At 44.3% G+C, this 57,928-nt stretch overlaps 1 protein-coding gene across 2 annotated transcripts; it reads left to right on the top strand.

The window, feature by feature from the left end:
- Window positions 1-11,311: 11,311 nt before the first annotated feature.
- KRBA1 (KRAB-A domain containing 1) lies at window positions 11,312-57,521 on the top strand. Of its 2 annotated transcripts, XM_043965502.1 has the most exons (22): window positions 11,312-11,688; window positions 11,855-11,938; window positions 25,118-25,244; window positions 26,261-26,377; window positions 26,740-26,838; window positions 27,807-27,962; window positions 28,119-28,301; window positions 29,463-29,603; window positions 32,706-32,879; window positions 34,653-34,808; window positions 39,040-39,210; window positions 40,163-40,336; window positions 41,822-41,995; window positions 45,426-45,587; window positions 46,912-47,088; window positions 48,334-48,540; window positions 48,630-48,773; window positions 49,242-49,346; window positions 50,272-50,412; window positions 51,574-51,633; window positions 52,849-53,022; window positions 54,394-57,521. In XM_043965502.1, the coding sequence occupies exons 1-22, from the start codon at window positions 11,677-11,679 to the stop codon at window positions 55,257-55,259; spliced, it is 3,804 nt and encodes a 1,267-aa protein (XP_043821437.1). In that variant the 5' UTR covers window positions 11,312-11,676; the 3' UTR covers window positions 55,260-57,521. The 2 variants fall into 2 exon arrangements, with proteins under 2 accessions (XP_043821437.1, XP_043821438.1); XM_043965503.1 differs by lacking the exon at window positions 11,855-11,938 and having other exon boundaries at window positions 40,145-40,336.
- Window positions 57,522-57,928: the final 407 nt, after the last annotated feature.

Raw genomic sequence — 57,928 nt, 5'->3', positions numbered from 1 at the left:
TTATCACTATTGGGAAGCACCTGAGGAAGCATGGCATTAGGGCATTAAATTGTGCCTGGAAAGCAGGAGGATCTGGATTCAAATTTCACTTCTGACAGATACTGATTTCATGACCTTGGGCAAGTCACTTAACTTCTCAATACCCCAGGCAACTCTCCAAGACTGAGAGTTGCAGAGAAAGTGTCAATGTGTGATCTGCACCAATAGAGGAAGTTCCTCCTTGGAAGCACTGTAACCCAATGAAATTGAAGGTTGGCTTAAAGTGTCAACATTTTCTGTAACCGTCCTTTGTCCTCCCTCCCCAGTATCTTCCTTTATACACTCTATCAACTCCACCCAAATGGTCATTTAAAGAAGACAGAGAGACACGGGACATCATGAAATACCCAAGCTGTTTCCCCTGGTCTTTATGTGGAAAGATGAGGCAGGACATAAGGCCTTTGCTTGTGATTGCATTACTATAGGGAATTCTCAGAAGAGAATTAAACTATTCTGTTTCCCAGGGGCATTCACAATTTAATAGCCCTCAAAATATATTTTGTAAGTATTTTATTATTTTCCAGTTACATATAAGGAGAGTTTTTGACATTTGTTTTCACAGGATTTTTAGTTCCAATTTTTTTTTCTCCTACCCTCCCTTCCCTCTCTCCTCCCCAAGATGGAAAGCAATCTGATATAGGTTGTATATGTACAATCACATTAAACATATGTCTACATTAGTCATCTTGTGAAAGAAGAATCAGAGCACAAGGGAAAAACCTCAAAAAAGAAGGAAAAAAGAGTCGAAAAGTAGAAACAATATGGTTCAATCTACATTCATAATTCACAGTTCTTTTTTTCTGGATGTTGAGAACATTTTCTATCATGAGTTCTTTGAAACTGTTTTGGATCGTTGTACTGCTGAGAAGAGCCAAATCTATCCCCACTGTTTATCACACAGTGTTGCTGTTACTGTGTACAATGTTTTCCTGGTTCTGCTCTTCTCAGTCAGCATCAGTTCATGTAAGTCCGTAGCCTTCGAAATCTTAAGGCAAAGCATGGAGCTCTGTTCTAAGGAACTTCAGGGCATAGCCCCACTACTTTTGGCTTTCTCAATAGTTTTGAGGCTCTGGACATCATCAAGTATTTATAAAGCATCTACTATGTGCTAAGCCATGGGGAGACATAGAAAGGCAAAGACAATGGCTGCCTTCAGGGAGCTCACATCAGTGTCCCCAAGGCTTCGTCCTTTGGCTTTGGAAGCACTGACAGTTCTCAGACAAGGACAGGAAATGAACTACTAATACAGGTGAGCCCAATTCTAAGCAAATCCATGAAAATCCAGATCCATTCAAAAGATAAATTAGGAGATTATCACTTGCTTTGAAAAAAACAACAAACCCTTTAGATAGTCAGTGTCCCTTATTCATCTGCAATGGGCAGATCCAAACGCACAGAAATTAGGTTAATACACAAAATGCACTCAGGAACATGCCCATTCCGTGGAGGAAATTCCAACCATTATCATAATTAATAACAGCGGCAAGCTTATGACTCAGTCTCTAATTCATATTTCCAAGAAGTTTGGAAGTTTTATTAGAATGGGCCATCGGTCAATTCTTTGAGGCCTCTGCACTGAATAAATGCAATAGCATCTTCTGGCTCTCAGATTGTCTTCTGTCACATTAAACAAAGCAGACGCAGAGTCCATAATTCTGCCTAAGCCGTTTAGGGAAGCGCCCATCCTTGGCCACCACTCCCAGCTCCCTCTTACCCATCCATGAGAGCCCTATTTCCTTCAGCACTCCACACTGTGCCCTCTGGAATATCCACTCTATTGTTTATAACAATAGTAGTAACAACAACAGCTAACTTTATTTAGCATTTTAAAGTTTGGAAAGTGCTTTACATATGTGATGTCATTTAATCTTCTCAACACCCCAGTGATGTAAGTTTTATTAAACCCCCATTTTACAGATGAGAAAATTGAGGATGAGGCCAAGTGAAGTGTCCAGGAGGAGGTGACATGAGCTGAGCCTTGAGGGATGAGCATGATTTAGATGGAGGGGTAACAAAATGAAAAAAAAAAGGCACAAAGTTAGGAAAAAATCCATGGTATAGCACCAATGGTGGATAGACTAGTCTGGTTGGAACTGAGAGTGTGGGAGATAGAACAACAAATCCTGTCGTTTCTATCTTTTTGAACATCTTTCCTATATGCCTCTTTCTTTTTTTTTAAATTTTTATTTTTAGTGAGGCAATTGAGGTTAAGTGACTTGCCCAGGGTCACACAGCTAGTAAGTGTTAAGTGTCTGAGGCCGGATTTGAACTCAGGTCCTCCTGACTCCAGGGCTGGTGCTTTATCCACTGCGCCACCTAGTTGCCCCTATATGCCTCTTTCTTGTCTGTGACTGCCACCACCTTGGTTCAGGCTATCATCACCCATACCTAGTCTGAAATAATCTTCTGGTTGGTTTCCCAATGCCAGTCTTCAGAAACCAATCTTCATTGGTTTGACTAAACTGTCTAATTGATCTTCCTAAAGTGAAGGTCTCACCACATCAATATCCTACATTTCAATGGCTCCCTATTACCTCCAGGATCAAACATAAAATCCTGTTTGTCTCTTACAGACCTTCATAACTTAGTCCTTTCTACCTTTCCAGTCTTATACCTTATTGCCCTCCACATACTCATTGATCCAAAGACACTAGTCTCCTTGACGATCCTTTCTTGTGATACTCCCATCTCCTGATTCCCTGCATTTTCAATGGCTCTCCTCTGTGCCTGGAACTCTCTCCCTTCTCATCTCCATCTCTGGGTTTCCTTGGCTTCCTTCAAATCCCAGCTCAAATCTTGCCTTCTCCAAGAAGCCTTTCTGGATTCCCCCTAATGCCTATTGCCTTCTCTCTATTGATTATCTCCACTTTATTTTACACACACACACACACGTATGTATTATATATATACATATGTGTGTATATGCATACATATATCTGTATCTGTCATCTATCTATCTATGTATCTATCTATCTTGTTTATATATGGTTTACATGTTGTCTTCCCCATTAGACTATAAGCTCCTTGAGGGTAGGGACCATTTTCTACCTTTTTCTTTTTTTGTACTCCTAGCACTTATCACATCGAACCCTGATTCTGTCTCATTGGTGCTGTTACTGAGGCATCTGGTGGCAGAGTGGATATCATGCTAGGCCTGAAATCAGGAAGACCTGAGTTCAAATTTGGCCGCAGACAACTAGCTGTGTGACCTGGGGCAAGTCACCTTTAACCTCTGTTTGCTTGTTTTCTCATCTATAAAATGGGGATTAGTAATAGCATCTACTTCCCAGGGTTGTTGTGAGGATCAAATGAGATAATATTTGTAAAAAGCCCTTAGCATAGTGCCTGATACATAACAGGGGGTATACAAACATTCCTTCTCTTCCCCTATTGGTTCTCTTGCCCGACATATCATACTTACCATAATGTCATATGTACTTTTCAACTCAACTTCAATTCAACTTAACTCAATTCCCTTTGTGTCCAGGCAGGTAAGGCAGGGGATAGAAATTATTCATCCACAGGGCAGCTGGGTGACACAGTGGGTAAAGCACTGGCCCTGGATTCAGGGGGACCCGAGTTCAAATCTGGCCTCAGACACTTGACACTTACTAGCTGTGTGACCCTGGGCAAGTCACTTAACCCTGCAAAAAAAATTTTTTTTAATTACTCATCCTCAAAGGAGCCCCCACTGTCCCTGCACTTAGTCTTCTCCCCATGTCTTTCTCTTCTAGGCATACTTTGGCTTGTGAATGTCATTCCTAAAATATGATGCCCATAACTGAACAGTATACCCAACCTGTGATCTGAGCAGGACAGAGTACAGAGAATTACCAACTTCCTCATTCTGAACTCTCTCATGTTGTCTCTCGGTGCAGCCCAAGACCTTCAGTAATTCAGTGAATCCTCATTTCAATGATGTGGGTACTCTACATGATAATCTGTCTGTTCAGACCTTTTCATCATATATAATTTTTTACTGTGGTCTTCATCTTGCAGTATTGCTGTTATTTTGTATACAGTACATTTCATGTTGCATCAGCTCATCTAAGTCCTTCCAGGTCTTTCTGATAGCATCCTGGTCATCATTTTTTTATAGTAAACTACATTTATATAGTACTTTAATTTTTTTTTTTTGAGGGGCAATGAGGGTTAAGTGACTTGCTCAGGGTCACACAGCTAGTAAGTGTCAAGTGCCTGAGGCTGGATTTGAACTCAGGTCCTCCTGAATCCAGGGCCCATGCTTTATCCACTGCGCCACCTAGCTGCCCCTATATAGTACTTTAAAGAGAGATTTCCTTACAATAAACCCATGAGGTTGATTCTTGCAACAACAGTAATAGATTTATATAGTCCCTTATACCTGACAAAGAATTTTCTTCACAGTAGTGTGGTCTTCAATAAATTTTTCATCCCCCAATGTGCTGGAGGATCTCCTCTAGGTCTTTTAACATTTCAAGGATCCCAGTGCAGCAACTGAGCTGTCCATCTGTTGTTTCTTACTTTTGCTCTCACCACATGACAGGACCACATCCTTTTCCAATTGTGTATTTCCCGGATATCTCTTACTCCACTTCTCACACACAAATAATCATCATCATATGTTGCAGTCGAGGTTTCACCCACCAAGCCTCTCCACTGATCAGTGTTGGTTCTTTGGAAATTGGGGTTTCTTATATCTCTTCATCAAAAGAATATCTGTGTTAAAAAGATGTTTTTGTGCCAGGAATCATCTTGGTACCATTGAAGGCAATGTGCAATTTCCCAAATGTAACCTAGTCCATTCTTGTCTTCCTGTTCAATTCCAGGCCCATTTCATTATTCACTCTTAGTGCCTGTCTAAGATATTTGAATTGATGGACTAAACCAATTAGCTGCTCATACAACTTCATTTCAAGGTCTAGGAAAAAGGCATTTTTTTATCCATTTGTTTTTTTTTTCTATGGGTATTGTTAGACTGATTCCTTTCTGGTGGTCATAGATCTCATTAAGGATGTCCTGGGGCAGCTAGGTGGTGCAGTGGATAAAGCACCGGCCCTGGATTCAGGAGTACCTGAGTTCAAATCCGGCCTCAGACACTTAACACTTACTAGCTGTGTGACCCTGGGCAAGTCACTTAACCCCAATTGCCTTACCCCCCCCCCCCCAAAAAAAAAAGGATGTCCTAAAGTACTCACTGCCAGGTAATCCTACCATACAGTTCCTCCCTTATTGGTTTACCATCCTACTCTTCATAGAAGCTCTTCTGAACCGTTTCATCCTTTCTCAAAGCTCCTATGGCCCTCCCTTTCCCCCCCTGTCTTAGCTGAGAACTTTGCCTCGTATTTTACAGAAAAAAAGGAGGCCATGCGCTATGAACTTCCTCTTCTCCCTTCTTTGCTCATCTCCTTTCACTCAGGCACCTTCCGCCATTTTCTCCTCCTTCGCCCCTGCCTCATATGATGAGGTGTCCTTACTCCTTATCAAGGCTAACTTCAGTTGTTCAAGTGATCCCAGTCTACCCTATCTCCTCCAACACATTGACCCCTGTGACATCCCCACTCTTTGCCTTATTTTCACCCTCTCCCAGTCTACTGGCTCATTTCCTATTGCCATGTCTCTTCCATCCTGAAAAAAAAAAAAACACAACAAAACAACCCTCACTTCATCCTTTCATCCCCACTATCATCCACATCTCTTCTGCCTTTTGTAGCTAAATTCCTTGAAAGGACAGTCTATAACAGGTGCTTCTACTTTCTTCCTGATCACTCTCTTCTTAACCCCTTACAATCAGGCTTCATGGAAACTACTCTCTCCAAAGTTGCCAAATCCAACAGCCTTTTCTCCTCATTCTCCTTGACCTCTCTGCAACCTTTGACTGGTTCTCTCCTGGTTCTCCTCCTACCTCCTCAACCACTCCTCTGTCTCCTATGCTAGATCCTTTTGCAGAGCATGCCTCTAACCCAAGGTGTGGAGGCAGTGAGGTTGCTCAGTAGATAGAGCATTGGGCCTGGAGTCAGGAAGACCTTAGTTCAAATATGGCTTCAGATAGTCACTAGCTGTGTCACCCTGGTCATGTCACTTAACTTCTGATTGCTTTAATTAACTGAAGAAGGAAATAGCAAACCATTCCAGTATCTTTGCTAAGAAAACCCCATGGACAGCATTCATGGTCCATGAGGTGGGGGAGTCATAAAAAGTTGTACATGACTGACCAACAACAACCCTAGGTATTCCTCAGCGTTCTGTCCTGGGCTCTCTCTTTTTTTTTTTGCAGGGCAATGGGGGTTAAGTGACTTGCCCAGGGTCACACAGCTAGTAAGTGTCAAGTGTCTGAAGTCGGATTTGAACTCAGGTCCTCCTGAATCCAGGGCCGGTGCTTTATCCACTGCGCCACCTAGCCACCCACCCTGGGCTCTCTTTTCTTCTCCCCCTATACTATTTCACTTGATGATTTTTAACAGCTTCCATGGATTTAATTACTATCTCAATGCTGATAATTCTTTTTTTTTTTTTTAGTGAGGCAATTGGGGTTAAGTGACTTGCCCAGGGTCACACAGCTAGTAAGTGTTAAGTGTCTGAGGCCGGATTTGAACTCAGGTACTCCTGACTCCTGGGCCGGTGCTCTATCCACTGCACCACCTAGCCACCCCACTGCTGATAATTCTTAAAACTACCTTTTCTGCTTTAATCTCTGCTGACCCCTAACGAATCTCCAACTGCTTTTCTGCCGTCTCAAACTGGATGTTCAATAGATCCCATAAACTCAGTGTGTCCAGAATAAAACTCATTATCTTTCCTCCTAAACCTATGCTTGGAACACACTTTCTCTTCTGAGCTGATCACTGACCTCTGTGACTTCCTTTAAACCCCAACTAAAATCCCGCCTTTCTACAGGAAACCTCCTCTAAGCTCTCTTCACTTCATCGTCTCCCCTCTGTTCATTATTTCCTATTGATCCTCTCAAATCTCAATCAAACATATTCCTAGGGATTTCTAGCTCACACTCTATGCATACTATAGCTTGTTTTGTATATATTTGCTTGCATATCTTCTCCCTCATTTGACTGTAAGCCCCTTGAGGGTAGGGGCTATTTTTTGCTTCTTTTTACTATCTCCAGTGCTTAGCACAACGCCTGGTACATGGTAGGTGCTTAACAAATTTTGATTGATGAATGAAAGTATCAAGTGCCTTTAGTGAACATAATTCTTCCTGTGTTATGCCTAATTTGATAATGATAATTAGAGGATTATTGAATATTTATTTCTATGGTTATCTTTCTTAAGGAATCTTGTGTGATCTTAACACATGCATGGGAAACACCTTGATGAAGGAATTCTCTCTTTCCCTTATTCAGTTCTGGGCCCAGCCTACTATCCATCTTAAGTATGTGTCTAAGATATGTATTCTGAGGAACCAACTCAATGGATTACGCATATAACTGCTTATCCTGGTGTGAATAATAGGTATTTTCATCCATTTGACTTTTTCTTTATGGATTGTTAAGCCAGTCTCTTTTGAGTGGTCACAAACCTCATTGAAGAGGCTCTGTTGTATTTTGGGGCATCATGCAATCAGCACGATGCTTTCACAGACAGGAGCATCTGAGGGATTTTACTATCTACAAAGAATCCGTAAGTATGCATAGAGTGTGAGCTAGAAGTCCCTAGGAATGTGTTTGATTGACCCTTCATATACTAATATTTACCATTGTTACCTTTTGTCTTCGTTTTCAGTCTTGTCCATGCTCTTTCCCCTGAGAGGAAGGGGAAGGGCAAGGGAGAATGAGAATGCTCTCTCATGATATTCAGGCACATCCTTCCTAAACTTTTTTGGGTACCTAAAAGTTTGTTTTTCTTCCATTTGGAGCCTGGTGCTCTGTCTACAGTGGGATTATAGGTTAACAAAGAAACTGAAATCTTTCATTTATTCTCTGGAAATTTTATTCCCAATGACAGCTCAGCAAAGTTCAAGACAGAAAGTTGCACAGCTTTCTGTAATCAGTCCTCTGTGGTGCAGTGGTGTTGGGCAGTAGTGTCAAACTCAGAAATGGGACCCACTGATCCCTACATAAAGATCTGGGCAGGCCACATATTAATTTAGTTTAAAAATATTTATTAGTTTTAAATGTAAATTTAAAAATAAATAGAATTATCTATGTCTTATTGTATTCTTATTCATTTTGTTAAATATTTCCTAATTACATTTGAATCTGGTTCCAGTAGCACTTGGGAGTATAGGTGGCCTATTTGACCCCTCTGGTGTAGTGGATGGAGCACTGGCTTTAGGAGAAGACAAAATCAGAATTCAAATCTCCCCTCAGATGCTCATTAGCTGTATGATCCTGTCCAAGTCATTTATCTTCTTCTGGGTAAAGACCATGCAGGTCCTTTTCAACTCTAAGTCCATGATTCTCTGACACACCAACCCCCCTCCCCATGAGATTTGGCAAGATGTTTTGATAACCCCTATATCCTTCCCACTAGGATACAGTCTTTCCAATCCTTCTCTTCAAATTCCTTCTCCCATCCCCTCCCAACCAGTAGCCCGAAGTGGTTGCTTTTAACATCTCCCCTTTTCCTGTGCATGCAGATTACACCATCATTTCTTCAAAGGAAGGTTGCCCAGGGAGATAACTAGACTGAGTCCCTTACCTAGGGTTTGGTGTTTTGATTGAGATGGTCTATCTAGCATTCTCTTGATTGATACTTGTCATTTCCACAATTCTACAAGAACAGATGTATCCTGTTGACATAAACATTCCCACCATTCTTTCTGTTCCACTAAGTATTGTATATACATTAGACGCCCACCATCCAGCATGAATATTCTCCGAATAACCAACAGCACACCATGTCACATAGCAAAAGCACTCATTTGTTTTAAAATTTTGATGAATAATTTTGACAATACCAACCTCCAGACTATATTTCCAATTGAGTCCCCAACCCCGTATAATGAATCCCAGCAAAATAATACAAAAGAACGATTGTGATTACTAGAAAATTCTTAAAATTTTGTAGTAATTTTCTGTTTGTTAAAAGAAAGTATTAGGTGAAAATGCTCTGTAAGTTAGAACTTAGCTTAGTTAAAAGTTTTAGAGCCTTGTTTTTCATGGTGTATTTGTCAAGACTTGTCCAATAATTAAGTGCATCATTTGTTTCTAACTTTTTTGTCATTACAAATAATGCTGCTATTTCCTCAAATAGGTCTTTTCTTATCAATAACACCCCTGAGTTACAAAATAGAAAGTCAGTTTTGTAAGAGGCAGGGATTGCTTCCTTTGTATTTCCTAGGACAGTGCCTGAGGCACACACAGTAGGGGCCTCATAAATGCTTGTTGAACTGAACTGAATTCAGAAGCTGATCTCTGGATCAAAGGATGTGGACAATTGTTCCTTTTATTTCATTAAATTCAATTTGGAAGGCATTTTAAAATTGCCCAGTATGTGCCAGGCAGTTGGGCTACAAACAGCCCTTAGGGAGTTTTAATTCTGCTGGGGGATGATAACAGGAACACAGATCAGTAAAGATAAAATAAATATAAAGTTATTTAATTAGAGACTAGGAGGAATATTAACACCTAGGGGTGTTGAGAAAAGACTTTGGTAGGTGGCACTTGAACTGAGACTCCCATACTATAAAACTTAGATTTGTGACCTATGGGAAGGCAACACCCCTCATCTGTATAATGAGGGTTCAGAATGAGATGACCTTTGAGGTCCATTCTAGTTCAGAATCTGTGGTCCTATGTCACAGGATTGATTATCACCAATATTCAACAATGAGGAATGCTGGGCAAAGCTACCCCAGGTGTAAGCCAACTCAGCAAGTACCTGCTTAAGCACAATGCCTGAAATTCTAGTAGAGATCTAGTGCTTTGATTTTTAAGGTTTTTGACTCCTCGGGCAAATACCTCTGACTCAGATAACACTTGAAGCCTAGAGCAAGGTTCTTAACCTCTGTACGCAATAGATTCCTTTGGTAGTCGGTCAGTTTACGAACCCCATCTCGTTTAACGCATAAAATATAAGAATTACAAAGAAAATCAATTATGCTGAAACGATTATGTGTGTATTTAAGACAAGATCATGGACTCAGGCTAAGAACACCTGTCCTAGAGAATCATAGGATTGCTGGAGAGGTGGCTGAGAGAATGGACTGGATAGTAAAAAAAATAATAATAATAGCTCTCCTTTACATAGTGCTTCTTAAAAAAAAAAAAAAACAAGAAGGGGTGGCTAGGTGGCGCAGTGGATAAAGCACCAGCCCTGGATTCAGGAGTATCTGAGTTCAAATCCGGCCTCAGACACTTGACACTTACTAGCTGTGTGACCCTGGGTAAGTCACTTAATCCCCATTGCCCCGCCAAAACAAAACAAGAGGTAAATGCAATGTGCATTCCCATTTCATAGATGAGGAAACTGAGGCTCAGAGAGGTTATGTCATTTGCCCAAGGTCACACAGATTGGTGTCGGGATTTGAGAGGCTAGAACTATTTCCACAGCGTCGTGCCGGGGAGGGGGAAGGTCTTAAGAGGAGGTGAGATAATATTGATCAACTTCCCCTGACTTTTCAGTCTTTTGTAGGACAAGCGCTCTAATAGTGGAATTCACTCATCAGTGAGGAAAGTAACTATGGTCACAGAAGACTTTCCGGTGCCCCTGCACGTGTGAGAGGTTAGGAGAAAGGACATCGGGTACAGCTCAGAGTTGGGGGGGGGAGGTAAGAAAAGAGTGGCTGGGACAAACTTAGGCTACTTCTGGATTTTGTTGGCCAATGTCCAACTCCTTCAGGGGCCTGGCCCCCCCGGGGGGGGGGGAAGTGGAGAGATGTGTGTGTGTGTGTGTGTGTGTGAGAGAGAGTGAGAGAGAGTGAGAGAGAGTGAGAGAGAGAGAGAGAGAGAGAGAGAGAGAGAGAGAGAGAGAGAGAGAGAGAGAGAGAGACACACACACACACACATCCTGGGGACCTAAGGAACATGGAGTACCCAAGTACTAGGGGTAGGCGGGAGACATTAGCATTTCGTTCCTGGGGCCTCTCCTCAGCTCCCCTCCCCCATCACAGCCCCTACACTGTCCAGTCCAGGGGAGAGAACAGTAGCCCCTGTGTCCCTCCGCCCGCGACGCTCAAATCCATCGCGGGAGCTTCTGGGATACGTAGTTCTTTTTACTCGAGGGGCGGGCCACCCAGACAAGCATCCCAGAGACGGGAGGGATGGAACTACAACTCCCAGGGATGCGAGAATGGGGTGGGGAGGCGGTTCCACTCCGGCGAGGCAATCAGCTGGAAGAGAGCTCCTTGCTCTCAGACACTCCCCTCCTCCCTTTAGCACCCCTAGCTCCCACTACTCCCCCAACCCTGTGCTCCCGGGGCCATCTAGAGCCTCCTCCGCCCCCCCTCCCCCCATAGCCCGTTACCCAGCTGGGATCGGTCAACCCTTCCTCCAGCCCTCAGGTCTGCTGCTCTGCCATTCTCTCATCGTCCCCTGCACTGCACAGCCCAGCTCCCTGGAAGGGGAGGGACGCACAAACAAGCAGACAGACAGACCCCCCCCCAAGTCTTGGGGGGAGACGAAGGCCTGGTGGCTGGGGTACGGGGGAATTCTTGGCCTCGGCCCCGAGGGCAAGTCCGTGGGGAGGCTGCCCCCGGCGGTGATGGCTCTCCAGGTAAGGTTGTATGTGCATGGGTGTTGGGGGTGGGGTTGGACGTGAGCCCTGTACCTTCTCTCCTCCTCCCTCCCTCCCTCCCTCCCAGGCCGAGTACCAAGCGAGGAAACCCCCGGGGATGGAGACACCCGACCAGCTAGTAGGGCATCATCCCTTGTCCTCTTAGGGGAAGAGGCCAGGGCTGGGATGCACAGACCCTTCTATCAAACTTTCCACCCGGCTGGGACAGCCCTCGAGATCCTGCATCCGGGTGAGCCCTTCTTTCCTGCTCCCCAGCTGTATGGGCCATGGGCTGCCTGGCAGGCTTCGGCCCCATTCGAAGACTGAATCCCGCGTGCTTTGAAAAGAGAGACTCCAGAGGAGCCTCCCAACTTATCCTTGCTCCCCTAAAACCTCTCCTAGGCAGTAGAAATCCCACCACTAAAAATTCATTGGTTAGGCTTAAGCACACAGTTTTCAGCACTCTCCCCTCTACTCCTTCCCCCAACACACACGCAAAGAAATAACAGATGAGGGGGCAGAGAGGTTGGTTACTGGGATACGGGACTGAGAATGAGTTTATAAAAAGCAAGAGCCTGGAGGACATCGAGAAGCCAGTGGAAAGATGCAGGTGTGTGTGTGTGTGTGTGTGTGTGTGTGTGTGTGTGTGTGTACTTTTGAAAGGTGAAAAAGAGGGCACCGAAATTTGACGGAGGGGGTACAGATGAGACTGTCCAACTCCTCTCTTCGTGGGTTGAAGAGCAGAGTCATAAAAGGGATGTCTTTGATGAGGGAAGGAGGAGAGATGAAAGTAGGGAAACAGCTATCAGGAATTAATAATAGGGAAAAAGTGATGTCTGACCCCACGTTTTGATTTTGGGGTAAGGAGGGCTGGATCAGCCTTGTGCTATAACTTGCAAGAGATGAATTTCTCTATGAAGAATGCTCCTTGACTCCTCTTTTGGAAGGATGGGCCCTTAGAGTTGTTTTTCCAGTCATAGGAATGGGTTGTGCTAAGCTAGGCATCTTTCCATCAACATGTGACCAAGGGCAAACATTTATAGGATCAATTGATAAGAATTAAAGATCTGACTGAGTCAAGTGGGTTAAGGGTCAGTCTATGACTGGCCTCAAAGGTATCACCTGAAGCTGACTTAGAAGTATGGTTTATGGCCTAAGAGGTTAGTCAGTCAGGATAAAACCCATGACCTTGGCCTCATTAGCCATAGGACACTTGAAGCTCAGAAGTGCTGAGGGAAAATCCCTGAGACAGAGGTGAGGTGAGTGACACTGTAGAAGAGCTAGACCAGTAATCTCTTAGGGTTTAGGTGAAGGGGTAAGAGGAGTAAGTATATGTTGGGCATCTGTCGTGTGTCAGACACTGGCCCATTACAAATATTTTCTCATTTAAGTTAGGCTAATAATAGCTATATCCATGGATAGGCCCAATGAATCTCCAAAAGCTTACTAGGGCATTCTCAGTAGTCCAAGCAAAGGGACTTTCCTGGTTTCCTTTTCCTACCCCGCTCCTCTGAGACCCAGAAATCTTCCCTCTGAGATTGTCTTCCATTTCTGGTGTGTGTGTGTGTGTGTTTCTGTATGTATATAAATATACACACATAGATATATATCTTGTGTGTACGTAGTTATACTCATGTTGTCTCTCCCATTTGAATGTGAACTCTTTGAACTCAGGGACAATAACCTCACTTTTCTTATTCCTAGCACTTAGTAAACTCTTAGATGTTTGTTGATTGACAAAACTACATGCAGTGCCTCAGGCTTCTATTGCTATTTTATTCTCCCCAAGGGGATAGAACACTGAAACTCCAACCTCCAACACCTTCCCATTATCTGAGGAGGGGTCTCCTCCTCTGAGAGATTTAGGCTCAGAAAGAAAGAGGGAAGGAAAGGGAAAGGAGTTTGCATAGTTGCAAGAACCCTGGAATGGGCCTTTTAAAGACTATGTCAAGGGGGTGCCTTAGTCTGTGTGTCAGAAAAAAAAATGACATTTTCCATGAAAAAGTGACTATGATATGGTGCAATACAAAGAGTTCTTCTGTATTTGGGGTCAGACATTAGAATTAACCCTGGTTTAGAATCTTAGCTCTGCCACTTACTTACCTTCTGGGTTACTCATGGGTCAGTCACTTAACGTCTGGGCTCCAGTTTTCTCTTCTGCCACATTAAAAAGTCTTTGACTGGCAATAGTAAGGGAAGGATCATTTCTTCCCATCTGGAGAACAGCTGGCAGCAGGCTCACCTAGGAAAGCACAGGAGCTTGTTCCCTCCATCTGGCCTCATTGCTGAGGGGGTATCCTGGGAGGTAAGGGCAGAAGTACCAACCCAGCTCTGGATGCCTTTGGATCATTCATTCCGGTTGACACACCAGCCATAAGCAAAACATGCTTGCAGGATATAGAGCTCAAAGAGACCTTATATCATCTAGCCAGTCCATAAACATTTTATTAAACGCCTACTATGTGCCAGGCACTGGGGATACAAAAAAGGGCTAAAAGACAGTCCTTACCTTCATGGAGCTCACAATCTTAATGTGGGGTCCCTGGACCCTGGATAGATTTCAAGGAGCCTATGAATTTGGATGGAAAACAAATTCACATCTTTATTTCAATAGAGTTGGTTTCCCTCTGTTTTAGTTTATGTACTTAAAAGAAGGGGTCTAGACTTCCCCAGACCACCAAAGGGGTCCAAGATACAAAGAAGATGAAAACTTCTGCACCAGGAGGTAAGGAAGGCAGAGTAGTGTAGAGGTGGAGACCTTTAACTGCATGTTTCAAGCAGCTCTATTGCCAGCATAGGCCCAGCAAAATGGAGGGAAAACGGCTTGTGCAGAGACAAAGGTGCAGAAGGGGTCTTAGAAACCCTCTAGTTTACTCCCTCATTTTACAGATGAGGAAACTGAGGTCCCCAGAGGCCATTCAGGTGAGTGACAGAGCTAGTCTTCCCACTCCAAATCCAGCACTCTTAACACCACCTCATGAGTCACTTCACTGAACAAAGGTCTGGCACGACATCTTTTATGACTTCTGACACACCCACTGTGATGCAATTCTTCTGGATCCCCTCTTTGAAACCATTCTCCTACCCCCAACCAGAGGCCCATAATCCCTATTTTTAACTTCCTTCTGTTCCTTTAAGTACACATGAAGACCATCCCATGATACCCTTGCAGATAGCTAGATTGAGTGCATCCCCATGCTAGTTGCTGAGAATTCTGGATGGAATTGGGCAGTGTGTGGTTCAGCTCTTCCATCTCCCATCCTCTTAATGGACACTGGTCATTTCCACAAGAACCAATCCATCCTCTCCATCTGAGTATTTTCACAACTGTTTTCTAAGGAATATAAACTTTGCCTAACACCTAAAGTAGACCTTTGTCATAAGAGTTTTTAATTTCCTTTCTACTGGCTTCAGTACAGCAATTTTATTTATAAAGAAAATCATGTGCCTACCTGAGGCTTTCCTTATAGTGTGTAATTTAGCTGAGACCTCCAAAAATTTAACCCAGATGATTAACTGGCTAAGGGTAAAAGAATTTCTGGCTCAGCTTTATGATAAGCATTTCCCTGCTGGTGGTAAATTCCAGAGTAAATCAATTTACAACTTGAGCTGATGTAAAATTTCCTCTTCTGTATTTTTGACTTGTAAACCTTCCTTTCCATTTGCTGGCTCTAAGTTTTACAAGTTTACCTTTGAAATGTAAATCCTTACCTCTCCTTTTTGGCAGCTGTAAATTCCAGTTGTATCTTTTCTTGCAGATTTAACTAGAGACCACCTAAGAGTTATGGGTCCAGCCCCCAATAGCCATTTAGATGCTATGAGCCTGTGCTCTGAGCACATAATCAACCAGTTATGAAAATGTTTCTTCATGTTGATAAGCAGAACCGATCAATGAATCCTTGGCTATTTCCACAACACCCTCAGCTAGGCCACTCAAGTCTTACACTGACAATGATGACCCAGAAACAGGTGCATCCTCTGGGCCTGAGTTTCTCTGCAATTCTTTCCCTTACCATTATGTGCCATTACCCTGACACATAATGGGGCCTCCCCCTTAAGTCTTAGAGTGAGCCCTTCCTGACAAAATAAAGCAGGCTCTCAAGTCTGAGAGTAAATGTGTTCCTTATGACAATCCTCACCCTACAAAGGGTATTATCCCCCCTTTTTTTACAGATGAGAAAACAGAGCCTCAGAAAAATGAAATGGGCCTAGAGAAAAATATGGTCAGTCAATAAGCGTTTATTAAACGCCTACTGAAGGCTGCTCCTAAGTGAAAAGAGCATCTGTGGTCTAACTACACCCTGTGAAACCTTTAGATGCATTAAGAGGGAATCAGAGTTTTAGGGGGATTACCTGGCAGTAAATGGCAACTCTCTGGATTTGGAACCAGAAGACCAGAGTTCAGATACCAGCTTTGTTACTCCTTTTCTATGTTACTCTGGGCAAGTCATTTAACCCTCTGGACCTTAGTTGCCTCATCTGTATAACCAGGAGGTTATGGCTTCTAAGATCCCTAAATCTGTGACCCTATGAGGCTGTTAGATTACAGTCAAGGGCTACTGGTAGCACTGGGGAGTGGGGCAAATATCACTAATCGATAAATCAAGTCAACAAGTACTTATTAAGTACCTACTAATCTTGTGACTGCTACTGTGTGCTAGCTGCTGAAGGAAGGCCTTCAAGGAACTAATTTTATTTTATTTATTTTATTTTGCGGGGCAATGGGGGTTAAGTGACTTGCCCAGGGTCACACAGCTAGTGAGTGTCAAGTGTCTGAGGCTGGATTTGAACTCAGATCCTCCTGAATCCAGGGTCAGTGCTTTATCCACTGCACCACCTAGCTGCCCCAGGAACTCATTTTATAATGGAGAAGACAACATGCAAATAAATATGTATGCAAATGAGATCTATAGGGGAGACATTAGAGATAATCTCAGAAGAAAGGCACTACTCTTTAGGGGAATCAGGAAAAGCTTCTGGCTGAACAGAGGTGAGATTTTAGCTGGGACTTGAAGGAAGCCAGGAAAGCTTCCTTGGAGATGGAGATGGAGAGCATGGGAGAGAATTCCAGACATGGAGGAGAGCCAATGAAACATTCAGGGAGTGGGGAGATGGAGCAGCTTGTTCAAGGAAGAGATCCGAGGCCAATGTCACTGGACCACAGAGTATGTGTGTAGAGGGGTGGAAGAAGACTTGGATAATTAGGAAGTGTCCAGGTTAGTAAGGGCTTTAGAACACAAGGCCATAATTTTATAAAAAGTACCTTTTTTAAAATTAAAATTATTTATTTATTTAGAATTTTCCCCAAGTTACATGTAAAAAAACCCAAATTTTTTCACACTGATTTTTAAAAAAACTTTGTGTTCCAAATTTTGTTCCTCCCTCCCTCCTCACCTCTTCCTAAGAAATCAAGGAATTCAATATAAATCATACATGTGCAGTCATGTCAAACATCTTCAATATTAGTCAGGTTGTGAAAGAAAGCAGACAAAATAACTTCAGAAAAAGGAACTAACAAATAAAATTATACTTCAATCTGTATTCAGATACCATCGGTTCTTTCTCTATTGATGGTTTGCATTTTTCATACATCTAAAAATTGTGTGGGGGGGCGGGGCAATGGGGGTTAAGTGACTTGCCTAGGGTCACGCAGCTAGTAAGTTTAAAAGTACATTTTTAAAGTAACTGAATTAATAGTTGAACATACAACTCTTAGCTAATACCTTTATTATTACTTTGTAGTTTGTTCATTAGGTCTTATTCCGTCCATTTAGTAGTTACTGGATTCTGTTATAGAAAGGTAAGAATGCCGTAGAGGAAAGACCTGGGTCCTTTATAAATCAGAGCTGCTGTGACTCTGTGGCTAGGGGCAGCTCTTAGTCTCACTCTCCTCATCTGCAAAACAGGGATAATAGTCATACTTAGACCATCTGCCTCCATGAAGCTGTTGTGAGGGAAGCAACATTTTTCTGTTTTTGTTTTCTTTTTTTAAATCATAAAATTATTTTGTTATTTTCCGGTTACATGTAAAGATAGTTTTCAACATTTGTTTTCATCAGATTTTTAGTTCCAAATTTTTCTCCCTCCTTCCCTTCCCTCCCCCCTCCCCAAGACAGCAAACAATCTGATATAAGTTATATATGTACAACTACATTAAACATATTTCTGCATTAGTCACGTTGTGAAAGAAGAATCAGAACAAAAGGGAAAAACCTCCCCAAACAAAAACCAAAGTAGGAACAGTATGGCTCAATCTGCATTCAGAATCCACAGTTCTGTTTTCTGGATGTGGAGAACACTTTCCATAATGAGTTCTTTGGAATTGTCTTGGATCATTGTCTATCACAGTCGATCATCACACAGTGTTGCTGCTACTGGGTACGATGTTCTCCTGGGGAAGCAACATTTTGCAAGCCATCAAGTGATATTTTCTTGTTTTGTTTTTTTTTTTGTTTGTTTTTTGAGGGGCAATTGGGGTTAAGTGACTTGCCCAGGGTCACACAGCTAGTAAGTGTTAAGTGTCTGAGGCTGGATTTGAACTCAGGTACTCCTGAGTCCAGGGCCAGTGCTCTATCCACTGCGCCATCTAGCTGCCCTAGCTATCAAGTGATATACCATCCCCTAAGCCTTAGTGCAGTTCTAAGCTATTAAAAGGTAAAGCTTAAGACTACACTGAGACTTTGGGGACATCCTAGGTCAAGATAAGTGCAATCAAACAACAAGTTCCTAAGCTATTATGTTCCCGCTCTGGGGATTCAAATAAAAAAGCCGGACAGTTGCTTCCTAGAAGTCCTTACATTTTACTGCTGGGAAGAGGGCCCAAGGTTACGACATGTTCACAGATAAGGAAACCCAAGATATATAATAATAATAAACAGGAAGTGATTTGGGGGGTGCGGTGGATCATAAAAGGCTTCTTCAAGGAGATGGCATTTGAGCTGAGTCTCGAAGAGAGCTGGGGGCTCTAAGTGGTCAGAGGAGGGAGAGCATTTCCATGCCAGGGGGAAAGCCTGTGTGTAATTGAGAGATGTTCTCTTCTTGAGGGGGAATAATGTATAATCACCCAGGAATTGCCTTCCTCTCAATTGGGTAGGGTTTTCAATAGATAAGATATGTAAAGTGCCTTGCAAATCTCAGTGTTGTTTAAATGCCAAACTGAGGATTTTGTAATTCATCCTAGAGGCCTTAGGGGGCCACTCCAGCTAGCTTCCCAGGAAGAAGAGTGACTAGATCTCAGGCCTGGGTTTAGGAATGTCAGTTTGGCAGCTTTGGCCAACTAGAGAATAGCGAGGCTGACCAATTAGGAGCCATTGCCTTGGTCCAAATGAGAAACAGTGAGGGCCTGAAGTCCAGTGGATGTGGTGTGATGAAAGCAATTATTATTCGTTGGCAGCTTTCCTTTCTGAATTGGAAATACATATTGTCTTTGAGCTCTATCACTCTGTGTCTTGTTTAGATGAATACCGAGATTACTTGATTTTAGGACTAACAAGGACCCAACAGTTTATGGGCTCTGGTGGTACAGAGGCCAAAGGATTAGGGTGAAATTCTTAGAGGAGTACTTTAAAAACATAGTTAAGAATTTTTGGGGGGGTAGGTGACCAAGACTTGTGATTTCATGATTTTAGTGACCTTTCAGAGAGGAAATACTGTTATGAGAAAATAGGGAGGGCTTTGGGATAGGGGTCCTTAGGAATTCCTCTTTAAAGAATTACACCCTCTTGCACATAAATCCAATTAGAATAAAATAATATTTTATTTAGGTGCTAGGGAAAGGAAACCAAGAGATAAGTCCTTGGACTTCTCCTGGGGAGAAGGCATGGCACAGAGGCGTGGCTCTCTGAGATAGATACCTATCTTCTCAAGCAGGAGACAGGCAGATACTTTTATAGAGGACTGATGGTGGTCGGATGGGGTGATCATCTGCGTATGGAAAGTTCCCTTATTGGGTGATGGGTTGGAAGCAGTCTGGTGAGGGGCGGTTGTTCTGTCCCCTTGCACCACTTTGGCAGTAGCCATGCTTAATAAGGTTATCTCCTCAAGGCGTGGGGGAGACTGGAATGTAGAGTGGTGGTCCTGGAGTTATCTCAGTCTAGATCGGGTGCCGCTTATCTCTTTAGGTGTATCTGTCCTTTGGTTTAGTTTCTCAAGGAGAAAGTTCCTTGATTCCCCCCCAGAAAACTTCTGAGGTACCTAGGGCCCATAACAATAATATCTACCAATACAGATCACTGTGGCATGCTTTTTCATTTGGTCCATTGGCTACCCAGTGCCAATAAACCAGAATGAGACAGAGGCAGTATCACTGCAGTTTATTCACTAAGAGACAACACAACGCTCCACCCGCAAGCATATGGAGAATTGTGTCTCTTACAATTTGGTTGGTAATATTTATGTTACATGAGACAAAGAAAGAAAAAACATAACTGCTTGCTACAGTGCAGTTGGTTATAAAAAGAAAAAAAAAGGCACGCTTGTTCAGGAGAATGTATATATCACAAGTTACAGGCAATAAAAAAGGAATGTATCCTTGTTAGTACAGCCAGTTGTACTAAATCAAAGGGGACCATTTGTTATTGTTCAGTCATGTCTGACTGTCCATGACCCCATTTGGGGTTTTCTTGGCAAAGAGAATGGTTTCCCATTTCCTTCTCTAGCTCATTTTACAGACGAAGAAACCAAGGCAAGTCAGGGTTAAGTGACTTGCTCAGAATCACACAGCTAGTAAGTGTCTAAAGCCAGAGGGCTCTATCCACTGCACCACAAATCCTTGGGCTGTTGAAGTGCTTCTTTGTAGCAATTAAGTCTCTATAGCAATTAGGAGATTAAAGCGCTGTTGTAAACTGGTCCTGAAGTACTTTCAGAAGCCAGACGTAGCAAATATAGAACAAAATGGAATCAATTATATCAGTTCTTAACAGACCACTCTTGATTCTTAAAAACTCACTTTTTAACATTGCCATTGTTTTTCAACTTGTAGTTTTAGACTGTTCCCTTGGGGACACTAAGAGGTTAAGCTTAGTTAGTGTCACACAGCCAATCTATGGGGGCCAGTATGTGTCAGCAGAGAGACTTGAACCCAGGGCTTCCATTATATCGTGAGGCTTCTCTGTCGATCAATACTTTCATTAAGTTATAGTTTTATAGCACCATCATTTGTTAAAATAATAAAAATGACAATGCTGATCATTAGAGGCATCCTTTCTTGGAAAATAAGAGAGTCACACTTTAAGCAGAGGAACAGGAGAGAAGAGAGGAGAGGACTGTGGGCCAAAATGTGTGGCACCACTGAAAGTATCTCCAGGAAATTGTTTTTCATCATGCACTAGGGTGGTCATGGATAAAGTGGGACTTGACCTTGGCCTTTTAAGACCTGATTGACTTTAGAAAGATGGAGAAGAGAAGGGCTTTTGAAAGTCAGGAAATTGGATCAGGTTTTGGAGGGGAGAGGTGGGGAAACAGAGGAAGGTGGTCATGAAAAATCAGGGTTAAGTGTTGAAGAGTTGTGGGAAAATTAGATTGAGTAAGAAGGTTGGAGTCAGGTAGGCTCTAGAGGATGGGAGATGCAGAGCAGAGTATGTGTTTGATGGTGACTGTTCTCCTGCCTGCACAGCTGCTTTGATGGTATCTGCTTCTGATTGCAAAAGATTCTGAAATACCCTAGTTCAATTCAGCAACTGTCCTCATCTTCTCCCTGCCTCTCCAACAAATAACTGGAAGCTCATCAAAGATGCTTAGGACCAAAAAAGACAGTGGGTTGGTTATAAATTGAGAGTAAAGGATAAAAATAAAAGATGGACAGCCTGAGTGCTGGATGAATATCCATGAAAAATTAAAACTAGAGGAATATATTTAGCATGTGGAGTAGATAATTTCTGGAGGATTTCTTGAAAGACATGGGAAGGAATTGTACTGGATTAGAAGTCACAGGTAGTCATTATTCAAGTCCATATCAACCCTCCCTCTACCACATCTTTTGCCTCCATCCTCTCCTGTTCAATCATGCACTCTGGTTCAGGCTTTCTGGATTGTTGCAAATAATCTTTTGAGAGCTCTCCCTACACAGCTGTATGATGGATGTAGGGCTCCATCTTCCACACAGCTGTCAGATGAGCTGCCATTCTGCCGAGAAATCCTCAGTAGCTCCTTATTACATAGAGCAAACTTTCTTGGTTGACACTTGTCTCGATAATTTTTTCAAAGCACCCCTAGGCCACTCCCCCCCCCAAAAACTAATAGTTCCATTTATTTAGGAGTTAGGGCCAAACAACTTAGTAAGCATTTATGCCCTAACAGTTTAATAGTCATTTTAAAAAATAACAATTTGAAAGAATGAAATAATTTTATTTCATTTTTAAATTGTTGTGAAGATCAGATGAGATAATATCTGTAACACACGGCCCAGTGCTTGGCACATAATAGGCACTTAACAAATACTTGTTCCCTTTCCTCCTTTCCCCTTAAAAATCCTCTACAATCTGACTTCGACCTAGTCACTTTTCCAGTCTTCTTTCTTTCTTTCTTTTTTTGCGGGGCAGTGAGGGTTAAGTGACTTGCCTGGGGTCACACAGCTAGTGTCAAGTGTCTGAATTCGGATTTGAACTCAGGTCCTCCTGAATCCAGGGCTGGTGCTTTATCCACTGCGCCACCTAGCTGCCCCCTCCAGCCTTATTTCACGTGACTACCCCTCTTCATGAACTCTCCAATCTAGTCAAATATAGCTATTGGCTGAACTTGCTATTCTAGCTCCTGCCTCTTTGCCTTGTCACAGTCTGACCTTTTTTTCTCCGCATGTCCGGTCTTCCCTCTTTCTTCCTATGATCGTTGTTAGTTGTCTTCAAGGCTCTGCCCCAACTCCAATTTGAATCTTGCGTAATTCCAGCCCCTCCACCTCACCCAGTTGTCAACGCTCTCCTCTTCCTCGAATTGTCTCCTATTTACTTGTGTCTTGTATTGTTTGTACTTCTGTTTTGTATTGTCTTGCATCTGTTTTATATGTTGTCTTCCTCTGTAGACTGAACTCCTTTGGAGCTGGAGAGGCTCATTTCCCCATCAAAGCATGATGCCTTTGGTTTTCTCTTTGATCCATGTGGAGAGCTCTGGGAGAGATGCTTCTTTTTAGAATGCAGATCTTCTGCTATACAGTCTTAAAGGGGTGCCTGAGGCAATGTAGAGATTACTCTGTGTCACTCAGCCAGTGTGGAAGGGAATGAACATCTAGATAGAACCTACTATAGTGCTAGGTGGCACATTGGATGGACTAGGAGGATTCAGGAAGTCAGAGGTCAGGAAGATCTAAGTTCAAATCCAGTCTCAGACACTAGTCGTGTGATCCTGGGCAAGTCATTTAATCCTATTTGCCTCATTTCCTTCAGTGTAAAATGAGTGGAAGAAGGAAATGGCAAACCACTCCAGTATCTTTGCTAAGAAAACCCCAAATGGGGTCACAAGAATTGGATACAACTGAAATGACTCAACAAAATCATAGTGTCTACAATAGCACCTACTGAGCTAAATGCTTTGCAAACATCTCATTTGATCCTCGCAACAACTCTGAGTTAGGTGCTATTATTATCTTCTTTTTATAGTTGAGGAAACTGAGGCAGACAAAGATTAAATGAGTTGCCTAGGGTCACATAACAAGTAAGTGTCTAAGACTGGATTTGAACTTAGATCTTCCTTACTCCTGGCCCAGGGCTCTTATCTTCCTAACTCTTTGGCTCTCTGTCCATTACGCTACACTGTCTCCCTAAGAGCTTTGTACATAGCAGTCACCTAATAAATGCATGTTAAATTGAATTGCTTATTTGGAAATATGACCCCAGAGTTATTAAACTGTGCATACTCTTTGACCCAATGATACTGCCACTAGGTCTATGCCCCAAAAAGATCAAAGAAAGAAGAAAAAACCCCATATGTTAAACAATACTTCTAGTGGCTCTTTTTGAGGCAAAGCCCATCAATTGAATGTGATGGAATAATACTATTGTGCTGCAAGAAATGATGAAAGGGATGGTTTCAGAGAAACCTAGGAAGACTTGTATGAACTGATACAAAATGAAGTGAGTAGAACCAGAAGAATAATGTACATAATAACAGCAAACAGCAAATTGTAAAGACAACTTGGAAAGACTTGGAAACTGATCAGGAACTCTGTTGAATACAACAACCAACCACTCTTAATGAAACATGCTACTCACCTCCAGATAGAGAGCTGATGGGCTCAGAGGACAGATTATAATAGATATAGATATGGATATGGATGTGGATATAGATATATTCATTCATTCATTTATTTATTTTGTGGGGCAATGAGAGTTAAGTGACTTGCCCAGGGTCACATAGCTAGTAAGTGTCAAACGGCTGAGGCTAGATTTGAACTCAGGTCCTCCTTAATCCAGGGCCAGTGCTTTATCCACTGTGCCACCTAGATGCCCCTGTAAGTTTTGTTTATCTTGTTTTCTCACGTTGGGTAAGGGAAGGTAGGAGAAAAGGGATGTGGATCTGAAAAGAAAATAAATGAATAGAATTTAACATAATAGAATTGAAATAAAATAAATTCATGTATTTTACACTATAAAGAGTAAAGTAATTTTAAATAATAGAGATTTAAAAAAAAAATTGAATTGCTTGTTGGAGGAGTTGCCCTCTATACCAGTGGAGAGTGTACTCCATAAGGAGATCAAAGAGTTAAGAATCAAAGTAAAGAAACAAAAAAATGGTTATTTAGAAAGTATACATATAAAAAAATCACTGGGGGGAGGTGGGGAAAGCACATCAAAAATCAATTTTGTTTGGAGAACATTAAGGGGCCTTGAGCAGAGTGGATATAATGAATGTTTGTTGAGTGGCCTTTTTTTGAGGGTCATTAGTTCTGTGTGACAGTAGCTCTATGGATTAGATGGATTAAGGATTGGTTTTTGGATTTTGTTCAGGGATTCTCCATGGCTTTGGGGAACACCTTTGGTGAGCAAAAATCACAAAACCAGGTCAGGGAATCATTACTTGGTCCCATTGGGCCACAAGTCTTTGTATTTAAGAAAAAAAAAAAGATTTTGCATACTGCAAGTGAAATTTTGATTGGAGGGGAGTGAATTCCAAGAAGTTGTCACACAGGGAAGTGAAACCTATTTAGGCAACATAAGAAAGATACTTGAAGGCAGGGGATCCTGTCCTCACCTTAGCCCCTTAAATCCAATTGATCCCCTATGCCACTTGTGAGTTAGGTCATCCTTGGGCACCTTTCTAGGAGAAGGCATCCTTTACTGCTGTTTGATACTCCTGGTTACCTTTCAGGATATCTTAAGAGACTGTTTTAAGGGAACTGGGACTGTCATAGGTCAAGTCTCTGAGGTAAAAGAATCAACAGTGCTGGGCCATAGGAGTGAGGCCTGATCCAGCTTCCCTAGTGACTGATTCTCCCCCACAGGTGCCTGTGACCTTTGAAGATCTGGCTGTCAAGTTCTCTGCTGATGAATGGCATCTCCTAGAGGAATGGCAGAGGGAGTTCCACCGAGATGTGATGAGGGAGAACTATGAGACACTGGTCTCTTTGGGTATGAGACTGGAAGAAGATAGTGTGGCATGGGTCTGTGGATTGTAGCCAAATGGGACTTACCACAGGAGTTCAAGTCTCATACAAAGAGGAAGCATGATGCCAGTAGGCACCGTACACCTCTACTACTAACTAACTTTGTGACCTAGGGCAAGTTACTTCCCTTCTCTTGGGCCTAAATTTTCTTATCTGTAAAATAAAGAGGTTGTTCTAAATCAGGGATTCTTAACCCAGGGTCTTCAAGAGATCTGTGGATAGATTTTAGGGGCTCTGTGATGTTGGATGGGAAAAATACATCTTAATTTTCACTAACCTCTAACTGAAATCTAAATATTCCTTCAATTATTTAAAGACATTCTGACAAGGTTTTACCTAAATGGCCAAAGGAGTCTATCACACAAAAAAAGATTAAGAATCTCTGACTAGATGATCTAAGACCCCTTTTAAGTAGTAACATTCTTTGATTTCTGGGGCCAGACGGCAGAGGCTTATTGAGTGGCATTTGTGCAAATAAAGAAGAAATGGAGGGATTCTGTGAGGCTGGTCCCCTACCCCTGACTCTCCCTGCATTGTTTTGGGCCTTTTCTAGGCAGATTTGAACCCTGGGAGTCATTTAGTCTCTGTGAGGCAGGAAGCCAAAGGGATTGGCCTATTTAACATGGATGAGGGAGGACCTTTCTGTATTATTTGCTCAGAGAATAGCAGCTTTCCTGCTATAATTACCATTTATCTAAAGGGTTTGCTGATGGGGAAAGATTGTGATTTCCATAGCATTTGGACAAGTGAGAGGTTCTCCCTAGGACTGAGGTGAGATGGGAAGACCTCACACCAGAACACATGAGTGTGCATAGGAGTGTGTGCCCAAGGCATTGTGCATAGGTATGTTCTGCCCACAGTTGTGTCTGTGTGTAAAGGGCTGGGGTAGGGGCTGGTTCATATACTGTATTCATGTTTATAAGCACAAGAATGGTGCCTGGTTCCCCTTCCCAGAGTGAGGCTCCCTGTTCTCTTCTTTAGGGACAGCTCAACTGCTTCCACTCTCAGCATTCCTATCCCTGACAGAGCCTCAAGAGGATACAGGGGACAGTGGCTGTTCTGATGGGGAATGGGAGAAGCCTGGTGAAGGATTCCAGGGTAAGTGAATATGGGCTACCCCCAGGTCACTCTGACCATATCCAAGCATCCTCAGGCTGGATGGGTCCCTGGAACCCCGCCACCTGGCCTTGCACCTAGATCTGCTGTCCTCAGCCCCGCCCCATCTCAGCTTGTCTCAGTCCTTAGTACCCCAGCCCCCGGATGTGAAACATTTGATGATGTTTCGAGCTGATCCAGGCCTTAGTATCAGTAGCCTGAGTCAAAACAAGAAAAGCTTCCACCTGCCCAGGTCTTGGGGGTTAACTTCTTAACTCTTAACCTTTGTCTGGTGCCATCATGGCCATATCTTTGGCAGAGAAATCTGGCAATATGCACACACCTGCCCCTCCTCTTCATCCCAGGAAAAGAGCTGGAGATCTCTGATGCTGATGCCTGTGCAGATAGCACCCCGAGGGCTCAAGCCTTGGATGAAGCACAGAGCTCAGCTGGGGCAGGTGAAGGTAAGGCCGATTCTACCTCAGGGAGTGGAATGGAGAGGCTGAAGGAAAGGGCCTTTTGTGGCATTCCTCGTAAAGTCACGGAGAAGCGAGGGGAGGGGTGGCCATATTCTCTAAAGGAAGAGGAATCCAGAAATGTTAGGTTGTGATTCTGGCTGTGTGGCATCCATTGCTTCTCACCTCCACCTCTTAGGGTTGTTGTGAGAATCAGATGAGGTAAGCACGCTGCAAGTACTTACTTATCACAGTGCCTGGCACATAGTAGGTGCTGTTTGACCATTAACCACTACTATTATTATTTGCTATGATCTCTCGTCTTCCAGGATCGACTCAGGTGCCGTCTTCTTTTGCCAAGCCTTTCCTGATTCTTTCCTGCCCCAAACTGTTAGTGTTCTCTCTTTCCTCAAACCCAGATTTTGTATCTGTAATTATCAAGTGTCTGGGTCTGTGTTATATCCCTCCTTATAGAGTGTAAGCACCTTGAGGGCAAGGATCCTTCCATTTTTGTCTTTGAGCCTCTGACATCTAGTGTAGTATTTTGTGTGGAGTCGGCACACAACAAATACTGAATTGTTGAATTAAGCTAAGATGTTGGGTGGGTCCCTTGAAGTTTCTGGGCCTCATCTTTTCATGGGTCATCTTCATTTTTGCTTTGCCTGCCTCAAGGTTGTTGTGGCGTGGGGCAGCTAGGTGGCGCAGTGGATAGAGCACTGACCCTGGAGTCAGGAGGACCTGAGTTCAAATACGACCTCAGACACTTGACGCTTACTAGCTGTATGACCTTGGGCAAGTCACTTAACCCCAATCACCTCACTTAAAAAAAAAAAAAGGTTGTTGTGGTGAGCAAATGAGATCATAGATAGGAATTATCATTATTATTATTATTATTATTATTATTATGAAATGCTGCAGATGCTATTAACAACCACCACCCTAACAATAACAAAGATTGTGTTCTTTGAACCTGCCAGGGGGTCAGCAGCAGGGGAGCCTTCACCTCAACGCCCTAGTCCGTTTGGTGAAGGAGATTCCAGAGTTCCTTTTTGGTGAAACCAAGGCCATGGATACCCCAGAGACCCCCGAGAGCAGGGAAAGTGGTTCAGAAGTGGAGAGGCTGAGCCTGGAAGGTGAGGATGGCAGCTACAGCAGGAACTTCCTTTTTGCTGCCTTTACTCATTTTCTCTTCTTTTTAGAAGATTTAGAAGATTTCATTCAGGCCATTTATGGGACTTCCCCTGAGGAGCCAGATGAATACCCACCCTCTCTTCTCTTTCCCATGACAGCAGCCATGATTGTGCATCCTAGCCCCCTCCAGGGCTTGCTCAGCTGCCTCCCAGAGATCCCGGTGAGCAGGCCTGCCCTGGCTGTCACACCTGCCAGCAGCTCATCCAATAGCAGTCTACAAGGGGATGGGGACCGAGAGCTGCGAAGCCCAGAGCTGGTACCCCAGACCCCACACCCCTATGGTGAGAACCCCCTTGTTCAGTCTTAGCTAATAGCCCTTAGGACAAAGAAGCCCTGGGCCAAGGGGTGGGAGAGGTCCAAAACTAAGCTCTGAGATGCCTAGTGCTACTCTGGTCTCCAACTCCTGATTGATAGAGAACAAGACCTATTTGATGGGCCTTGATTTCCTCTCCTGAAAAAAAAAATGAGAAAGCTTCCTGACCAATCACCAGGTGAGTGGTGAGAAGGTTGGGCAGCTAGGTGGCATAGTGGATAGAACACCGGCCCTGAAGTCAGGAGGATCTGAGTTGAAATCTCACCTTACACACTTACTAGCTGTGTGACCCTGGGCAAGTCTGTTAACCCAAGTTGCCTTAAATATCCGGGGGCCATCTCCAGTCGTCCTGATACATGTCTTGCCACTGGACCCAGATGGCTCTGGAGGAGAGAGTGAGGTTGGTGACCTTGGACAGCCCTCCCTTACTTAAATCCAATTCAGTGCAAGTCATATCATCACCCCAGTGTCATGGTCCTCTTTGAAGACGAAGGACAAACAACATAACGCACAGTGAGAAGGTTTGGAAATATTTATTGAACCCACAAAGGTCTTGGCAGATGGGCTGCAGATTAATCATGAGACATGGTCCCTTGCCCTCAAGAGATCTCCATTGGAAAAGGAGTTGGTCACCAAGGCACATAATATACAGATTATAATTGCATATGAACCCAGGAGGAGTGAGGCATGTAGCTACAACAACAAATATTTATTAGGCACCTGATGTATACAAGGTGTCCTGCTAACCACTGTGGCGGAGTGGGGATGAAGAGGGCAGATTAAATAAGACTTAGTCCCCTCCCTCAAGGACCTTACAGTTGGATGTACAAGCACCTTACCCATTAGTAAGGTTTATTCACATTGATGATCACGTGTGATTGCTGCTTTTTCTTTGGTGAGGCTGAGCTCTGGGATATTCTGAAAGGGGAAGGTGCCCTTTAGCACTTTATGTGAACCATCTTGTTCCTTAATCCTCTCTTCCACCTCCTGAATGAGATTCTTAAAGAAGCTAGCCCACACTGAGGCCCAGAGCCCAGAGCTCAGCCACCACCCAGACACCTGTTGTCTTGACTCGAATTCATGGGCATATCGAGAACTGGAAATCATTTCCTGTCTTCTCCTTTATTAGAACCTGCTGCCAAGACCAGCCCCTTGGACATCAGCAGGAATCCTAGTGGGAAAGAAGATCCAGACACGGCAGCCAGCCGACCTAATATTCCTGGTTTCACTGGCACTCAGGAACAGAAGCAAGTGGGGACCCGGGGGCAAGGTGAGACATTCATCCTACCATCCTGGGAGAGGCAGGCAGTGTGATGCACTGGATAGATCACTGGACCTGGGATTGGAGGGCCTGGGTTTGAAATCTATCTAGATTCAATCTAGATTAATGATCACTCTAGATTATCTAGGTTGATTAATCCACTATCTAGATTAGGGGATTAGTTTCCCCTTCTATAAAAAATAAAGAGATCAGACCAGATGATCTCTTGGGTTCCTTTCAGCTCTAGAGTTCTAGAATTCTATGACTAGAGATCAGGAGATCTCAAATTTAAAACTCGCCCTGCCCCCAGCCTGATGTGCATCCTTGGGTGAGGCTCTATTTCTTGTCTTCTGAGGGCCTTGGTATCCTTATTTGTAAAATGAAGGGGATTTTGAAGGTGACCTTTGGGGTTCCTTCCAACTCTAAAAGTCTTTGTGCTAAGAAGGGCAAATAGGAAGAACTTAAGGAAATACAGGAAAACTTAAGTGAATTTTTTAAAAATCAGAATTTGAAGATTAGTATACACACTAAGTATATAAAAAGAAAGTGTGTATACAAGTACAGGGATGAATGAAGAGACAGAAGGGAGCATTAAGGGAAGAAAATAGCAGATAAATGGCCATCTTTATGTTGGAAGTACTTCTAAAATTTGGTTGGGACCTGTGATTTCATTGGTGTAGTGAACTGAAGGTATAAAAATTCCCTCCACCAATGCAGTTAAGAAAATGTCAGTACTTTATAGTCTGAGATCGTTGGCTGGGAGCACTCGGGAGGTTAAGGGACTTGGTCACAGTTATGTGTCAGAAGCAGGACTTGAAACTTTTCCCCTCAAAGACCAACCCTATACCCATTTTTTAATGTGGCCTTTTATTTGTTGAAATTATAAATATAAGTTTAATTGGTTCCGTTAGTATATGCAATTAATATCACAATATATTCCTCTTTAAACTCATTAAAATAATTAATCTATGAAATGAATTCCTTGAATCTTCAGTAATGTCTTCTGAATTTGATGATGCTTAAAATTTTTCATTTACAAGTTCATTGTATCTAAAATCAAACAAAATAAAACCTTTAAAACTTGATATGTTGCCAAGATAAATGGTGTTCACTCTTAGGGATATGGTAATATTAGAAGCAGGGTTCGAGGCCTGTGTTACTTCCTTGTGCCTCTAGGGAGCTTGACATTACTGCAAAGGACTATGGGTAGACTAGATGTTGCTACCCTGAAATCAATCAATAAACATTTATTAAGCACCTACTATGTGCCAGCACTAAGCTAAGACTATGAGAAATTGTCTTTGCCACGGGAAACTGTTGCTTCCAGGCCAAAACAGTGGAAAATTCCTGCTCAAGTGTCTGTAACTGTATCCCATATTACTTGCTCCTGGAATATTTCAGCCACTCCCAAATCCATACTTAACCCTCACTAATCTTTTTTATCTACTCAATCTGTTATGAGAGATTAAACAAACTTTAATTGATTAGTTTTCATTTATTTAATCCAGATTCTGCCCAGCTCAGAGAGTAACTTGTCCATGACATTTATGCTTACATTTATAAAGCGATTTACAGTTTACAAAGCAGTTTCACCTACAGTATATCATTTACCTTCTCAGTAATCCTGAAAAGTAGATAAGGGTAGACATATCATCTCCATTTTACAAGTGAGGAAACAAACCCCAGAAAGAGTAATCGATCTCCCTAAAGTCACCCAGCTGGTGAGAAGTGGAGCCACGACTAGGACCAGGCCCCAGGTCTTCTGGTGCCATGGGCTTTGTATTCTACCCTGCTTTTTTTCTATAAAGGATGTGACATGAAACCAGGAGCCCAATGCAGAAAGAAGGCCACAATCTATGGTCGAGCTATGTCGCTCCAAAGGAGAGAATCAACCTTATTGTACTCACCCATCACTTTTTGCCCCCAAATGGTCTTAGCCAATTGGTTCACTCACCTCATTCCTCAGACTTGGTTCTAAGTGACTCCTGGCTATGTTTACAAATTAAAGGCACCCTCAAAGGATGAAGATTTGCCAGTGTGGTGCTGAGGGCAATTCCAAAAGATGAGTCCCTACTCTAAGATTCTACAAGAGAACAGAATGATAGCCTCATTGGACTAAGCTTATGGCTTTGCAAGGAAACTGCTTTGAAGGGGATGTAACTAACATACTTCTGGATCTTTGTGTACCAATGTGTTTGTTTTTCAAAAACCAGTCTTGTTTCTTTACAATACGCTTTATACGGTCTTAAATCTCTCCAAGGAAAGAGCTTCTCTGGTGTCTCCTTAACTAATGTTATTATTTTCCTACTTTTTAGGTTGATGGAGTTCTTTAGGTCTAATCTCAAACATCACCTGTTTCATTGTGTTGCTACCCTTAGTATTACACTGCCTACATGTTTTTTAAAAAGCATACTTTTAAAGCTATTGTAGTGACAAATCTTGGCTTCGTTCTAAATTCTTAACACCAAACATATGTAGAGCACTTTGAGGTTTACAAAGTACTTTCTCCTTACCAGCCTGTGAGGTAGGTTGTTAGTATTATTTTCCTGTGGAGGAAATGAAACACAGAGATGTTAACTGACTTGTCCAAGGTCACACAGCTAGTGCTAGTCAGGATTTGAATCCAGGGTCCCTAAATCCAGATCCAGTGTTTGCTTTTCCTTCTTCAATTTAAGGTTTTATTCATGCTTTTTCCACCACAGTCTTTCCCGGATATATCTCACTGAGCCTTTCCTTGTAACAAAGATCAACACTTAAGTGAAACTGACAAAATGGCAGCTTATCTTCCCTTCCATAGTCTCTCACCTCCCTCACAATAGGAGGGACGCATCTTGTCTTTTGTTCTCCAGGACTAAGGCTGATTATGGCAGAGGAATTCAAAGAACCCTGCTTATTTTATTTATTTATTTATTGATTGATTTTTTTTGGGTGAGGCAATTGGGGTTAAGTGACTTGCCCAGGGTCACACACCTAGTGTCAAGTGTCTGAGGTCAGATTTGAACTCAGGTCTTCCTGACTCCAGGGCTGGTGCTCTATCCATTGTGCCATCTAGCTTCCCCAAGAACCCTGCTTTTTGCATTGACTTTGTCTTTGCTCTGACAAATACTGTAGGAAGTCCTTCTGAGAGCAGCCCTCTCCAAGGCCTCATCAACTGCCTGAAGGAGATTCTCGTCCAGGGACCCCAGCAGCCCCGGCCTCTTGCTACTGGACCACTTCCTCAAAGCAGCCCAGGGGATATGAGACTAATGACTCCAGACCGAAGACCCAGGGGCCCATCCTGGGCTGGTGAGTCACATACTGCCGTATCCCTGAGGACCTTGTCTCTGAGACCAGAGCTTCTAAGGCCTGGGCCCCAACAAGAAAGACAGCAGAGATGCTGGGCCAGGCGGTGGCTCTGTTTGGTGTTCTTGAAGCTGGGGGTGATGAGGAGGAGAAAACCTGGCCTGGAAAGCTGGAACCTTGTCTCTGGGCTTCTTTCTGTCTGTGATTTAAGGGCTCTAAGGAGGAGGGAGCTGGACCAGATTCCCTTTTCACAGTGATTCCCCACCCTTCTTTTTCAGTCTGTGATTCCCCTTTGAACAGGCCTTGACCCACCAACTTTGGGGTTGGAGGGAGATGGCCAGAGTCGTGCCTGTCTAGCTATCCAGTGGACCAGTATGTCTGTCTATATATTCAACTAGTCCACAAGAATTGATTAAGCATTTACTGTAATCTTCATGGTGATGTACTATCATTTTTAGAGGTTGGGAGGTTGGATTTATGATTTCAATGGCATAGGAAACTCCCTCTGCCAATGGTGGTCTGCATCTCCTCCTCTGCATTTTATAATCTTAGAGAATTGCCTAAAGTTAGGTGACTTGCTCAAGGTCACATAGTCAGTAAATGTATGTATGTATGTTATATGTATGCGTATGCATGTATCTGTGTATGTATGCATGTGGTGTGTGTATGTATGTGAGAGGCGGGACTTGAGCTGTGCCAAGGGCTCCTCTCTATTCACTGGTTCTGAGAACAACACTGCTTCTTTTGATTTCAAATCACCCAGTTTTTATTATTATTAATATTAAACATATTATTTATGTGTATGAGAGTCAGGGTGACTTGTTAGAAAGCGACCTTGGAGTAAGGAAGCACCTGGGTTTAAGTTCTGTCTCTGGCACATACTGTCTTTCTGACTCTGGGCAAGACACTTGACTTTCAGGGCCCCAGGAAACTGTAAGATTACAAGTTATGGAGCTGGTGCAGACCTACCTTGGTAGAAGGAATTTCCTTACTGGGAGTTCCATATACCAATTAAGTCACAGGTCTGGACAAACAAAATATCATTTTTATATACCTACACACACACACACACACACACACACACACACACGTATATATCCAGTGGTCTAGGGTCTCAAGAGGAAATAACATTGATTAAAGCAGGGCTTAAACTTTTTCCACTCACAAGCCCTTTTTGCCCAAGAAATTTTTACGTGATCCTGGGTATATAAAACAGGCATACAGAACCTTTTTTTATTGCCAAATTTTTCTCAACCCCTACATTCAGTTATGTGACCCCATATGGGGTCACCACCCACAGTTTAAGAAGTTTTAGACTAAAGTAAGGTGATTCATTTTTGTCTCCCAAGATGTAGGAAAACAACTCAAAGGTACCAGCCTCACTGATCTGCTGCCCCAAACTTCCATATATCATTTATGACGCCATCTTTCTTTTAACTCTGTGTTACACTATTATATCTGTTCCCCGACTTGATCCCTAGAAAACAACCCTGTAGAGCGATAAGGGCTGGTATTGTTCTTGCTGTCTTTCAGATGAGGAAACTGAGGCACATGGAGCGTGGAACACTGACTTAGATACTGACTTTCCATAGGACCAGGCAGTAACTTACTAAAAGAGCCAGGTCCAGGTCTCCAGATCCCAGCCCTGGTCTCTTCCCCACTCCCAATCCCTATGACTGCCCATTTCACACTCTACAATCCCTATGATTGAAGGTTACATGGCCAAAGAATATGCCTGTGGAGTTTTGGCTAAAAGCCTGTTCTTTCTTCCCTTAGTGAAGACAGAAACCATTTCAGAGAATTCCCCTCTCCAGGGACTGCTGAACTGTCTTAAGGAAATCCCGGAAACCCAAGCCAGGTGTACTGGCCTCCCAGGAGGAGGGCTACAGCAACGGAGAGATGGCCCAGGGACTTGGCAAAAGGATTCTGGAGGTAAGGGGTGGGTTACCATGCACATAAACCTTGAGCCGGAAAGACACCTGGAAGGGCAGTAGAGTGCTAGGTCTGGAGTCAGGAAGATCTGAGTTCAAAGGGGAAAAGCACTTAAACTCTATCTGCCCTGGTCCCCTTAACTGTAAAATGAAGATAATAATAGCACTTAGCTCCCAGGTAATATTTGTAAAGTCTTTAGTACAGTGCCTGGCAATAACAGGCATTTAATAAATGCTTGTTTTCCTCCCTCCAAGTAGGCCTATACCTGACCTAGATTAATGACCCTTAGTGCTCTGAATGCTGCCTAGGGATAGGAGGGAACCTGATTTCGAGTCAGTCTATCATACATTTAGCCAAACAACAGGGCACATCATAAATACTCAGAGAATATGTCTTGCGTGATTGGTTGCTTGATCCCGTATTAGGAGTTGTGATAGAAATTAAGAATGAGAAGAGCCAGGCTCTGACCTCCCGGAGTTCACAGAAAATTCAACAAGAGAAATAGGACATAAAGAAAAGGAAAAAAAGATGACATTTTTTTTTCTGTCAGTGCTCATACACTGTCATTTACAGATGGGAATTAAGGCATGGAAAATCCTAGAATTATTGATGTTTGACTTTGGATTGTATGAGCATATTTAATTAAATTGCATTGATTTCTCTTCTCCAACCCCCATTTTCACTTGCTGTTATATGTGGAAAAGGGATTAAATGTGTTCTCCATGACCCAGGAGGGTATTACTCAAACCAAGGGTTGGAAGTTTCAGGGTGGCATGCTTCAATTCAATATTTTTTTTAGAAAACTTCCTAACAAGGGGCAGCATAGTTCAGTAGAAATCAGTCAGTAAGCATTTGGAAAGCGCTTTCTGTATACCAGAACTGTCAAACATGTGGCCATGGCTACATGCAGCCTATGGGCTGAACCAGATGAAAATGTGCCTCTCCAATATTCAGCAAAATAAGTAAATATATAACAAAACACAAAGAATGTTCATGTGTGACTTCCTGTTTGTATTTGAGTTTGACACCACTGCCATATGTCATACACTGTGTTAGATGGGGGGTAGAAGTGCAAACTTGATACCCCTTGCCTCCACAAGCTTATGTTTTACAGGTAAGGGGCTCCTACCTTGGGGGGATGTGAACTTGTTATTGTTAAAAGTATTTTGAAAACTACATTTCAGGGTAATTGGTTTCCTTTGTGATCCTATGTATTTTATTGCATGCATTTAGAAACATTTGAGAAGGGGTCCATAGGCTTCACCAGTCTGCCAAAGACTCCCACAAAAACAGTGAACTTTTGGATTAGGGGCATGATGGGTCTTGGTGGCTGGGGAAGGGAGCTCTGGTCTGCTCCAGGGAATGACAGGGATCGTGCAGTAGCAATGGTCATATTTACCTGATTATTGTCCTCTGAACAAGAGGGGAAACGCTAGGGGCTGGGGGAGGTCCATAGGTGACAGCAGGGCAAATGGTAGGAGGCCGACACTGGTTAAACCCTGGTGTGTGACATCTGAAAGGGATGCAGCTGCTCTAGGGGCTGGCTGGACTGAGTGGGAATTGGCTCATTCACTGGCTGATCTAGGGCAACTCAGCCCCATGAATTCCTAAACTGAGTAGATTATCTGTGTCCAGGATGTGTGTGGTAGGACAGGTCTGTGTCCAGAGGGTGGATTTTCTTGGTGTAGAGAGGTGGGCAGTGGCAGAGGAGATGGAAGGTGGCCAAGCTGGCCAGTGCTGGTGGAAAGAGTGTTGGTTTGGAGGATGAGGACCTGGATCTTGGATGATTTACTGAACCTTAGTGGATCTCAGTTTCCTCATTTGTATAATGAGGTCTACTTAAATCTGTGCTTTATGATCCTATGAATTAAAAAGTCAGCTGGAAATGAAATTGGCTGCCTTATGGGATGATGAGTTTCCCATAGGATGAGAGCTAGAAAAAACATGAGGCTCAACTTCCTCATTTTACAGGTGAGGAAACTGAGGCACAGAGATTAAGTGACTTCCCTGTGGATACATAGAGAATAAGCAGAAGACCTGAGATTCAAACTCAGGTCCTCTGACTCTGATTCATATGCTCATTCTAGTATACTAGACTCTACAATACTATATTATACTCAATAGTACTTCTCTAGGGGCTTCTGAGTGAAGACTGGACCAACACTTGTTGGAGTATTTTTGGATAGATGTTGGACTAACTGAACTCTGCTTCTATGATTATTTTCATCCTACAATGGGAGAAAAGAGAGAACCCTGCATCACCAGCCTTCTCCATTTACTAACAGACAGTGACTCATTTGTAACTACATAGCAGGAGAGATCATTGGAATCTATTTCTCCTAATAAGTGAGATAATACAAGAGGAATCTTTGCATGAGGATGTTAGGAGGTGTAAACTAATGTGTTAATGAGGTGAAAATGAGAGTGCAAGTTGACTTGCAAAGTAGATGAAAGGCGGTGTTTTATTTAGGATTTTCTGTGTCTTTTCAGGTTTCAGGTTTGAGCCTAGGAGAAGTACAACTAAGCATCTGCCACAGCCTCAGGTCACACTGCTCTAGGGCTTGATGGTTAATTAAAATGTCACATCAATACACTTGCTTCTTTTCTGAGGCTGCTCGTAGCAATTACCATAGTTTGTGGCCAAGCTTAAGGCTAGCAGCCAAGAAGGAGGAGGCTAGGGAAAGCTGGAGAAGAGACTTTTGGGTGGTGGGCAAGATTTGAGAAGTTAGCTCTGACTTGATGGGCCTCTTTCTACAATTTAAGTCAACAAACATTTACACAATGCCCACTCTACATAGATACAAGGCACTATGCTAGCTTAGGGGATAAAGATATTAAATATGATACACTCTGTCTTCAAGGAGTTTATATTCTACTAGATTGGGGAAGGCGGTGGAAAAGTCCAATATATACGCAGATAAGTGGAAGCTTGTACTCTTCCATCCAGTAATACTGGTCTCCTGGTTGTTTGTCAAATAAGACACTCCATCCTTCTGCTGAGAGATTGGCTCTGGGGGTGCCCCATGCCTGGAACATTTTCCCCCCTCCACTCCACTCCACTTACAGAACCCAGGTAAAGAAATAATGAAGAAACCAAGGAAAGACACAGTTCTTTAGGAAAACTTGAGGAGAGAGGTCACTTTCACCTGGAATGAGGTACTAGGGTAGAAGGAATAAGGGAAGGCTTCAGGAAAAAGGTGTTATCTGAACTGAGCCTTGAAGGAAGACAAGATTTTCAAAAGGTAGATATGGAGAAGGGAGTTCATTTCAGGAATGTGGAATGGCTTTCAACGTGCAACTTTGGGGAGCTGTTAGTGGTGTTTTGGTTAGGATGTAAAGTAATGTGAAATTAGACTGGGAAGTTTAATTTGAGCCAGATTGGGGAAGAACTTATATGGCAGACTAAGGAACTTTTATTTTATCCTAGGGAGCCACTGAAAGTGGTTGAGTAGGGGAATGACCCAGATCTGTTCCTCAGGAAAATTATTTCTGTAATGGTGTGGAGATTGGATTGGAGAAGGGAGATACTAATGTAGGATGACCACTAAGCTGAGCTGGGAAAGCTAAGAACAATAAGGATTTGGGCTTTTGTCAGCTTTTTGTGGAAAAGAAGTGAAAGTGCTGCTTCCGGCATAGGTAGGATGGTAATCTGGACTGCAGAGAGAAGACAGAGCTGGTCAGTGTTCATTCTGCGTGTTTTCTTTGCCAAGGAGAATGATGTTCAGGCTGGAAAGGGTGGAACAAAAATGCCTAATAGGGGGTTTGCCAGCCAAGAGGAGAAGGGTAACAGTGAGAGAGCAACTCGATGCCCTTGATGAGCTCATGTCACCAGACCTAGAAGAACTACATTCCCAGGTAGCAAAAGAACTGGCAGACAGGATCCTGAGTCACTGTCAGGAACCTTTTAAAAATGATCGAGAAATAGAGCAAGGGGATAGAGAAAGGGAAATCTGCTGGGGTTTTTTTTTTATTATTATTTTTAAGGGAAAGAGTAGAATCTACAAACTCTAGGCCAGTACATTCATGCCAGTGGAAAGAGAACTGGCTTTGAATTCTAGGATCTAGGTTCAAATCCTCTTGTCTCTGTGACCTCAAGAAGTTACCTAGCTCGTTTAGGTTGTGATAGGGTGACAAGCGCATGCAGACCATAGTGCAGACCATAAAATGAAGGCATTAGATTAGATGATCTCTGAGTTCCATTCCAGCTCTAAGCACACGATTCTTTCTGCAGTTAAAATGGAAGTAACCACTGAAGATGGTTGGGTCCAGAGCCCTCAGAGCTATATCCCTGAACCTCGAATTCCTGTTTCCTGCGAGCTCAGTGCACTTACCCACGGCTCATCCACTAGTAGCAGCATAGAGGGTGATGGGAATCTTGGGGGTTGGACCCCAGTGAACCAAGGTGAGACCTGGGTGGTTGTGCAGCAGAAGGTAGGGTGGAGGGGAATTAGTCTGGGCTGGGTACATCATCTTCTTGTCTGTCAGCCATGGGGACTCCTGGTGTCCATCTTCCTGCTCCCAGGAACTCTGATAGTGAATAGTGAAAGAACGGGTCCTTCTTCCCTGGAAGCAAAGCCTCCTTTCATTTTCTAGTCCCAGAGACCTTAGGCTCTGAAAGCTCTCTGGTTTCTCCCTTTATCTTGATAAAGAGAAGCTCCCAAGCCACGGGGAAGGACATTTGCAAAGTCCAGTGGGTGAGGAATCCCTATTCATCCTAATCTCTAACCCAGATTCCTCATACGGCAGATTAAGACCACTTCTTGCTCAATCTTACCTGAAGATACAACACAGTGTAACCAAAGACAGTACAGGCCTGGAAGCCAGAAGTCCTGTGTTCTAGTTCTAGGTCTCTCACCTAAAAGCTGTGAGACCTTGGGCAAATCACTTTCTATTTCTTGGCCTCAGTTTTTTCATTTGTCTGGTGAGGGAGTTGGATGAGATGATCTCTAAGGAGTTTTGTTAGGACTTACTGAGGTAGAGAAAAGCTAGAAACATTGATACAGTCACTCTGTATCGATCTGAAGACAGTTCTTGTTTCTTCTTTTGTATTAGGCTAGGCCCCCACTCCTTTTCTCCAACATGCTGGCTGTCTTCACTGCCCTCTTTTCTGCAATGACTTAATGACTAATAGTAAGGCAAAGTCCCTCATCTTCTTAGTCCTTGTCCCAGAGCTGAGCATGGGGCACTTCAACTATCCTGGCATCATTAGATAGGAGATTCAGTACTGCCCATGAGGGCATTCCCTTACAAACTGGCTTCCCCAGGGCCGAGTTCTACTTGCGGTCCTTATGTTGAGGCTTTTCCATGGTATCTTGCTGGTGATGACGATTGTACAGGGATGTCTCTTGTCCCAGCTGGCAGTGCCCAGAGCTCACCCTTGGAAGCCCTGGAAACCTATCTGAAGGACATCCCCCTGAACAGATCATTACGACCCCAGCCGCTGAGCAACTACTGGTGCCTGAGCCCCGGGCAGCTGGAGACAGTTCAGCAAAGGTCTGATCCACGAGCCCGGAAGTGGCATGTGGAAGGTAAGTGTGTGGTGCCTCTCATAGAGGCAGTGCTAGATATTAAATGGAGAGGAAGACAGAGGCCTGTCTAATCCTAACTGGGACACCCCAGCAAAACCTCACATTTGTTTGTCTCCCAGCCCACCACCCTTCCAGGTTTCCCTTCAAAACCCCAGTCCCCACCAAATCCCCAGGGCTTCCTGTGCTTCCCTGATGTGCTGATCCTACAGGATTCTAAAGAGAGAGGCTGCCCCTAGCTCACTGGGGTGCCCCACACAGGCTTACCCCCCTCACATGACCCCTCACATCCCTCTCATCAAAAGTCCCACAGAAGCAGCTAGGTAGCTCAGTGGATAGAGCACCAGCCCTGGATTCAGGAGGACCTGAGTTCAAATGTGACCTCAGACACTTGACACTTCCTAGCTGTGTGACCCTGGGCAAGTCACTTAACTCTCATTGCCCCGCCAAAAAAAAAAAAAAAGTCCCATAGGGCCTTTAACTTTCTGCTGTTGAACCTGGTAAATGAATATTTGCTGAGTAGATGAATGAATACAAGTCAGTGGGTTACCTCATTGAAGCAACAGCTGCATATTTTGGGGCTTTTTTGTTTGTTTTGTTTTTTTGTGGGGAAATTAGGGTTAAGTGACTTGCCCAGGTTCACACAGCTAGCAGGTGTCAAGGTGTCCTGAGGCCGGATTTGAATTCAGGCCCTCCTGAATCCAGGGCCAGTGTTTTATTCCGCTGCCCCCAACAGCTGCATGTTACAATGGCCTTCAATGCCTTGACTGAAAGGAGTGACTAGTGGGGATTTTAGGCCCTTTGGCTGGCTGTCAAGGAGATGTTTTGAGCCCTGGATCAAACAGTGTCACAGAATTACCTGCTTCTCTATCTGCTCTTTAGATCATCCCTGACAGTGCCTGAGTAGAAAGCATGGCAGATCGGAAACCAGAGGCCCTGGGTTAGGTCCCATCTCTGCTCTTTGTGACCTTGGGCAAGCCACTTCACTTCTCTAACATTCCTCAGCTGGGAAATGAAGGGGATGGACCAAATGTCCTTTAGGGCCCCTTTCCAGCTCTTGCTTTATGATCCCACAATGCTGGACAGGTCCCCTATTCTGTTTGTTTGTTTGTTTTGGGTTTTTTTGCGGGGCAATGGGGGTTAAGTGACTTGCCCAGGGTCACACAGCTAGTAAGTGTCAAGTGTCTGAGGCCAGATTTGAACTCAGGTCCTCCTGACTCCAGGGCCAGTGCTTTAGCCACTGCACCACCTAGCTGCCCCAGGTCCCCTATTCTGGGTTAGAATCCAAAGGGGGAATCTGTGCTTCTTCCTGGAATGGACAGGGCTAAACCATCTCCTCTCCATACATTCCTCAGGATCCTACTGCTTCCCAAGTGGGTCTAGTCCCTGTTTCTCTCACTCTGGGAGGGATTTTTCACCTGGGCAGATCACTAAGGAGTATTTCTGGACCCAAACGTTGATGATGGGGGTGGGTGTTTTTCTACACAGCGGTGACCACAGCTTCTCTTGCTTCGCTGGGGCCGCACGGCTGTGTGAAGGATCTCTCTGCTCGCCGTCTGGGCCATCTTAATACCCCCAGTAGCTTCTCCTCAGCCAGCAGCACAGATGGGGACCTGGATCTCAGAAGCCCAGAAGGGAGCCGGGGACGATGGTTCAGAGAAGGTAAGCTGGGCCTCCCAGGCCTTGTCTTCAGATATGGCGAGGATGGAAAATGGGATGGGGGACATAGGGGTGGTTTGGATCATCTGTTGAGGAAAGACTGGAGGAATCTGTCCATCTCTATCCCAGTCCCTGTCACTGGGTAGCGTTTCACCTAATTAACAAGGCACAGCTGTCTAGGGAGTGCTCGAGCTACTGAGTGAGGAACAGAACTGGTTCCTGTCCACAGGGAGTTTCCATTCCAACCACATTTTAGCCCATTAAAGATTGTAAACATTAAGGCTAAAGGAGACTCTGGGGTTCCCATTCTGGAGTAAGGCTCTCCTCCCTCACGAGAGTTCCCTTTGGCCTCAGTGTTTGTGTGTTTTTTGTTTGTTTGTTTTGTGGGGCAATGGGGGTCAAGTGACTTGCCCAGGGTCACACAGCTAGTAAGTGTCAAGTGTCTGAGGTCAAATTTGAACTCAGGTCCTCCTGAATCCAGGGCCAGTGCTCTAACCACTGTGCCACCTAGCTGCCCCGGCCTCAGTGTTTATCAGAACTTGTCTGTGCCCCGAGCACACCTCACACCTTGTGATCTCCTCTTGTTCATTCTTTTGTCCACTTTCCATCTCACCATCCTACACACTCCATGACCTCCACAGCCCCTGCCAGAGATCACCTTTCAGTCGTGTTTTCTCTTTTAAAGATCACGTGTACCACCACCCTTGTTGCCATGACCTCAGTGAATTCATCCAATGGTTTGAGCACCACCTGACCCCTGCGCTCTGGCTTCCTCCCTCCCCATCCCCCACTGTTGTCTGTGGGAGATCAGACATAAATATCGATATTGGCAACTGCTCTGACAGTCTGACCACACAATTCTTCAAACTCCTCCACTCTGATGACTTCCATTTATGCCCCACTTAAGCACAGCTGAGCCTTCGAACTCATTGTCTCTTGGGATGACACCACCCGTAAGGTTCAGAAGTTTGAAATTCCAAGTTCCAGATGTCACCTCTTATCCTTCTGTGTCTCCCCCTCCCATGCTCACAGTAAACCTACCCCCGCCATCACTGCAGTCCATCCTTAATCTCCTGGTCTTTGTTCTCCTCTTTACTTTTCCTAGCCTCATACCTATCCTTATAGGTTAAAGTTTCACTACCCTAGTCCCTTGCTTCCTATTCCAGCCTCATCTCTGGGTAGCCTCTATTATCTAATTTACTACAAAATCATGTTATGTAATCTCATTCAAATAGGGCCTTGGCACTGCTTGAGAAGCAAAATCACAGAATCACAGAGTCTCAGAGTTGGAAAAGGACCTCTGAGGCCAGCTAGGCCAAACTAATACCTGAACAAGAACTCTTCAGTGTTTTTTTTCTTTTGCCTTTGTTCTTACACTACAAACATTTCCCTTTAACACCTCCTCCCCCTGCATTGAACTATTCCTTGTATTTAAAAAAAGCCCAAATCTTTTAAGCAAAACTGACAGACACAGTATAGCATCTAACAGTGTATGCCACATCCTACACTCATAGCTTCTGCCTCTCTACTGAGAGGAAGGAAGAATCGTTATCAATTCTGTAGGACAAAGATTGGGGCAACTAGGTGGCCTAGTGGATAGAGTGCTGGGCCTGGACTCAGGAGGACCTGAGTTCAAATCTAGCCTTAGACACTTAGTAGCTGTGTGAGTCTGGGCAAATCGCTTAATCCTGTTTACCTCAGTCTCCTCATCTATAAAATGAGCTGCAGAAGGAACTGGCAAACCACTGTAGTATCTTTGCCAAAAAACAACAACCCCAAATAGGTGCATGAAGAGTCAGACATGGCTAAATCACACCAATAAAGGACCATGATTCTTCAACCAATGACTTTTTAATTTATGGTGAGCAAAAATCCATTGGAGAAGGAAATGGCAAATAACTCCAGTATCTTTGCTAAGAAAACCCCATGGACAGTATAGCTCTGCTGTGGTCTACCGTGTCATGAAGAGTTGGACACAACTGAACAACAAAGACCTAGCTATTAAAACTACACTGAGACTTTGTATCTAAGAGGTTATTCTGGTAGTAGTATGAAGAATAGACTGGAGTAAAGCAAAAATTATGGCAGGAAGACCTGTCAGGTGGCAGTGTGATATAGTAGAAATAACATGATATTTAGCATGAGAAGACCTGAATTTAAATCTGTCCTCTATTATTGGCAGTGTGATGTTGCCAAGATGCCACCTCCCTGAGCCTCAGTGTCCTCATATGTAAAAGGAAGGGGGTTAGACAAAAGTATCCCTTCCAGATAACTAGTCTATGATTTTTTTTTTTTAGCGGGGCTATTGGGGTTAAGTGACTTGCCCAGGGTCACACAGCTAGTAATTGTTAAGTGTTTGAAGCCGGATTTGAACGTCAGGTACTCCTGACTCCAGGGCCGGGTGCTCCATCCACTGCGCCATCTGGCTGCCCCTCCATGATTTTTTAAAAAGGCATTTAGGCAAGGGAGTCATGAGGGCCAGTACCACAGTGATGGCAGTAGGAACAAGAGTAGGGATTGCATGTTGGGAAAGAAGTTGTAGAAAGTGGAGTCCATAGGAGTAGGTAACTATTGGTGTAGGAGTGTTGAGGGAAAGGGAAGAGTAAAGGATAACCCTGAGCCTTTATAAAAAAAGGGTGAACATTATGGGACTATGAATAGAAACAGTTTACATGACTTCACCCAGGATCATACAAGTAGTAAGTATCTGAGGCTAGATTTTGAACTCAGGTCTTCCTGACTCCAGGGCCAGTACTTTATCTACTGAGCCACCTAGCATACTTCCTATTCTTAATATGGGTCTAATCCTTTTTTTCTTCTTCAGAAAAGCTTAAACTCTTCAGTCATTTAGGGCCTTCCCTAATCTGGTGTCACCCTACTTTAATATCTTCTGTATACTCTACATTCCAGCCAAACTGCACTGTTCTCTACCCAAATCCCACTCCAACCCTTGCTCAGTATATACTATTATGGTTCCATACGTTTGCTCACATTATTTCCTAAACCAGGAGTGCTGTCCTTCCCTCTCTTCACTTATTGAATTTAACTCATCTTTCAAATCCCATCAGTCCAGAAAGCCTTTGATCCCTCTGTTGTTAACAACCTTTCTTCCCTCAGACTTTGCATTACACTTTGTAACACTCTAAAGCACCTATTAGGTCATATTGTCTGTTGAAGACTTCTCTGTTTGATGTCTTATTCCTCAGATAAGTTGTAAATTCCTTGAGGAGCAGAGACATGTCTTCCCTAAACTTTGTATCTCTACCAGTGCCTAGTACATTGCTCTGAACACAGGAGGTGCCTAATAAATGTTTGCAAAGTTGTACTGTCCATAAAACTAGGCCAGCCTGGGCAGAGATTTGGGGGATCAGAGCCCCAAGATGTTCAGGCTCCAGACTGCATAGCTAGAGCTGAGATTGTTTGCTTTCTGCAGCAAGTCCAGTCGAGAGCTCTCCTCTCCAGGGCCTGGAGAACTGTCTCAAGGAGATCTCCACAAACAGGCCCCACCTCAACCAGCCTGCCTCTCTGTTGGCCTCAGCTGGGGATGGGATGTCGAGAAGAGTAGAACCCAGGAGCTGGACTTCAGACAAGGAAGGTAAACCAGAGATTACCCTGAGGGGTGTGTGGGTGGGTGTGCACTTCTGTCTATGGGAGCAGGGGAAGGAAGGTCCTAACACTTGATGAACTGAGCTCTTCTCTTTTAGAGACCTGTGATCTGGTCCAGGCTCTAAGAGGAAAACCTATTTCAAAAGACCTGTCATCCAAACCTAAGTCAGACTGGACCATTAGGAGTTTGTGGCTAACTTTAGCCAGTCCAATACTTTTACTATTTTAGGGAAGAAGAAACTGGAGTGCCCTAAAATGACTTGCCCAAGATCACACAGAAAATGTCACGAGTGGGACATGAGCACAGTTCCTCTAATTCCAGAGCCAGAACTTTTCCCTGCCAAAGCAGAATGAATGTGTCCTTTAATTTTGCCAGGGGGCAGCTAGGTGGTGCAGTGGATAGAGCACCGGCCCTGGAGTCAGGAGGACCTGGATTCAAATCCAGTCTCAGACACTTAACACTTACTAGCTGTGTGACCCTGGGCAAGTCACTTAATCCCAATTGCCTCACTAAAAAAAAAAAAAAAAATTGCCAGCGCAGTACTAACACTGACCAGTGTAATTAACCAGAGTTTTGTTGGTTTTCTATGACGACTTTATTTACATTGTTGTAGTAATTGCTAATCCTTTGGACTCCATTTTCTTCACCCTGAATAACTTTCTACAGGGCTCCCCATCATTCCCTGGATTTTTCATATTCATCATTCCTTATGTTGGGTTCTTTCCACTATATCATTAAGTACCTCAGTGGGGGTTCTAAGCCTTCAAAAGCATCAGTGACCCCTGTGCTTACCAACTAAGTCTCTTTCAGTTCTGGGTGAATTGGCAGGACTGGCTGTGCTATTCCTTCACTCCCAAATGTCTTGGCCCATTTCCCTGGGGGAAAAAGAGCCCTGTCTGGAGTCTAGAAGCAAACAGTATCCTGGGAGATTCTAGGGGCCAGAAACCCTGAAAATATGGACTAACCTTTTTAAAAATGATTGTTTTTCTCTAATTAGTCTAATTTCTAATTCCTCTAATTTTTCTAATTTCTCTAATTACATTGATTTTGTTACCTTCCCACTTCTTCCCCATCTCCATTAAATATTTTTAAAACAAAGATAAAAGCCTCATAACAAATATGCATAGTACAACAAAACAAAGTCCCACGTTGATCATGTCTAAAAAATATGTATCTTCATTTTAAGTTGATCACCTCCCTCATAGAAGGTATAAGTAATAGGTTTCATCCTCTGGAATCGGCCCACTTGTATCCTTTGAAATTTAGAGGCTGAGAATGGAGCCAACGGATCTCACTTTCTTGTTGCAAACAGGACTGGGGAGTGAGTCGAATGACTCTTTCTGCCCGACGCAAGGTGGGAAGGAGGTGCCCTTTGAGAGTCGGAACCTAGGCAGCCCACAGACCAGAGTCTGCAGCTCCTTTGCTCACCACCAGACTGGGGCCAAAGACAAGACAAGTGAAGCAGGGCCTTGGAAGTGCCTGGGAGAAGGTGAACTTGTATCTCTTTGTATGTATGTCCTCTTTGTTTCAATAGAGTACAGATGTCCTGAGACCAATATTTTATCTCTACCACATTTCCTTGCCAACAGGGCTCCTTTGTAAAAAAGAATTGAAAGACAGAACAGAGATTTCCCCCCATCTCCTCTATATGTTTCCTCCCTGACTGCCTACTGGAGCCACTCAGAAAGTTTGGCCAGAAAAGTCAGAGCCTTAAGTGATGATAATTGTGGAAGGGAAAGGATGTTTAAGAACTCTGTGGTGCATGATTAACCTACATCAGATTGCTTGCCTTCTCAATGAGTTGGGGAATGGAAGGAGGGAGAGAATTTGGAACTCAAACATTTAAAAAAAATAAATGTTAAAAATTGTTTTTACATGTAATTGGGGGAAATGAAACATTAAATTAAAAAAAATAAAAAACTGGTTTGCAAAGTCCTTATGTTATCTAATTCAAGCCTCACAATGACACTATGAGGTCAATTCTTTTATTATTCTCATTGAAGAGATGAGGAAACTGAGACAGACAGGTCAAGTGACATGCTTGGGGGTCACACAGCTGGTGCAAGATTTTAAACAAGGTCTTCCTGACTCCAGGCTCAGCACCATGTCCACTGTGCCACTCAGTTGCTTTCTTGTTAGCTGGATGATCTTAAGCAAATCACTTGACTTCTCTAGGTCTCGTTTTCATCTGCAAAATGAAAAGCTTGGACCAGATGATCTCTAAGGTCTTTTCCAGCTCTAATTTTTCAAACCATATCAATCCAGTATTTATTAAATGTCTGCTCTGTGTCAACTCATACTATGAACTGAAGATACAAAGACCAAAGCCCTACTTCTCAATTCTATGGCCTTAAGTGTGACTTCTTTAGCTGTTCTTACGAAGCCCCCAGAGGCTCCTCCTCCAGAGGGAGAAGCTATGGTCTTGGTTGAATTCCCTTGAGTCCCCTTTGGTCAACAACTAGAGCCTGGTCTAATTTAGCAGAGTCATTCCCTCCAGCCTTAGGCCAGGTAAAAGATCTATTAAAGACAGAGAAATGGGGATGGGGGATCAACATGGTATTTCTTTGTGTCCCTGTCCTACCTCTCTTCCTTATACCCATCACTGGCACTGACAGAGTGCTGGGCCTTTGGTGGACAGCAGGTCCTGGGCTCTGGACACCACCTTCTCTAAGGGGGTATGAACACATCTGTTTCTAAGAGAGCTGATGGTTGTGGCCCGTTCTTGTTTGCTCAGGGGCAACCCCCAAGCCCTCTCCACTGCGATGTCTGGAAAACTCATTGAGGGGGATCTTGGCCATGAGGCCCCTTCGCTTCACCTGTCTGGCCAGCCCCAGCCTCAGTTCCAGCTCCAGCCCCGGCTCCAGCCACAGCAGCAGCAGTGGGAGCTCAGAGGGAGAAGATCAGAGATTAGAGGCTGAGCTGTGGAGAGCACGGGTCAAAGGTAAGTTCTTTAGGGGGATGAGGGGAAGAGTGAGGTGGAGAAGTTGTGGGGTCCCTAGCTCTGATGTGGGGTTTGGTTTCTGTTGACAGCATGTTCCCTCTTTCCCATCCCTCGGGGGCCTGTGTCTCAGGTCAGCAGCCATCTCAGGCCCCTCACTAGCAGTGTCAATAACCCCACAACAAGCAAAGACCAGAGGAGGACCGAGCCTGGGGATTGGAGAGCTCTCAATGCAGGTGATCTTTGGAATTTCTTATTGAGGAAGAAATGGAAAGGATGCTCTGTTCTCCTTAAGAGAAGGGGAAAGGAGAAAAAGATAGCTACAGCGAGGGAGAGTCTGGAGCTCTCTTCCCGACCGTGGGTGACTTACTGGCCTATTTTCAAGCATTCTCCGGATCTCCTTGCCTCATTTGTCCTCTGTAAAATGGGAATGGAAAAAAATAAATTTTAAAAAATGGGAATGGTCAGACTGGCTTAGATTCTAGGTCTAGGTGAGGATAAATAGTCCTATAGAGTGGTTAAATGACATGCCTAAGGTCAGACAGCTTGCTCATTGTTTAAGACAAGATTTGAACTGGGGGTCTTTTTGAATCCAAATTCATATCTTTCTCTGCTAGGCTACCTGGGCAGCCACCATTATTGTGGTAATTGTGTAAATCATTCTGATTTTGTTGGGTTTTGTTGAGCCTTGTTTTTCTTCCCAGCTCTGAAAGCAGAGGAGACTTCAGGCTGTAGCCTCAGCATCCATGGGAAGGATGTGCCTGCAGAGACCTCTGGGGGGTCCTACACCCCCAGGAGCACTGAAACAGGTGAGTATGAGTAGGAGAGGGGTGGAGAGTAAGAATGGGGGAGAGCACTGGGGCTCAGGGGGCAAGGAATGGGATAAAGGATGGGCACTAGCAGTGATAGAACCCCATCTATTCATGATAGAGTGCAGATTTGAACATGGAGTCAGAAGACCTGCCTGAGCTTTAGGTCCAGCTCTGCCATTTTCCAGCTTTGTGACCTTGGACATTTCACCTTGCTCATTGGTAGAATGGGGATAATACTAGTTATAGTACCTACCTCACGGTGCTATTTTGAGGATCTAATGTGAAAATGTTTGTAAGGTTTGTAAGGTCTGAGAAAGACCTTGGTAAAATAATGCTTATGCATTAGAATTCTACCTTCCCCAATCGATAGTGTGTAGTCATGGCTATGGGCTAAGCAGGCAGAGAGGAAGATAGATTCTCCTGGAGCTCTGTGTGGTCTTTGGGGTTCTCCAATACTGTCTGTGGCCAAGGGAAAACCTATTTCCCTGGGAGAAGAGCCCGAAGGTCAGAGACATCACAAATAAGCTAGTCTAGTTGATGAGGTAGTTAGATGGTGTGGTGGATAGGGTGCTATACTTCGAGTCAGGAATAGCCTAAGTTCAAATCACATCTCAGAGATTTGCTAGCTGGACAAGTCATTTGTCCTCTCTCAGCCTCAGTTTCCACATCTGTAAAATGCGGCTGATAATAGTATAGGTACCTTCAAGTGAAACAACATATGTAAAGCACTTTGCAATCCTTAAACCTCTATGTAAATGAGATTCTCCAGTTCAACTCCCATACTACAGCTAAGGAAACTGAGGCCCCTTAGGCAGATACACACCCGTTCCCGAATGGAGACATAGGTGGATTCATGTATGGACAATCCTTATCCATGGCAGGTTCAGGGCTTATAGAGGCTCAGAGTGCTGTTTTCTCATAGGCCCAGCTGCTGATCCCTGTTCTGCCCCTGACCGGGAAGAAGCTCCTGATGTACCAACCCCCTGCCCCTCTTCTGGAGGGCCTGAGGTAGCTGAAGAAGCCGACGGCCCGAAGGCTGTGCCTGGAGAACTGAGTGTGGCAAGTGAGCTAGTCAGTGTCCCTTCATTTCTCCTCAGGTGGAGCAGACCACTAGGAGTTTGGGGATGGCCTCAGGGGCAGGAGGAGGGCTCTGGGAGGACCCCAACATGACCTTGGTATAAGCATCCATTCTCCTCCACTCAGCTGTCCCCAGCAGAGTTGGATAGGATCCGGAGCCCTGAGCTGTGACTTCCATTCACAGCTTAGTTTGTGCTAATGTAAGTCTCATTCCTTGGCCCTGTTCTTTGGGCAGGATCACTGTTTAAAGGGCCCAAAGTGTGGGAGCTTGGCTCTACTCACAGTGGGAGAGCCCTGTATTTAGAGGCAGAAATTTTGGCTCTGACAGTTATTTAGTCATGTGATCTGGAGCCAATCACTTCAGTTCTTGGAGCCCTAGTTTACTCATTTGTCGAGTAAGCAGGATACTAGTGCTACCTATTTCCCATGCTGGTTGTGAGGAAAACACTTTTAAAACTGTAAAGCACTGAATAAATGTTAGCCCTTACAGAGTCTCCACTGAAGTCCTCTGATGCCTGGAGGTGGGGGGGGGGTGAGGGTGTAGAGATGATGATCCTAGATTTTCAAAGGCCCTGCCAACAGGTTGATGGAGGATGAGAAGTGGCTGGTCCTGCTAGGCAGGAAAGGCTGACGTGCCGGCTCAGTGATACACTGTATGTACCTTACACAAGAACTAGCCCGGCTAATTGGGGAGAGCCTCAGAGGCAGCCTGGCAGCTCTCAAAGTTTGTCTGTTCTGTTATCGAGGAACTGGAGCTGTGATGTAATAAGGGCATCTGCACAGTCTTGAAGTACTATTACCCAAAGATGAAAGAAATACCAGGAAAGTCAGAGCCATATATGTAGACCTACTAAGACCTAGCCTTTGATATGGATGCAAATGTGCCCAACTATGTACTCCAATACATAAATAGCTATAATGCCCCGCCCCCAAAGGTAGAGGTGGGGGCCTAGTGACTGGATAAGAAGATATGTCTGCCATCAGGTGTCAGATACTTTCCTGGAGACCTGAGCCTATTGTCACTTCTTCAAACAGAAACCATCTGGAGAGGCTCCCCACTCCTTGGTCAGGACTAATGTTCAAAAAACCCAGTCCGCAGTAGCTTGGCTCTTCCCAGTATCTCAGCTTTCAATGTTCCTCTGTACAGGTCCCAAGGAGGTTAAGCCAGACACACCAGGGACAAAGGCAAAGGACTTCACAGGACTTGGTGAGTAAGCTGGGGCCTCAGTCCAAGGAGAGTGTAACATGGGCAGAGCGAGCTGGGACACTATGGGCAAAAGTTTCTAGCTCACTTGGTCTTATTTGCCCTCTTGTGAACTCTCTCCTAGGTTTGCGTGTGACAGTAGGTCTATAGACGTTGAGGGGATTGGATTATTTCAGAGGTTCTTAACCTTTTTTGTGTCCTGAACCCTTCTGACAGTCTGGAGAAGCCTATGGATCCCTTCTCAAAATAATGTTCTTAAATGCGTAACACAAAATACATAGGATTACAAAGGAAACCAATTATATTGAAATAGAGATGTAATTCTGTTTCCCATCCAAGTTTATAAACCCCCTGAAATCTGTCCAAGGTCGGTGAACCCCACCTTAAGAAGCTCTGGACTATATGATCTAAAGGAGAGGTGTCAAGTCCATGGCCTGTGGGCTGCCTACAACACTTTCAAGTGTGGAGGAACCAGATTAAAATGTAATTTGAAGGGACAGCTAGGTAGCACAGTGGATAGAGCATCAGCCCTGGAGTCAGGAGGACCTCAGTTCAAATCTGGACTCAGAAGCTTGACACTTACTAGCTGTGTGACCCTGGGCAAGTCACTTAACCCCAATTGCCTCACCAAAAAAAAAAAAAAAAGGTAATTTGAAAATACTTAGCAAAATAAGTAAAAATACAATAGAACATAGGTAATGTTAATATGTGGTTTTCTAAGTCAAACTGAAGCCTATAGGGATCCTTATGGACAGTTTAGAGGCCCCTTTCTTTTTTTTTTTTTTTTGGGGGGGCAATGAGGGTTAAGTGACTTGCCCAAGGTCACACAGCTAGTGTCAAGTGTCTGAGGCTGGATTTGAACTCAGGTGCTCCTGAATCCAAGGCTGGTGCTTTTTCCACTGAGCCACCTAGCTGCCCCTTCTATTTGTTTTTGTTGGTTTGGTTTTTTGGGGGGTTTTTTTGGTGAGGCAATTGGGGTTAAGTGACTTGCCCAGGGTCACATAGCTAGTATGTGTTAAGTGTCTGAGGCCAGATTTGAACTCAGGTCCTCCTGAATCCAGGGCCGGTGCTCTATCCACTGCGCCACCTAGCTGCCCCTTCTATTTGTTTTTGATACCTCTGATCTAAGGTCTCTTCCAATTCTTAAAATCAATTATGGGTAAGGGGAGAAAGCTGAAGAGCTCTGGGAGCCAAACATGGTTTGCTTATAACCGGCAGCACTGGGAGCTGAAGTTATCCCCCAGTCCAGCCCACCAGAAACATCTGAAGGCATCCAGAGCTGGGTTGGCACTTCTGCCCTGACCTCCCAGGACGCTCCGTCACCACAGAGGCCAAATAGAGGGAACAAGCGCCTGTGTTCTCCCGGTGAGCCTGCTGCCAACTGTTCTCCAGGTGTGAAGAAATGACCCTTCCCTTACTGTTGTGGTGACTGTTTAATTTGATAGACTAAGACCCCAGCATGGAAGAGAGTTCGAGTGGAACTTAGGTTAAGGAGAGGATGCACAGGGTCTTCTCTCAAAGCCCGGGGAGCTGAAAAGGCCAAGATACCAGTTAGATGCCGTCCTAGTTAGGACAGGAAATCTTTGTCAGTCTCTAAGGTTACGTTAGGCTTAGATTAACCCTGTGCTCCATAACATCACCATTATGTCCTCTAAGCTTTATTTTAGTTTATTTCCCTTTCACCATCACTCATATCTTGTTGTGAGGTGGAGGTCATTGCTAAAGCATTCCTGAAGGCTGTGCTAAACTCTGGGGGGTCCTCACTAGCCAGAAAAGCTCCTAGGACAGGGCTGGTGATGGACCACATGTCTGGGGACCAACCCATCTCAAGTCAGAAAGATCAGACAGTTGGTCACTGAGGGAAAATCAAGGGCCTTTCGAGGACTGAAGGATTCCATCCACTCTCGGCCCCTTTCCCCTCATCCCCATCCCTGCCTTTCAAACAACAGTAACAACAAACTTGTGATACCTTTGGTATAGTTAGGACACCCCCTTACCAATGGAAGTAATCAACTATTCTGCAATTTAGTCTTAGAAAAGTGCCTGGAGTGCCAAGAAGTCGAATGACTTGCCCAGGGCACACAGGCAATATGAACTGGAGTCAGGATTTGAACCCAAATCTTCCTGATGCCCAGGCTGGCTCTCTATTCATTATTCCATGGTGCTTGCCTCTCTCTTAAGTTTCTAACTAGCAGAGTGCTTTGGATAAACCAAGTTTCAGTCTTGAATAGATTGAGGGAAAGAAAGTAGGGTGTCCATTTCTAGACATTTGAGTATGTTTGAGGCCTGGGGGCTTTGGGGTGCTGACCAGGAAAGGCTGAGTAATGAAGATGGTGCTGCAGCTTGGGGATGGCTTTGGGAAGTGTTTCCCCTTCCCACTTGGAGTCACCAAGGCCTTATGGAGCCCTCCATGCCCAGAGACACCCCCCGCCAAAGACTGATTTAGTGAGTATGGCATAAAATGCTCCTCACTGCCTCTCCTAAAGGAAGGAATGCCCATCTCCATTGCAGGAGCAGCTCCTCATGGTAATGGGTGATTCATCCTATTCATGGACTAGATTAATGGAGGCAAAGGGATCATCTTGGGAAGGGTCCCAGTGATTCCTCAGCTCAGTGCAGGGCTGCATTCCTAAGAACTCCTCATTGCCTCATGGAAAGCCAGGTTTATATGAACAAGATGCTGAGTACAAGTGATACCCAAGGGGACAGGGAGGAGGTCGTTCAGACATTTAGAGCTAAACTTGATCTCTTTTCTTATTTCAGCTCAAATGGACAGGAGAATCTCAAGCACTCAGATTCATGGTTCAGCCGAGACACCCAGCAAGACCCCACGACTATCCTTGCCCCCAGTGACTAATGCCCCTTCCTCCTTGCCAGTTAATTTCCCACAGTCTTCCTGTCACTGTGGGGATGCCCTCCGGGGGGAGCTTCACAACCTTGGAGCTGCCCTCACAGAGCAGTTGACCCGCCTCTCCTCTGCCCTGGTCACTCTGTCCCAGGACATGTCAGCCATGAAGAACCGTGTGAAGTTGCTGGGGAGGGACTTCCGGTCGCACCAAAGACTAGGAAGAGGGTCACGACCCTGGACTCTCTGCCGGAGGTACCATAAGTGCTGTCATTCTGTTCGAAGACATCGATCTAGACAAAAAAAGTCCACTCAGCCACAACCCCTACAACTTGGGGGGCAGCCAAAAGGTCTGGAGGTTGGTGAGACCTCAAACCTCTTACGGCGGGAGCCCCCCAGGGTGCCACAAGTGCCTCCAGACACTCCCCCGGGTATAACACCTATGGTACTGACCACCCCCTTTGGCCCGAATGGTAGCTCTTCTCCCTCCTCTGTCATCTTGTCCCCTACTTGCTCTACATTGCTGACCATGCACTCCCCTCAGAGACAGCTTGAGGACTACCAAAGCCCACCACCCACTCCACTTGCCATATCATCCTCCCAAATCGCCCCTCCTCCAAGCCCAGAGGAAGGATTCAAATCCTGGCAGGAACTGGAGCAGTGCAAGTGGAAACCAGCCATGGACACAGGAATGAAGGGAGCCTGGTCACAGCAGTCCCAAGAGCCATCCAGTAGGAGGCCTGGGGAAGTGGGCACAAAAGCCCAACATGGAGGCCCTGGCTAACTAACAGGAAGGCCCATTAGCTAAATCCCCTCGAGAGGCAGTTGCCCTTCTTCAGGGGTCCTGTCTGGGAGGAAGCCATGGCTTCCTTCCATGTCACCCTCCCTTGGCTGCACATAGATGGTGGGGATCCTGCCTGTTATTCTTATCAGTCCTAGTCTTTCCCAGGCACCTTTGAGACATTTTCTTCAGAGAAGAAGCTACTATTTAGGGATGTTTTCTTTCCCTTTTCCTTAGATTAAGCTCCAATGAAACCTTGATTACATGTTTCTTTCGACTATTCTTCCTTTGCCCAAGAACTTCCAAAGTTAACATAAGAGAGAGAGAATACATGTATGTATGTCACCCAATGGCTACATAACACCCTTAGTTTCCAGTCTCCCTTCCCCCTACCCCCTTCTACCTCAACTTTCATAGGGTGAATTGAGTCACTCATCCCTCTCTGGTGAACCAGAGGGTGAGTTATGTGCCTGGTATAGAGGACTCTCATACCAGGAGACTCCATCTACCTCTTGGTATAATTTGTTGGCCTTGCCTTTGGCTTCAGGGGATGAGACCAGATTCAAACATTAAAGTTTTAAGTTGCTAAGAGTAAATGTGGGAAACTGAATTAGGCCTTCTGGGGCTAGGCCAGCCCCAACAGTCTACTCCCAAAATGGGGCACAGGAAACATATGCCTTGGCAGACCACTTCTTCAGATCACAGTAGGTAATACAGTTCTTCTGGGGGTCTAGTGATGGGCACAGCTTGAGCTCCCTTATGGAGGAAGTAGCTGAATGACAGTTAGGGGCAGGGTAGCTGATTAGAGGCCAGGCCAGCATGGGAGGAGAATGGGAGAGCCAGTGTTATGGTTACAAACATAAGATGGAAGAGGACAGGATTTCAGTACCTTGTCTGACAGAAACCTGGGGGTGTTAGCGTTCCGCTAGCTCAACAAGTCAGGAGTGTGATAGGAAGGCCCGAAATGCTCATATGCTCTTGGGCTACAGCAAGGAATGTAGAACTTCCAGGAAGGAGGAGGTGATAGTCCATCTCCTCTGTGCTCTACTCTTCATCAAATAATATCGGGATGATCATGTTTACTTTGAGAAGGTCATTGTTAAGCTAAAGAACAGGGCCACCAGAATGGTCATTGTCACACAAAGATTGGGAATGTTTGGTGGGGAGAAGGAAAGGGTTGGGGGGGAGGGGACAGGAGAGGTGATCATGTGAAGAATTAGACGTGCTCTGCTTGGCTCAGAAGGCAGAACTAGGAGCCATGGGGAGAAGTATCAGGAAGAACTGCTTTAGTGGGCAGTGATAAAATGAAGCTGGCTGCCTTGAGAGGTGCTGGGGCCCCACAAGTGGCTGTCTTCAGGCAAAGGCTGGACGGCCCCGTGCTGGACATGTTGGATTCTTCCTTGGGGTGTGGATCAGACTAGATGGCTACCGACCTCCCTTCCAGCTGGAGGTGGGATCTGACGGAAGCGGGCGTGAAGCTGGACAGGGCTTATAGCCTCTGCTTGTGCTCAGAACTGCCATCCCTCCACCCCCAGGGCAGCTGATGGCTAAAGCAACAAATGCAGGATGTATTAACAAAAGGTTTGCTATAATGACCATAGACTACAACGTGAAATCTGGGCCTGAACTGAACATGTGGAGAATGGCTTGGCACAAGTGATGCCTCCAGAAGGGATGAGTGGTGCAGGTCATAAACACACGCCATTCCTGTCAGTCCTCAGCCCTCCACCCTGTGGGGATTGAGAGGGTTAAGGGCACAGCTGTCACTGTGGAGAGGGGCCCTCTTGGATTCTCTGTGGGAGAGATGGGGGAGGACACCGATACTGTGCCCTGTGGTATGGTTGCAACTGGCAACTTGGTACTTTGTCAAAGGAGTCTAAGCCTCTTTGCCCCTTCCTTTGGGCTTTGTATCTGTTGTGGGTATTTCTACAACAATTTCCTTGTACCCCAAACCTTCCCCCAGTCTTGGTCCTGTATGTAGGCAAAATAGTCCCCTTGCCTAAAAATATCTCCCCTGGAGCTAATCCCAGCCTTAAATTCTCTCTCTCTCCTTTTTTTTTTGGGCAGGGCAATGAGGGTTAAGTAACTTACCCAGTGTCACGCAGCTAGTAAGTGTCAAGTGTCTAAAGCCAGATTTGAACTCAGGTCCTCCTGAATCCAGGGCCAGTGCTTTATTCGCCGGGCCACCACGCTGCCCCCCAGCCTTAAATTCTCAACATATCCCAACCCCACCTCAACATACATTTTAGGTTGACATTGTCTCCAAAAGCCCTTTGTTAAAATTCACCTGTTGGTTGAGAAGCCTGTTGTACCAGAACCCTTTGACATAATAAAATAATAATAATAATAATAGAATTTCTATTTAAGGTTTGGAAGCACTTTACAAGTATCTCATTTTAATCTCACAACAACCCTGGGAGGCAGGTGCTATTTATCCCTATTTCCCAGGTGAGGAAACTCAGACTGAGAGGTCACCAGGATCACATAGCTAGTAAATGAAGCCAGATTTGAACTTAGGGTCTTCTTGAATTCAAGTCCAGTGCTCTATCCACTGCACTATCTAGCTTTTTGCTAACTTGGATTATAACCTTTATATATGCTTGAAGCTTTTCTTTCCTAAAACTCCATGAGACAGGTCAAGCACTTCCATTTTGCAGAGGCTCTGGAAATCA

The sequence above is a fragment of the Dromiciops gliroides genome, chromosome 5 (assembly GCF_019393635.1).
Source record: "Dromiciops gliroides isolate mDroGli1 chromosome 5, mDroGli1.pri, whole genome shotgun sequence".
NCBI lineage: Eukaryota > Metazoa > Chordata > Mammalia > Microbiotheria > Microbiotheriidae > Dromiciops > Dromiciops gliroides.
This window is presented reverse-complemented; position numbering and strand designations above follow the sequence as displayed.

Excerpts from the sequence above, each read along its gene's own strand:
- KRBA1 (XM_043965502.1), top strand. Across the intron at positions 26,839-27,806 it reads CTCAGCTGGGGCAGGTGAAG|GGGGTCAGCAGCAGGGGAGC; the intron begins GTAAGGCCGATT and ends TGAACCTGCCAG. Across the intron at positions 41,996-45,425 it reads GGGACGATGGTTCAGAGAAG|CAAGTCCAGTCGAGAGCTCT; the intron begins GTAAGCTGGGCC and ends TGCTTTCTGCAG.